The sequence below is a fragment of the Dendrobates tinctorius genome, unplaced genomic scaffold (genome assembly GCF_039654945.1).
Source record: "Dendrobates tinctorius isolate UK_male_01 unplaced genomic scaffold, ASM3965494v1 ptg000120l, whole genome shotgun sequence".
Taxonomy (NCBI): Eukaryota; Metazoa; Chordata; class Amphibia; order Anura; family Dendrobatidae; genus Dendrobates; species Dendrobates tinctorius.
This window is the reverse complement of record NW_027361788.1, coordinates 25,649,562-25,721,650: the sequence shown is the minus strand read 5'-3', so window position 1 is coordinate 25,721,650 and position 72,089 is coordinate 25,649,562. Positions and strand designations below refer to the sequence as shown.

Here is a 72,089-nt window from a genome sequence, read left to right as displayed (position 1 = left end):
CTACCCTGCCAAAACCAGGAAAACCCCCTATTTCACCAGGAAACTTCAGGCCAATATCCCTCCTAAACTGCGACTTAAAATTGTACGCCAAAATAATCTCAGCTAGAATACATAAAGTTCTTCCATCACTGATTTCCCCGGATCAAGTGGGGTTTGTGGCGGGGAGGCAGGCGAAGGATGGGACGAGACGTATGCTGGATCTGATTGCGGTGGCTGAGGGGAGGAAAATCCCCAGTGTATTCCTGTCCCTGGACGCAGAGAAGGCGTTCGACAGGGTGCACTGGGGATATCTGAAATCTGTTCTGGCCAAGTTTGGTTTCAAAGGCCCCATACTTAATGCCATAATGGCGCTGTACTCTAACCCTAACGCCAAAGTTCTGGCATCCGGATTTATATCTCGGAGTTTTGAATTAACCAATGGGACACGCCAGGGGTGTCCGCTCTCCCCTATCATCTATGCCCTTGCTATAGAGCCTCTGGCGCAGACTATCCGTGAATGCCCTCGGATCTCGGGGATTCGAGTGGGGAGTATAAATCATGTGGTCAGTCTATATGCAGATGACGTGATTTTATCTTGCACTAATGTAGAGGTGTCCCTACAACACGTAATGGAGATCCTGTCCTCCTTCGCTCAAGTCTCGTATTACAAGCTTAATATTACCAAGTCCTTAATTCTTCCGCTCTTCTTGCCAGCCTCTACCAGAGCCACTCTTTCTCATCTTTACCCTTTCAAATGGGAAGACGAGGGAATCCCCTACCTGGGTATTATACTGGCCCCGCTACACTCCGTGATCCGGAAAAATCTGCTGACCCTGCACACCTCATTGGATAAAGAACTTACTCGCCTTTCTCTTCTCCCGCTCTCTTGGGTGGCGAGAATGCAGACTTTTAAAATGATCTGTCTCCCAAAAATTATCTACTTACTTCGGTGCCTGCCCCTAACAATTCCGCAACGGTATCTCACCAAAATTCATTCGCTAATGAGTAAATTTATATGGGCTGGGAAAAAACCTAGAATAGCCCTGAGATGTATGCATGCCCCGTTCAGTGGTGGAGGAATGGGTATTCCTAATATTCTAACATATCACAGAGCTGCTATCCTGGAACCGGCTCGAGATTGGTGGAAGAATGATTCAGACTTGAGATGGTTACAGATTGAGTACACCTGGGCACAGGCCCACTCCCCTAAACAATTCATAGACTCCCTGCTCCTAACCCCTTCGCCCCCCGGCGATCTTCTACCCACCACAGCAGCTCTAAAGAAAGCTTGGTCCTTATGGAGCAAGCCAGTGTCACAGGCTCTAGGTCCCAGCCTTCCCCTTAGATCGCTGGAAGCCTTCATTCCGAATTTGAATCTTGCCGCCTGGACACGTGGAGGTCCAATTACCCTAGCAGATCTTTATAGAGAAGGCGTCCTACTACCGTACTCAGAAATGTGTGTTAAATTTAACCTCCCCCGACACAGTTTATTCCAGTTTTTTCAAATACGTCACTTCCTTCAGTCCGCTCCTCACCTACCGGTTCCCACAACAGCCGACCACGCCGCAATTAAAAAATTCTTTCAAAATAGCAAAATCAAAGGCCTTTCATACATCCATAACCTGCTAAACTCCCCGGAACCGGACAAACAATTGCCGTATATGCTCAAATGGGAAAAAGATCTAGCCTCTCAGCTTCCGTCGCAAGAATGGTTCGCGGCCTCAAAATGGATCCACAAATTCTCTTCATGTCTCAATCACATAGAGCAATTAAAAAAGGTTCATCTGCGGTGGTACAACTCCCCTACTAAACTGGCTTCTTTTTCCCCACATATGTCACCTTTGTGCTGGAGGGGATGCAACCACAGGGGCACCTTGTGTCATATGTGGTGGTTTTGCCCTAAGTTATCTAACTTCTGGCAGGAGGTGTTCAATCTAATCCATGAGGTTACTAGTCTCCGTCTTTCCCCAAACCCAACCTTAGCGGTGCTACACATTGGCCTAGATGGGATCCCGGATCTTTTAAAAAATATCATTTCTCACATTCTCATAGCCGGCAGGTACTGTGTGGCATACAAGTGGAGGTCGGTGAGCCCCCCTACAAAAACAGAACTAATTGAGAGGACCAACCTACACTGGCTATACGAAACCAACTTGACCCCCAATCTAGAGAAGAGAACGGTGAGACTTAAACAATGGCATCCGTGGGCCACTTCCCTTTATGCAACGGCCCTCCCCCAGATACAGACACCTACACCATAAATAAATTGATTGTGCCTAAGAATGCCATGCATGTAGAGCTGCTTCCCCTTCCCTCTCCCCCCCCCCCCGCTTCTATGTTCAAGTTGTTGTTGAAAGGGGTATTTAATGTCCCAGATTGATATTCTAATAATGGCTCGAGGTTATTCCACCTCTTGCTACTCATTGCTCCTGTTCTTGATGTTTTTGTATGAGAAGTTTGTATTTTTTCTGAAAACTCAATAAAAACCTTTATGATAAAAAACTATAACCAAGATCACGACACATCCAGTGAAAGGAGTGAGAACCATCATGAGGCTCAGCTCCAAGAAAAACATGAAGCAAAGCAACTCTCCTGTCTATCTTGCCCCTCACCAGGTAACCAACGTGAATCACTTTGCTGACACACCACACGTCAGACCGAAGCAATATGACACCGGCTGACGCCACCCTGAGGATACTAAAAGGTATGAACGCACCTCACATCACTATCAGGGTGACCCATCACAAGTATACTCTGCTGACAACCGGTTCCCATTAGAACTTGCTAGGATCTTCACACGATGTGATCTGGTTACTAAGGGACTCATGAAATTCACTGACCACGCTGAAGGTTACAGAGCTTGGAAAGCTTCCTTCCAAAATGTTACTAGAGACTTGGGGCTACAATACAGGGAAGAGATAGAACTCTTAGTCAAATACCTAGGAGAAGAGTCAGTCAAACACGCAGTAAGGATCAGAGACATTAACATAAATCACCCTCAGATTGGCCTTAAAGAGATCTGGAAGAGGGTAGATGAGTGTTACGGCTCTGCAGAGGTCATAGAGAGAGCCTTGTTCAAAAGAATTGATGACTTTCCTAAAATATTTAACAAAGGTCTCCCAAAACTAAGAGAGCTAGGTGACCTGCTACGAGAGGTCCTAGTTGCCAAATGTGAAGGTGACCTACCAGGACTTGCATACCTTGACACAGCCAAAGGTGTTATCCCTATAGTCCAAAAGTTGCCCTACAATCTTCAGGAGAAGTGGCTCACACATGGTTCCACGTACAAATACAAACACAGTGTTTCATTCCCTCCCTTCTCCGTTTTGTAGACTTTATACACGAACAAGCGACAATCAGAAATGATCCCAGCTTTGACTTTGCAATGTCATATGCCGCACCACCACCAGCTGCAAACCCACGCAGAACATCTGTGGCAGTGCACAATACTAATGTTTCTTCTCCAAGTTCCAAATACAGGTCTGCTGGCCGCTCTCAATCAGAGACAAAGGTTCAAGAACCTGACAAGCAGTGCCCGCTCCATCAGAAGCCTCATCCTCTCCTGAAATGCAGAGCCTTCAGAGGAAAATCTATGCCAGATCGCAGAAGCTTCCTGAAAGAGAACGGTATCTGCTACAAGTGCTGCTCATCCACCACTCATCTCGCCACGGATTGTAAGGTCAGAGTAAAATGCACAGAATGTGGTACCACAGCTCACAACACTGCCCTACACCCTGGCCCAGCAACATGGAGTGCACAAAACACGCCAGCTGACAGTGAGCATGGCAGGGAGGAAAAGAGCACTGATGCAGCTATGCCAGAGATCACTTCACAATGTACTGAAGTCTGTAAAGACACAATAGACAGTAGGTCTTGTTAAAAAATATGCCTTGTCAGAGTGTACCCAAAGGGCCATAGAGACAAAGCTGTGAGATTGTATGCTATCTTGGATGATCAAAGTAATTGATCCCTGGCTAGATCAACATTCTTTGACCTGTTCCACATTAAAGGACCAAGCACTCCTTACTCATTAAAGACATGTGCAGGTACTGTGACAAGAGAGGGCAGGAAAGCTACTGACTACCAAATTGAGTCCTTAGACGGAAAATTCTGCCTGCCACTACCTACAATCATCGAGTGTAATCAGATCCCAGACAACAGGTCTGAAATCCCTACACCAGATGTGGCAATCCATCATGCTCACTTGAAATGCATAGCACACCTCATACCGGAACTCGCCCCCCAGGCACAGATAATACTGCTGTTGGGAAGAGATATCCTGCAGGTTCATAAAGTGAGAAGTCATATCAATGGACTCCACAATGCCCCCTATGCGCAAAGGCTAGACCTAGGATGGGTCATAATAGGAAACATATGCTTGGGACACATGCACGCCCCATCTTCTGTGACAAGTATGCTATCAAATACATTGGAGAAAGGACGCCTATCTCTGTTTCATCCTTGCAACAACGAGTTCCATGTCAAGGAACTACCAAGCAGCATCCAACTACCCAATCATTTAATAGACTTTACTCATGACAGCAGTATGGTGTCAGGAAGCTATGAGGATCAGTTGGGGCGCACAGTCTTCCAGAAAACTAAGCAAAACAACAAAGTAGTAATGTCAGTAGAGGATAAGTTTTTCCTAGAGGTAATGGACAAGGGAATTGTAAAAGATGAGACCAACAGCTAGGTCGCACGTCTTCCCTTCAGAACCCACAGACCACGTCTACCAAACAACAGAGATCAGGCATTAAACCGTTTCTCCTCTCTCAAACATAATCTGCAAATGAAGCCAGAGATGAGAGATCATCATCTCCTTCATGTCAAAGATATTTGACAACTGCCATGCAGCACTAGCACCCACTCTCAAAGACTCTGAAGAATGCTGGTTCCTACCCATGTTTGGAGTATACCACCCTAAGAAACCTGGTCAGATTAGAGTGGTGTTCGACTCCAGCGCTAAGTTTGATGATGTCTCCCTGAATGATGTTCTACTGACAGGATCAGACCTCAATAACAAACTGCTGGGAGTACTTATGTGCTTCCGTAAGGATTCCATCGCCTTCATGCCTGACATCCAGCAAATGTTCCATTGTTTCCTTGTGAGAGAGAGAGAGACAGGAACTTCCTAAGATTCTTCTGGTACAGAGACAATGATGCTACCAAAGAGGTTGCAGAGTACCGCATGAGAGTGCACATCTTCGACAATAGCCCTTCTCCTGCAGTCGCAATCTATGGACTCAAAAGGTCAGCTCAAGAAGGAGAAACAGAATATGGATCAGATGTCAGACAATTCATAGAAAAAGACTTTTATGTTGTTGACTATCTGAAAGCCATGCCTTCAAATGAAACTGCTATCAGTCTTCTCAGGAGAGCCCAAGAGATGCTTGCTTGCTCCAACCTCAGGCTTCACAAAATAGCCTCAAACAGCCAAGAACTCATGAAAGCATTCCCTTCACAAGACTTGTGTAATGGTCTCAGAGACCTGGACCTGGGGTCAGACCCCACACCAATGCAATGCAGCCTCGGGCTTCTCTGGAATCTACAGTCAGACACTTTCACCTTTCAGGTCAGCCAGGAAGAAAAGCCTTTCACACGCAGAGGTGTCCTGTCTACCATCAACAGCCGGTACGATCCCTCAGGTTTTGCAGCTCCTGTTACTATACAAGGCAAAGCCATACTAAGAGACTTAGCCAAGGAGACTTCTGACTGGGATGCATCTCTGCCACCTGATAAGAGAACCTAGTGGGAAGTATGGAAGAACTCTGTGCCGTCTACAGAGATACAGAGCCAAAGACTGTATGTATTTGCAGATGCTTCTGTCAAAGCAATTGCTGCTGTTGCCTATCTCAAAACTATGGACTCCAAATGTCAGAGCCACATTGGATTCGTTATGGGGAAAGCCAAACTTGCTCCACAACCAGATCACACCATACCAAGGTTAGAACTTTGTGCTGTAGTCTTAGCCGTCGAGTTAGCAGAGTTCATCGCATCCGAGATGGATATCGACCAAACACAAGCCAAGTTCTACTCAAACAGCAAAGTAGTCCTGGGATATATCCACAATGAAGCCAGGCGATTCTACGTTTATGTCAACAACAAAGTGCTACGAATTAGATCAGTTCATCCAAAACAGTGGCATTACATCCCCACGGACCAAAACCATGCAGATCATGCAACTAGAGCAGTTGACGCAAGTCGACTAGAGAGCACAACATGGCTCTCAGGACCAAAACTATTGTACACTGAGGAACGTTGTCCAGACACCTTTGAACTTGTGAGAGGACACTTCATACAAAGACTCCAGCTACTCTCCTCACCCAGAAAACAGGACTATCCAGTGCCCCTCCGGGAGGATTCGATGCTAAGGACCTCTACAATCACCAATGGAGGCAGGTACAAAGTATCGCCAATACATTCTGGGACAGGTGGCGCAAACAGTATTTGTCTACCCTGCAGCCATGGACGAAGTGGCAATCTACCAGGCCTAATCTGAGGATTGGTGACCTCGTCCTTGTTAAAGACTGCCAGGCCCATCGGAACCAGTGGCCACTTGGACTAGTGACTACTACATTTCTGAGTAAAGATGGCAATGTCCGCAAAGTCGAACTCAGGATGGCCAAAGGAGATGGACCTAAGACATTCTCCAGACCAGTGACTGAGCTGGTCCTATTGTTGTCTTCAGAGGATAGGAATGGTGGCATCCGTTCAATGCCAGACGGGGAGTGTTCTGTCTCCGACATAACTAATGACTCTTGAACTGCCTATTTGATGACATACAATGATTGCTGTATGTACAGGATGTTCAGATTTCCATAGTTTAATGTTTAGTGTTTTGGGCTCCATCTAGTGGCCAAAAGTTATAACCGCATGATATTATGCATTGTGCTTCCTGTATTTTCTTTCCCTCCAATTCCCAATGTATCCTGGGTAAGTTTACAAGGCATCATGGTCTAATACAGCCCCCTTTTTCTGTCCAGTCTGCCATTTTCTGTCAAGCCTGCTTCATGTGGACATCTCATTTCTCTACCTCCCCTTGTGTCAGCATCGTCGGTACGTAATCACTCTTCCTTCATCTAATTCCTGTCCTAGATCACCCCGCTTAGTTCGCTCTCCCCTGGTTAGCTATTAGCACAGCTAATCTGTATAATGTATATATGTTTTTTTATGTACCCATACTGATTGATTGTATTGTGTGTCTTGCTTCTAGTTTCACCGCATCTATATACCATCACATTCAATAAAGCACAGATTCAACCTACAGTCTTCTTATTGGACCCCCGGTATAGCGGTTTAGCTACCCATATAAGCTATATGAATCCAGGTTCAATAGTAAGGACGGAATAATGGGGGTGCATTATACTGCAATGGGGGTGCATTATACCGCAATGGGGATGCATTATACTGCAATGGGGCTGCATTATACCACTATGGGTATATTATACTATTATGGATGACTAAGGGGGCAATATGGAGAGACATGGGGGAAGTATGGAGAGACATGAGGAAGAATGAGAGGACACGTTAGGTCCAAAATTGGAGGACACGTGGGGTCCAGAATGTGGGATATTATTACTGTAGGGGCTAATTAAAGGATATTATTTTTTGAAGATATTGTTTTCAGTGTGGGGGAGAAGAGGTCCTGTTACTGTGCAGAGCAACACGGTCGCTTTTTTCTTCATCTTGCACAGTATAGAGGTTGAGGAAAAATTGCGGAATGTGCTCTGTGTGTTATTTTCTTCAGAAACGAGCCCTGGCTGGAAGAAATGATGGTGTGCGCTGGGTGAAGATGAAAAGCAAAGATGAGAGAATTCAACTAGAGACTAGAGTTGAGCAATTTTGTTCAGGTTCTCTCTTATTTGGCAAGCTATAGCGCTTACCGAATAAGCAGCAGAGGGAACCCGGCTTCCTGAATCGCGCCGGCTGATCAGCTGATCTGCACCGCAGATGCATGTGTCGTGGCTGTGTTACAGTCACAGCACATGTATGGAGAGCCTGACTCATGACACTGGTGAGTCAGTGTGTTACCTGACACTATACTATATACAGAGCTCCTGTGTATAATGTCACTGGTGATCACTGTATATTGCCTGTACACTGACACTGTATACTAAATACAGATCTCCTGTGTATGATGGCACTTATGGTGATATTAGTAGTGTTTTTTACTAATGATCAGTATTATAGTATTCATCACTAAGTTGTGGTAATAACTGATCTGGTCATGGTGCGGTATTTGTTCCTTGTCTGTGATATTATTTGTCATTTTAAAAATTGAAAAATAGATCAAAATAAACCGAAATTGTATTGGATATTTTAACAAATGTTTAGTAGGTTACAGTAAGGTAGGGCCTGGCCAGAAGAGTCTACTTTGTCATGATGATGGATTAAAATATCTTTTGGCCAAAACAAAAGCTGCTGGCTACGTATGTGGTGATGTAAATGTGTGATTGGTGAGGACATGGTGAAGAAGTTTTTGCAAGAGAGGGCGAAGGTACTGTGGACGCTTCAAAGGATGGAGGCCGGCCTGGGGTGTAGCCTTGGCGGACTCTCAAGGAGGCCCCAAAAATTTTGCCAGTATGGGGCCCTGAAATTCCTAGTGATAGCCCTGATTGTATCTCTATGAAGTGCCTAATGCACGTTTTTTTGTTGTTTTAACCCCTTCCCGACCCATGACGCCTACGTAGGCGTCATGAAAAGTCGTGCCCAAACGACCCATGACGCCCCCGTAGGCATCATGCTATAAATAGCGCTCCTGCAGTAGCATCGGACACGGCTGGAGACACTAATTTAACCCCCCCACACCGGCTGGTGGGGGCGATCGGCCCCCGCCACGGACTGACAGCAGCGATGGGCCGCTGCTGTCACGATCTGCCCCCCCTCCCCTTCCCTCCGATCCCCCCCACAGTCCGATCCCCCCCGCATCCTCCCCGATACCTGTCACATCCCACTCCGGCTCCCGGTGCCCCGCCGTCCCTCCTGCATTGGCGCCGCCATCTTTGAAAATGGCGGGCACATGCGCAGTACGATTGTAATATTTCACCAATTAAATTTGGTGAAATATTACAATCGGTCCATGGCCGATGCTGCAATAGCATCGGCCATGGCTGGAGACAGCAATCAGACCCCTCACCCACCGACTGATGGCGCCGATCGGCTGCCGCCACCGACTGACGGCAGCGTTCAGACGCCGCAGTCATCATCAGGTCCCCTCCCCCTTCCCTCCGCTCACCCCAGCCTTCTGATTACCCCCCCCCCCACGGCCCCGGTACCTCCTGTCCCTCTGGCCGTCCTGGTGTCCTGCGTCATGGGCGCCGCCATCTTGGAAAATGGCGGGCGCATGCGCAGTGCGCCGGCTGCAGGTTCATTCATTTATTTTGATCACTGTGATAAACTCTCACAGTGATCAAAATAAAAAGAAGTAAATAACCCCCCCCCCTTTATCACCCCCATAGGTAGGGACATATAATAAAATAAAGAAAATATTTTTATTTTTCCATTAGGGTTAGGGTTGGAATGAGGGTTAGGGCTGGAATCAGGGTTAGGGCTGGAATCAGGGTTAGGGCTGGAATCAGGGTTAGGGCTGGAATTAGGGTTGTGATTAGGTGTCATGATCACGTGTGTCAGGTCGCAGATGGTGCCGCAAGGCGAACCCATAACACACGTGACCCTGGATACACCGCCTCCAGTGGGGCGAATTTAAATAATAGAACGTGCAGGTGGATACGCCGCCTCCACCTGGCGAATTTAAATAATAAGGGGGGAACCTGGGTAACTTTAACAATGGTGGGCCCTGCGATAGGGAATGGGGACATGGAGACCTCCTAAGCTCCCCTGAGCCAGTGTCCCTGCACTCCTAACATTCCCTATACAGGCTCCGCACCTGTCGCCGCACGCGAACCTTAACCCCTTGCTCGCCCTGACCCTAAACCCTCACTAGGGAATGGGTCTGTGCGGAGACTAATCCCACCACTGCACTAATAACACACATGAGGAAAGAGACAATACAGGGGGAACACCACTTAGCTTTTCTCTGTTGCGTGCGCTCCTAGCAACAGAGCCCACCACCTGGGTGCATCTTCTCCTCCACCCTGATCCATCACCATAACTGGATCCATCACCATCGTGCAGCCTGGGAGCAGAGTCCATCACCACTTGCAGCAGTCCAGTACACAGAGTCCCAAGATGAGTCCAGCCTCTGCCAAGAATCCAAGCATGCTCGAGTCCAGTTCTCAGCAACCAAGTCGAGCATGCTGAGTGCAACCCTCTTCCTAGTCGCCACTCCTCTAAGCCATGCCCGCACTTCCCGCCGACACCATAAACTGCGACTCCACCAAGCCATGCCAGTCCTTCCTGCAGACACCATTAGCTGCCACTCGTTCTCTCTGGCTGACTGCGCAGGACTCCTCTCCAGCTCCATCCTTCCACCAGGCTCTCCAACAACTCAGCAAGAAATAAATGAATGAATATCACCAGCAGTGAGTGAACACCCTGAGACCCATTTATAGAGTGTCACACCTGAACCATAATTAAGTGCAACCTAACCTAAGGTGCAATACCACTAACCACCACCGGGGACAGTCAAAACACCTTTGAACTTAACCAAAGTAAAAAAAGTTCACTTTGTGCTTTTAATACCGCCAGATCCAACACTGGATCATGACAGTACCCCCTCCTTAATGAGGGGCTTCTGGACCCTCAAGACCACCCCTCATTAGGAAAACACCTACAGCGGGGACGCCCAGACCCCGAGTTCACCCCACATTTACCTGACACTTCAGGTTTATGACAAACACCGCTGATATTGGCAATATGTGTTCCTTTTGGAGGCACCAATCATCTCCACAGCGCCGACCTGGGGAACGAGTTTATGTATGTATATGTTTGCTCAGAGCTGATCAGACTCCACAATACATTTTCACAAGATGTTTTTTAGTGGGCACCCATACATGCTCGTTCACACACAGGTCAGGACCTGAACGTTTATTGCACACATACATTTGTCATAACTTAGTGAACTCACTCTGGACTTGACAGAGGCGTCCCCCTGAGTCACCACACTCACACCCCCACTATTCACCAAGGGACACCACCCTCCAACCCTTTCCCCATGAGGACTGCGCCTCCAGGGTTGGTTAATGGCGAGGGTAGAGATTTGTCCCTACTCCCCCCGCAGCACACCTGCTGCACACACCAGGAGGAGAAGGGGACCGGGAAATGGAGGAAATATACTCTCGCTGGTCGCCTCCACAAGACCAGGAGGGCGGATTCTTTGATGGTATGAAGATTTGGCGTAAAACCCCGCAGACTTTCACACCAGTCAGCTCACCACAGAGGCGTACCCCTTCACCTCGGGGAATACCAGGCAGCTCCGTGGGGCACCATTCCTCCCACCTGCCTGGGTGCGCCCGCCTGCATGAACCAGTCCTGCTCCCCAGCAGCGAATCTAGGGGGTTTTAGTACCATAGCCGCAGGAATATGGAGGAAAATATATACACTCACTGGTCGCCTCCACACGACCAGGAGGGGCGGCATCGAAGATTTGGCATGAGCCCCGCGGACTATACACCAATCTGCTCCCTACAGGGACGTACCCCTTCACCTCGGAGAATACCAGGCAGCTCCGTGGGGCACCATTCCTCCCACCTGCCTGGGTGCGTCCCCTATAAGAGCAAGTCCCGCTCCCCAGCAGCGACTATACACCTAGTCTGCTCACCACAGGGATGTACCCCTTCACCTCGGGGAATACCAGGCAGCTCCGTGGGGCACCATTCCTCCCACCTGCCTGGGTACCTCCCCGTGCATGAGCAAGTCCCGCTCCCCAGCAGCGACTCTAGGGGCTTTTGCCAGACCGCCGCCGCCATTTTTTTTTTTTTTTTGGTTATCTGAGCAGAGGCCCCAGACCCTGAAAACTGCTGCTGCAGCGGCTCTAACACACCATGCCGCTCCCCACTGCACCTCAGTGAGGCCCGGCAGCAATTACAAATAGGTCTCCACATGGCCAAAGCTCACCAGAAAGAAAAAAAACTGTATGGCTGGTGATAATGTCATGATCACGTGTGTCAGGTCGCAGATGATGCCGCAAGGCGAACCCATAACACACGTGACCCTGGATACACCGCCTCCAGTGGGGCGAATTTAAATAATAGAACGTGCAGGTGGATACGCCGCCTCCACCTGGCGAATTTAAATAATAAGGGGGGAACCTGGGTAACTTTAACAATGGTGGGCCCTGCGATAGGGAATGGGGACATGGAGACCTCCTAAGCTCCCCTGAGCCAGTGTCCCTGCACTCCTAACATTCCCTATACAGGCTCCGTACGCGAACCTTAACCCCTTGCTCGCCCTGACCCTAAACCCTCACTAGGGAATGGGTCGGTGCGGAGACTAATCCCACCACTGCACTAATAACACACATGAGGAAAGAGACAATACAGGGGGAACACCACTTAGCTTTTCTCTGTTGCGTGCGCTCCTAGCAACAGAGCCCACCACCTGGGTGCATCTTCTTCTCCACCCTGATCCATCACCATAACTGGATCCATCACCATCGTGCAGCCTGGGAGCAGAGTCCATCACCACTTGCAGCAGTCCAGTACACAGAGTCCCAAGATGAGTCCAGCCTCTGCCAAGAATCCAAGCATGCTCGAGTCCAGTTCTCAGCAACCAAGTCGAGCATGCTGAATGCAACCCTCTTCCTAGTCGCCACTCCTCTAAGCCATGCCCGCACTTCCCGCCGACACCATAAACTGCGACTCCACCAAGCCATGCCAGTCCTTCCTGCAGACACCATTAGCTGCCACTCGTTCTCTCTGGCTGACTGCGCAGGACTCCTCTCCAGCTCCATCCTTCCACCAGGCTCTCCAACAACTCAGCAAGAAATAAATGAATGAATATCACCAGCAGTGAGTGAACACCCTGAGACCCATTTATAGAGTGTCACACCTGAACCATAATTAAGTGCAACCTAACCTAAGGTGCAATACCACTAACCACCACCGGGGACAGTCAAAACACCTTTGAACTTAACCAAAGTAAAAAAAGTTCACTTTGTGCTTTTAATACCGCCAGATCCAACACTGGATCATGACATTAGGGTTAGGGTTGGAATTAGGGTTAAGATTAGGGTTAGAGGTGGGTTGGGGTTGGGATTAGGGTTAGGCTTGTAGTTAGGGTTAGAGTTGGGATTAGGGTTAGGGGTGTGTTGAGGTTAGGGTTGGAGTTAGAATTGAGGGGTTTCCACTGTTTAGGCACATCAGGGGGTCTCCAAACGCGACATGGCGCCACCATTTATTCCAGCCAATTTTGCATTTAAAAAGTCTAACAGTGCTCCCTCCATTCCGAGCCCCGACGTGTGCCCAAACAGTGGTTTACCCCCACATATGGGGTATCAGCCTACTCAGGAAAAATTGCACAACAACTTTAGGGGTCTAATTTCTCCTGTTACCCTTGGGAAAATAAAAAATTGGGGACTAAAATATTTATTTTTGTGGAAAAAAAAAGATTTTTTATTTTCATGGCTCTGCGTTATAAACTTCTGTGAAGCACTTGGGGGTTTGAAGTGCTCACCAGACATCTAGATAAGTTCCTTGGGGGGGTCTAGTTTCCAAAATGGGGTCACTTGTGGGGGGTTTCTACTGTTTAGGCACATCAGAGGCTCTGCAAACGTAACATGACGCCTGCAGACCATTCCATGAAGTCGGCATTTTAAAACGTTACTACTTCACTTCCGAGCCCCGACGTGTGCTCAAACAGTGGTTCCCCCCACATATGAGGTACCAGCGTACTCAGGACAAACTGGACAACAACTTTTGGGGTCCAATCTCTACTGTTACCCTTATGAAAATAAAAAATTGTGGGCTAAAAAATCATTTTTTGAGGAAAAAAAAATATTTTTTATTTTCATGCCATTGCTTTATAAACTTCTGTGAAGAACGTGGGGGTTCAAATTGCTCACCACACATCTAGATTAGTTCCTTGGGTGGTCTAGTTTCCAAAATAGGGTCACTTGTGGGGGGTTTCCACTGTTTAGGCGCATCAGGGGCTCTGCAAACGTAACATGACGCCTGCAGACCATTCCATGAAGTCGGCATTTTAAAACGTCACTACTTCCCTTCCGAGCCCCGACGTGTGCCCAAACAGTGGTTCCCCCCCACATATGGGGTACCAGCGTACTCAGGACAAACTGGACAACAACTTTTGGGGTCCAATATCTCCTGTTACCCTTGTGAAAGTAAAAATTGTGGGCTAAAAAATCATTTTTTGAGGAAAAAAATATTTTAGATTTTCATGCCTTTGCGTTATAAACTTCTGTGAAGTACTTGGGGGTTCAAATTGCTCACCACACATCTAGATTAGTTCCTTGGCGGGTCTAGTTTCCAAAATGGGGTCACTTGAGGGGGGTTTCCACTGTTTAGGCGCATCAGGGGCTCTGCAAACGTAACATGACGCCCGCAGACCATTCCATCAAGTCGACATTTCAAAACGTCACTACTTCCCTTCCGAGCCCCGACGTGTGCCCAAACAGTGGTCCCCCCCACATATGGGGTACCAGCATACTCAGGAGAAACTGGACAACAACTGTAGGAGTCCAATTTCTCCTGTTACCATTGTGAAAATAAAAATTAGCGGGCTAAAAAATCATTTTTTGAGGAAAAAAAATATTTTTATTATCACGGCTCTGCGTTATAAACTTCTGTGAAGCACCTGAGGGTTCAAAGTGCTCACTATGCATCTAGATAAGTTCCATGGGGGGTCTAGTTTCCAAAATGGGGGCATTTGTGGGGGAGCTCCAAAGTTTAGGCACACAGGGGCTCTCCAAACGCGACATGGTGTCCGCTAACGATTGGAGCTAATTTTTCATTCAAAAAGTCAAATGGAGCTCCTTCCCTTCTGAGCCCTGCCGTACGCCCAAACAGTGGTTTACCCCCACATATGGGGTACCAGCATACTCAGGACAAACTGGACAACAACTTTAGGAGTCCAATTTCTCCTGTTACCATTGTGAAAATAAAAAATAGTGGGCTAAAAAATCATTTTTGAGGAAAAAAAATATTTTTTTATTTTCTCTGCTCTGCATTATAATCTTCTGTGAAGCACTTCGGGGTTCAAAGTGCTCACCACACATCTAGATAAGTTCCTTCAGGGGTCTAGTTTCCAAAATGGGGTCACTTGTGGGGGAGCTCCAATGTTTAGGCACACAGGGGCTCTCCAAACGCGACATGGTGTCCGCTAACGATAGGAGCTAATTTTCCATTCAAAAAGTCAAATGGCGCTCCTTCCCTTCCGGCCCCTGCCGTGCGTCCAAACAGTGGTTTATGACCACATATGAGGTATCGGTGTACTCAGGAGAAATTGCCCAACAAATTTTATGATCCATTTTACCCTGTTGCCCATGTGAAAATGAAAAAACTGAGTCTAAAAGAAAATTTTTGTGAAACAAAAGTACTTTTTTTTGTTAAGGATAAATTTGTGAAGCACCTGGGGGTTCAAAGTACTCACTATGCATCTAGATAAGTTCCCTGGAGGGTCTAGTTTCCAAAATGGGGTCACTTGTGGGGGAGCTCCAATGTTTAGGAACACAGGGACTCTCCAAACGCGCATGGCAACGCTAAATATTCCAGCATATTTTCCATTCACAAAGTCAAATGGCGCTCCTTCCCTTCTGAGCCTTGCTGTGTGCCCAAACAGTGGTTTATGACCACATATGAGGTATCGGTGTACTCAGAAGAAATTGCACAACAAATGTTAGGATCCATTTTATCCTATTACCCATGTGAAAATGAAAAAAATTATGCTAAAAGAAAATTTTTGTTGGAAAAATTAAAATGTCCATTTTTTCCTACCATGTTGCTTTAGTCCCTGTGAAGTACCTGAAGGGTTAATAATCTTCTTGAATGTAGTTTTGAGTAGCTTGAGGGTTGCAGTTTTTAGAATGGTGTCACTTTTGGATATTTTCTGCTATATAGACACCTCAAAGTGACTTCAAATGTGAGGTGGTCCCTAAAAAAAATGGTATTGTAAATTTTGTTGTAAAAATGAGAAATCGCTGGTCAACTTTTAACCCTTATAACTTCCTAACAAAAAAAAATTTTGTTTCCGAAATTGTGCTGTTATAAAGTAGACATGTGGGAAATGTTATTTATTAACTATTTTGTGTCACATAACTCTCTGGTTTAACAGAATAAAAATTCAAAATTTGAAAATTGTGAAATTTTCAAAATTTTCGCCAAATTTCCATTCTTTTCACAAATAAACGCAAAAATTATCGACCTCAATTTACCACTAACATGAAACCCAATATGTCACGAAAAAACAATCTCAGAATCGCTAGGATGCGTTGAAGCGTTCCTGAGTTATTACCTCATAAAGGGACACTGGTCAGAAATGCAAAAAATGGCCTGGTCATTAAGGTCAAAATAGGCTGGGTCATGAAGGGGTTAAGGTGTCCTTTGGAGCAGGGTCACTTTGAGGAACAGCTGTAAAAAATGCTTGAAAGATTTTTCTTATTCATTATATATTGTAAATGACATTTACAGGTCTTATGTTAAGGTTTTTGATTGTTTTTAACCTTTTAATGACCAGATTTTTTTTTTTTTCAACATAGCAGTACAAGGGCTCATTTTTTGTAATGCAGACAAGTTGTAATTTCATTTTAACATATACCGTAAAGTACTGAAAAAAATTAAAATGTGATGAAATAATAATAAAAAAGCAATTACACCATTTTTTTTTGGGGGGGGGCGCAGTTTGGCATATTTATTTTATTTTTATTTAAGGATTTATTTGTGCAGTAAAAATGAGTTGAAGACCTAATCCTCTGGGTCTGTACGATTACCGTGATAACAACTTAGCACTGATTTTTTTTTTCTATTTAAATGAGTAAAAAATAGCAATTTTTCTTATTTTTTTTTGTTCTCATCGCCATTTTGTCCCGTAATCTATGACATTGTAATTTTTCAATTGATGGGGCTGAGGGAGAGCTTGTTTTTTGCATGGTGAGCCAATGTTTTTATTTGGGGTACATACACTTTTTATTGCATTTTTTACTGAGATTAAGTGATAATTAAAAATGCAATTTTGATTTTTTTTTTTACGACGTTTACTGATCGGGTTCATTATCTTCATATTTTGATAGATTGGACTTTTACGGACACGGTGATACCAAATATGTTTTGAGTTTTTTCTTTTTAATGGGGGATAAAAAGGGGGTGAGTTGAATTTTTATACTTTTTTTATTTTACAGTTTAAAACATTTTTTTCTTTGATTTTTTTTCAGCCCTTTAGGAAACCTGAAACTGCAATTATTCAATCAGTTAACCCTTTCCTCACACAATTTTGGTGCTTGAATTTTTTTCCCCTACCCTTTATTTAAGAGCCACATCTTTTATTTCTCTATCCCCATAGCCTTATAATATCTTTTTTCTTTATTTTTTTTTTATGCGGAATGAGTTGTAGTTTTGAATGACACCATTCACTTTAACATGGAAGTGAAAAAAAAAAAAAGAATAAAAGCAGTTTCGCCATTTTTTTTTTTTTTTGGGGGGGGGGGGGGTTGTAAGCATTTTCGCCTCATAAAACAATAGCAATTTATTCATTTATGGGAAAAAAATGCTAACGAAACACTTCAGGACACTAATAGGAAAAAAAAAAGAAATAATGCCTCATAGAAGTCACATTTCCTGAGGTGATTTTTGCGTGAATTTTTGTATTTTTGACGGCCACAAAAAACCCTCAGTGTGTGAACATTAACTTAAAAGTCTCCAATAAAGAATTTTGGGGAGTTGTGTAAATTATGAGCAGGGGGTCTGCATTCCAATTCATCTATAATGAATCTATAACAACCAATTTTAAAATGTCAGAAATTATTGTTAATATAAGATACAAAATAAAATTAATTAAAAACTAACTGTGGTACATCCCGGTGTTTACAATTGAATGAGCCCGGACTAGAGTTGAGCGAAACGGGTCGAAAAAATTCAAAAGTCGCCGACTTTTGGCAAAGTCAGGTTTCATGAAACGAAACCCGACCCTAGGATGAGGTCGGCCACGAGGTCGGCGAGTTACGCGCCAAAGTCGCGTTTCAAAAGTTTGTTTTGCGCTCTTTTTCAGCCAATCAGGATCCACGGACACTGTGGGCAACGTGATGACATAGGCACGGGTCACCACCATCTTTCAGAAGGGCATGCAAGTGATTGGCTTGCTTTGGTGGGCGTCACAGGGGGTATAAAAGGGCGTGCACGCCGACCGCCATCTTACTTCTGCCGATCTTAGTATAGGGAGAGGTTGCTGCTGATTCTGTAGGGAGAGCGTTAGGCAGGGAAGAAGACAAAAAAACTGCTTCTGCTGCTAGCGATTTGGCCTGCACAACACACAAGTCACTGTGTGTGCAGTGCAAGGGGAGGCTATATTGTGGTGTATCAGTGGTGTTGGTTGTTGGGCTGCCTTCTAAGGCTTCCTGACACGCTGGCATTGCTGTTTACCCACTGCTCCGCAAACTGCTTTTTTAAAAGCAATCCAATCTCCCTTATCCTCTCGTCACTTTGGTCACAGGCAGCTGTGCCATCGAGCGTGTCACATAGCGCTCAGATATCAGTGGGCCGCACACAATCCACAAGTGTCCACTGTCCAAAAGTGTACGCAGAGATTCAAAATCTCCATTATCCTCTCGTCACTTTGGTCACAGGCAGCTGTGCCATCGAGCGTGTCACATAGCGCTCAGATATCAGTGGGCCGCACACAATCCACAAGTGTCCAGTGTCCAAAAGTGTACGCAGAGATTCAAAATCTCCATTATCCTCTCGTCACTTTGGTCACAGGCAGCTGTGCCATCGAGCGTGTCACATAGCGCTCAGATATCAGTGGGCCGCACACAATCCACAAGTGTCCAGTGTCCAAAAGTGTACGCAGAGATTCAAAATCTCCATTATCCTCTCGTCACTTTGGTCACAGGCAGCTGTGCCATCGAGCGTGTCACATAGCGCTCAGATATCAGTGGGCCGCACACAATCCACAAGTGTCCAGTGTCCAAAAGTGTACGCAGAGATTCAAAATCTCCATTATCCTCTCGTCACTTTGGTCACAGGCAGCTGTGCCATCGAGCGTGTCACATAGCGCTCAGATATCAGTGGGCCGCACACAATCCACAAGTGTCCACTGTCCACAAGTGTACGCAGAGATTCAAAATCTCCATTATCCTCTCGTCACTTTGGTCACAGGCAGTTGTGCCATCGAGCGTGTCACATAGCGCTCAGATATCAGTGGGCCGCACACAATCCACAAGTGTCCACTGTCCACAAGTGTCCGCAGAGATTCAAAATCTCCATTATCCTCTCGTCACTTTGGTCACAGGCAGCTGTGCCATCGAGCGTGTCACATAGCGCTCAGATATCAGTGGGCCGCACACAATCCACAAGCGTCCAGTGTCCAAAAGTGTACGCAGAGATTCAAAATCTCCATTATCCTCTCGTCACTTTGGTCACAGGCAGCTGTGCCATCGAGCGTATCACATAGCGCTCAGATATCAGTGGGCCGCACACAATCCACAAGTGTCCACTGTCCACAAGTGTACGCAGAGATTCAAAATCTCCATTATCCTCTCGTCACTTTGGTCACAGGCAGCTGTGCCATCGAGCGTGTCACATAGCGCTCAGATATCAGTGGGCCGCACACAATCCACAAGTGTCCACTGTCCACAAGTGTACGCAGAGATTTAAAATCTCCATTATCCTCTCGTCACTTTGGTCACAGGCAGCTGTGCCATCGAGCGTGTCACATAGCGCTCAGATATCAGTGGGCCGCACACAATCCACAAGTGTCCAGTGTCCAAAAGTGTACGCAGAGATTCAAAATCTCCATTATCCTCTCGTCACTTTGGTCACAGGCAGCTGTGCCATTGAGCGTGTCACATAGCGCTCAGATATCAGTGGGCCGCACACAATCCACAAGTGTCCAGTGTCCAAAAGTGTACGCAGAGATTCAAAATCTCCATTATCCTCTCGTCACTTTGGTCACAGGCAGCTGTGCCATCGAGCGTGTCACATAGCGCTCAGATATCAGTGGGCCGCACACAATCCACAAGTGTCCACTGTCCACAAGTGTACGCAGAGATTCAAAATCTCCATTATCCTCTCGTCACTTTGGTCACAGGCAGCTGTGCCATCGAGCGTGTCACATAGCGCTCAGATATCAGTGGGCCGCACACAATCCACAAGTGTCCACTGTCCACAAGTGTACGCAGAGATTCAAAATCTCCATTATCCTCTCGTCACTTTGGTCACAGGCAGCTGTGCCATCGAGCGTGTCACATAGCGCTCAGATATCAGTGGGCCGCACACAATCCACAAGTGTCCAGTGTCCAAAAGTGTACGCAGAGATTCAAAATCTCCATTATCCTCTCGTCACTTTGGTCACAGGCAGCTGTGCCATTGAGCGTGTCACATAGTGCTCAGATATCAGTGGGCCGCACACAATCCACAAGTGTCCAGTGTCCAAAAGTGTACGCAGAGATTCAAAATCTCCATTATCCTCTCGTCACTTTGGTCACAGGCAGCTGTGCCATCGAGCGTGTCACATAGCGCTCAGATATCAGTGGGCCGCACACAATCCACAAGTGTCCACAAGTGTACGCAGAGATTCAAAATCTCCATTATCCTCTCGTCACTTTGGTCACAGGCAGCTGTGCCATCGAGCGTGTCACATAGCGCTCAGATATCAGTGGGCCGCACACAATCCACAAGTGTCCACTGTCCACAAGTGTGTGCAGAAATTCTAAAACTCCCCTGTCCTATAGACACCTTGTACCTTGTTTTACATTACTATATAGTTTGTTGGATTTTGTCTACATTTCTACCAAAAATGAGGAAGGCTGGTGGAAGAGGCCGTGGAATTGGGCGGGGGTTGGCAGCTGGTAATGATGGTGTTGGTGGTTGATCTGATGGTAGTGGCAAGAGCAAAATAGGACCAAATGCAGGAGGTGCTGACCCTGCGTCATCGTCTGTCTACATAAGGCCTCGAACGCTTAGTTTTCTAGGAGTTGGCAAACCGCTTTTAAAGGCAGAGCATCAGGAAAAAGTTTTGTCTTACATTGCTGACTCAGCCTCCAGCTCTATCGCCTCCTCTTCTTCAGTTGTAAAAAGTAAAAGCACTGAGTCGTCATTGGAGGCTCATGTTCATGAACCACACCTTTCCTTGTGTCCTTCACCCCAACCAAGATTGAAGGATGACGCAGGCCATACTACTGATTACTCCATGGAGCTGTTTTCACATACCATGCCTGGATTATCAAGTCAAATGGTGAATTACCCAGGCCAAGATGAATCTGACATGGAGTGCACTGATGCACAGCCGCTGATGGATGATTCTGCTGGTACATTCACTCAGAGCACTACATTGTCCTCGCAGTGTACAGAGCCAGATTTTGACCCTGATGAGACTCAGGTGCCCCTTCCCGCACACTATACCACCATACACGGTGACACAGAGAAAGGTGCACATGACATAGAAGAGGAGGTGATGGATGACCCAGTTGTTGACCCAGATTGGCATCCATTGGGGGAAGAGGGTGCTGCTTCCAATAGCTCAGATGAGGAGCATCCACAGCAGACATCGACATCGCAACAGCTGTTATCTGGCAGGCCCGGAGCACTCCAAAGACAGGTTCCAAACATCAAAAGAGTTGCTGGACAGCTTGTCCAGAGGGTCAAAAGATCACAGCGTGCTAGGCCGCAAAATGTCTGCCAAAGTAGGAAGAGTGCAGTGTGGCACTTTTTTGAACAAAATCCTCATGATCAGGCCAAGGTTATCTGTAAGAAGTGCGCAAAGACCTTTAGCCGAGGGAAAAATCTGAAAAATTTGAATACCAGTTGCATGCTTAGACATTTAACCAGCATGCACTTGCAAGCGTGGACACAACACCAAACCTCAAGTGCCACATGTGCAACTGATCACAACGAAGGTAGTCAGCAACGCTACATTGTTTCCCCCACTGTAAGCACACCGGTTAGCACAGCAGCAAATGTTGAGGTGTCGTTGCAAGGCCACAGCAGTCAGGGAATCCCACTGTTATATCAACGAAAGACTGATTCTAGGCCATCAGAAAGAACACCAACTCCATCACCATCATCAACCCTCTCTCAGTCCGCCCTGTCCACCGCTACTTCCACCATATGCAGCTCTCAAGTCCAGCTCACCCTCCCAGACACTATGAGTAGGTCAAGAAAGTACTCAGTCTCTCATCCGCGTACACTGGGTTTGAACGCCCACATTGCCAAACTAATCTCGTTTGAGATGATGCCCTTTCGGTTGGTGGAAAGCACAGCTTTCCGCGAACTCATGGCCTATGCAGTACCACGCTATGACCTACCCAGTCGCCACTTCTTCTCTCGCAAAGCCATCCCAGCCCTCCACCATCATGTGAAAGACCGCATTGTCCATGCACTCAAGCATTCAGTGAGCGGAAAGGTGCACCTCACAACTGATGCATGGTCCAGTCGGCATGGTCAGGGCCGTTACGTGTCCATCACTGCGCACTGGGTTAATGTGGTGGATGCAGGGTCCACAGGGGACAGCGGTGGTGGGACAGTGCTGCCTAGCCCACGGTCTAGGAAACAGTTGGCTGTAGGCGTTCGACCCTCCTCCTCCTCCTCCAGAAGCAACAGCTCGTCCACAGAGCGCAGTCGTACGAGCACTCCATCTGCAGCTGCCACTGTTGCACACGATGTGTCCCCCTATCGAGCAGCTAGTGGAAAGCGTCAGCAGGCTGTGTTGCAGATGATGTGTTTGGGCGACAGACACACCGCCGAGGTGCTGGCCGAGTACTTGAAGCGACAAACTGAGTCATGGCTGGGCAGTGTACATCTTGAGGCAGGCAAGGTAGTTAGTGATAACGGCCGTAATTTTGTGGCAGCCATAGCCCTTTCAAAACTCAGCCACATACCTTGCTTGGCTCACACCTTGAACCTGGTGGTGCAGTGCTTCCTCAAAAATTATCCGGAGTTAACAGCCCTGCTCCAGAAGGTGCGAAGACTGTGCGCGCACATCCGCCGGTCGCCTGTACACTCCGTTCGTATGCAGAAGCTGCAGCGATTGCTCCACCTTCCCAACCACCGCCTCATTATCGACATTGCAACAAGGTGGAACTCCACCCTGCACATGGTGGAGCGGCTGTGCGAGCAGAGGCAGGCCATAATGCATTTGTGGGAGGATACACGGCCAGGCACTTTGAGAGCAGACATGGAGTTGACAGGCGTGCAGTGGTCGAAGCTGAAAGACCTTTGTAAAGTCCTTCAGTGTTTTGAGGAATGCACACGGCTGGTAAGCGCAGACGACGCCATCCTAAGCATGAGCATCCCACTTATGCGTCTGCTCATGCAAACTTTGACGCACCTTAAGGAGCAGGCGTCTGCAGCCAATGTTGATGAGGAGGAAGAGGAGGAGGGAATCCTTGATGACATTCAGCCATTGTCTGCTCAGGGACCTCTCCTGGACGAGGTGGAGGAAGAAGAGGAGGAGGAGGAGGATGATGGGGATGATTACTTAGGGGAGGAGGATGCATCTCGTGGGGCAAGTGAAAATGTTGGCGTGGCAAGGTCTGGTACAGGGTTTGTGCGTGACTGGAGGGATGTGGATTTGCCAGAAAGTGCTCCTCCACCCAGCACTCGCAGTGCATCATTGACACCGGGAACATTGGCCCACGTCAGATTATGCCTTGCGGATCCTAAAAAGCGACCCCCTCATTGCCAAAATGATGAACGATGACGACTACTGGTTGGCCAGCATCCTGGATCCACGCTATAAAGGCAAATTACAAAACATCATGCCACAGGAGAACCTTGACCTAATATTGGCTAATAAACAAGCAACTCTGGTAAATCGGTTGCTTGAGGCATTCCCAGCACACAGCAGCGGTGATGGTTCTCACACGAGCCGTACGGGCCGGGGGCAGCTTGGCAGAGGTGTTCGTGGTGCACACAGCAGAAGTGGCGTTGGAGACAGGGGTTTCATGACAATGTTGTGGACTGATTTTTCAAATACCTCTCACACAACTGGTAATACTGCATCGATGGAAAGTGACAGGAGACAGCAGTTGTCAACTATGGTTACAAACTACTTTTCCTCCCATATCGATGTTCTCCCACACAGGTCATTCCCCTTTGACTATTGGGCCGCTAAACTGGACACCTGGCCTGAATTGGCCCAATATGCCTTACAGGAGCTCGCTTGCCCAGCTGCAAGTGTGCTATCGGAAAGAGTCTTCAGTGCAGCTGGATCAATCCTGACAGAAAAAAGGACCCGTCTGTCAACCCAAAATGTGGATGATCTAACCTTCATTAAAATGAACCACGCATGGGTTTCCAAGGATTTTGTCCCACCTTCCCCTGATGACACATAGGGTGACAGAAAAATGGCTTGCTTTGGTCCACCTCTTCCTGGTACTTCACCTATTTCGCCTTTTGCATCAGTTGAATGTCCAACATCAACATATGCCACTTTCTAAAACTCCGTAACTGTGCTGCCTCCCCCCCCATGGCCGGGGTCACCACCTAGCGCACGACACAGTGCGAGTGCCGTTGCCCTGGACAGGTGGGTAGGCCGACTCTTGGGCGCGGGCACTGGCACAGGGTCCCTCATAGTGCAATCAAGTGTCTCTGACGGTGGTGGTGCACACCCGCCGTCAGACACACCGCTGTACTATGAGGGGCCCAGTGCCAGTACCGACGCCCACGAGTGGGCCCCCCTTGCTTGGCCAGGGCCCCAGCATTTGCAATCTTTACCTCTCCCTGCTCCTCCGCTGTGTAATCTGGGCCGTCAAATCCATACTGTGCCTGACACCGTCTGAGCCTGCCTCCTGATGTATAGACATATATTTTGAATGTGTACGCTATCCATACATGTTATCCGGGGATACGTTACCCCTTCTAAACTTTGTGCAATGACGTGCAATCCATACTGGGCCTAACACCGTCTGAGCCTGCCTCATGCTGTATAGACATATATTTTGAATGTGTACGCTATCCATACATGTTATCCGGGGATACGGTACCCCTTCTAACCTTTGTGCAATGACGTGCAATCCATACTGGGCCTAACACCGTCTGAGCCTGCCTCATGCTATATAGACATATATTTTGAATGTGTACGCTATCCATACATGTTATCCGGGGATACGGTACCCTTTCTAACCTTTGTGCAATGACGTGCAATCCATACTGGGCCTAACACCGTCTGAGCCTGCCTCATGCTGTATAGACATATATTTTGAATGTGTACGCTATCCATACATGTTATCCAGGGATACGGTACCCTTTCTAACCTTTGTGCAATCACGTGCAATCCATACTGGGCGTGAGAACGGCTGGCGAGCTGTTAAGCAAGCTACAGCACCTGTCCAGACAAGTACAGGGATTCCCTAGCGAGGAGACTTATTTGATTGTTTTCTATGTTGGGACAGCAATTTTTGGGGAGCACTATACTCTGGAGAATGATAGATGGGGCCCACCATACACTGGAATATTCCAAAGGTGGACATCAGACACTGGAGCAGCATTTACAGGGCCCATTATACACTAGAGCATTAGAAATGGGGCCCATTATGTTTGGAGCATTATTTGGGCCCATAAGACAGTGGAGCTTCATCCATGGGGACCAACATATACTGTAGCATTATGTGGAGCTCATCATATACTGTTTCAAACATTATATGGGACCAATGATTCTGTATGGAGAAATAGATGGGCCTCGTCATGAGATGTAAAAAGTGAGGTATTTTTCATTGTACTATACCGCTATTTATCTGCCGTATCGGAGCATGATGAGTTGTGGTATGTGTTAAAGGGGCGCTCTTTCGCCCAGGGCACATGAAAACCTGCAGCCAGCCCTCCCCCCCACAAATTTAGCCAAATAACCCCCATTTTTCAGTGCGTAACTTGTATTATGAAGTTAATTAAGGTTGACAAGCTTAAGAAAGTAGAATTGATGCTTTTGGCATTCAAATGGGCACTGTTGGTGTGTTTCCTGTCCTCCTCTCACTGCCGACTTTTATTCCCCATTGACTTACATTGGGTTTCGTGTTTCGGGACGACCCCGACTTTTCCCTATAATCGGACGATCTTGCTCGACCCGACTTTTGGAAAAGTCGGGTTTCACGAAACGAAACGCGACCCTAAAAAATCAAAAGTCGCTCAACTCTAGCCCGGACCATTCTCTCCCCACCCCCCGTCTCTTTATATTTTGGTTCGCTCCAAACCTTGGCGCCAGAGAAGAGCGGATGACAAGACTACGATTCCCGAGATGCTTTGCGCCCAACGCTTCTTTTTTTGATTGGCTGCTTGCGGCAGTAATCCGGAAGTGTGGGGATTGAGTGACGTCGCAGCATGGTGAGTTGGAGATCATAGATCGGTGTGATGGAATACAGTACGTGCCTTATTCTCCGGTGCTCGGTCATTGTGTGTGTTTTGTTGCAGGCGACAGGCATTGACCGGTTGGCCGGGGCTGGGCTGGTGGCGTTTAGCTCTCTGCTGTTCCTGTATTACACAGTGTGGGTCATCTGCTTGGTAGGTAATGGCTTAGGAGCTAAGTGCAAAACAGAAGAAGCCCTGGAGGCTGTGGGCCGTGTAGTACTACTAGTCCCAGCATACCTTAGTGAGCGTGCTCAGGCAGTGCAAACTACAACTCCCAGCTTGCTTTGGTATAAGCACCAGTGACTACCTGCAATGACACATACTACAAGTCTCAGCAAGCCCTGATGGGTTGAGGTTGAATACTCAAGTTCAGGCAGCCATTGGATACCTAGATGCTTGTGCATTACAAGTCCCAGCACACAGAACTCTGCATCAGCCCCAGAAAGGCTTCATTGTGACGTCTGCGTCATCTTATAAACTTCCTGTAAATATTCATCCCCCTTACCGGCCTCCAGTATTCGGCTCAGAGTTAATTGCGTCATGATGACGGCCTCACGGTGAGCTTCATAGGAGATCGGTGATGTTCCTCTAAACCCTGGTATTGTGGCTCAAAGGGGCAACTAATATTTTTTTTCACCATTTTACACGCCTTGTAATTTTTGCCTGTTTTTCAGTTCATTATATGGTAAAATGAATGGGGGCCTATGGCTATGTCCCTGGAAAACTAATAAAGGTTTTTGGATGAATGGGAATAAAAACTCAAAAACATAAAATATTAAGTGGAAGGGGTTAAGCAGCATGGGGTTTTTACAGGCTTTTATCTTTGGAAATCATGTGGAAGATGCGATTTATATTCATTCACAGCCAGAAAGCAGAGTTCTTCATTTCCTCCATTTACAGGCTGTGCCATCATTCTCACATCCTTCCTGCACTTTGCTGGCAGACTAAGGTGCCCATTGATGATGAATGGGCATTGTGTTGTTTCTTTCTGCCAACCTACAAAACTACATGTCTGTTCAACATGTTTCCCTGGTGCATTTTTATCCTCCATTGAGAAATGCCTCTGAGGACGGGCTGTGCCGTGTGTCCCAGAATATGTGCTGCTCCGGGTATGGACGAGTGGGCAAAGTATTAAAACTCTGCTCTTCTTTATACATCTGTGTTTTGAGCGGGTAGAGGGGAATAAGCTGATCAAGTGATCGGGCATGTCGAAATCCAACATGCCCAATCCTCTGTCTGCTATCTGGACACCCAATATGCGTTGGATGATGATTGTTGTGTTCCACAACTCTCAGCATGTCCTGTGTAGAGCACGTTCGGTGGGATGTCTGCCATCAGGATAATGTTGGTATTAATGCCGCCTCCCGTTTTCCTTTGTTTGCAGCCATTTATTGACAGCGATCATGTGATCCATTCCTTCTTCCTCCCACGTGAATATGCAGTGCTGCTGCCGCTGTTGGCTGGGCTCATCCTGCTCCTCCTCATGGGTAAGTCATGTACAGCAGCCGGGGCTGCCCTGACCCCAGGAGCCAGACAGACACAAGCTGCTGGTGCCAGACTCGTTGTGTAGATGTGGTGCACCTTTTAGGCCTCTGCAGCCCCACGACAAAGACCGAGCCGAGGACTGGTGCACTAGCTCGTGTGTTAAATCATTTCTTACAACTCCTATTTAGCCCCTTTAGAGGGGTCCTCCTCTGCTCACGTCCACATCAGAGGACATCGGGGCCAGTGACGTCATGTCTGCGGATATGTCCCAGCCTGCCTGCACTGGCGGGTCAGGTGCACTCTTGCACGCGTGAGTCGTGAGAGCACCGGCCTTGCTCACCTCTGATGCAAAAGTGATCGGACCTGGGTCACCATGCGTACGTGGTCAAATAGCAGCTGTAAGACACGATGTAACAGAGATGAGCTAGTGGCTGCTTCCAGAGCAGAAGTCAGCAGCCTGTGCTCTAGAGCTGTTGTGAAACTACAACTCCCAGCATGGCCTGACAACTACTGGGGTAAAAGGGGTATTCCCATCCCATACTTTTTTTGGTATAGCCACAGGATATTCCATAAGTGTATGGTAAAAGGGCTTCCATCACTGGAGGTCTTGCCGATCTTCAGAATTGGGGCCCCTTCATTCACAGCTGCGAGCAGAGAGGTGGTTGGAATTCACAAACCTATGGATGGAGAGAGCTGCCATCTGCACGGGAACTTCCACCACTTTCTCATTGGCTGTGGTGCTGTCAGGGCCCTTTCTTCAAGCTAGATGTGAGTCCTATTAGTGGCAGCTGTATCCCACATTCATAGAGCCCCGGATGGAGCAAAGCTGCACATGCTCCACCTTCACCTTATTTATTGTCTATGGGACTGCCGGAAATAGCAGGGCGCTGTATTCGCCTTTCTCCAGCGGTCCCGTTCTTGGATAAATGGTGGAGAGGGAGGGTTAAGTGCGATTTTTGGATTAACCCTTTAAATTCTGAACATGCCTGTTAACTCAGTTGTAGCAAATAGAATTGCTGCTCTAATATCACCAATAATTCTGTTCATCTATTCCCCACCCATTCTATCAGGTGTCTTTGTGACGTATGTGATGTGGAAAAGTCGGAGTCCTAAAAAGAAGTCACAGTGAAGACCCTTCAAAGATACTGGACCCTCTCTTTTATGTGACTGATTGAAACTCCCACCAACCTTTCTCGAGACCAATGGATGTCATCCATCATAAGGGACCATATCTCCCAGCACTGACCTGCCTGTGCAACCAGGGATTCTAGAGTTCTACCCCTGACCCGCAGCCCCCCACTGGCACATTGCAATATCCCGCCTGCATACAGTACAGTGGTCAAACACTGTCACCTGGTGGCTGCACTGAGTGATGACAGGCTTACATTTATTGGCTTGCTCTGTCTAAAGACTGTGCAGCAAGTCTCATCTGTATCCCCAGACCATGAATTTGTATGATGGTTGTGGCTCCCTGTATAAGACTGTATACAGTTACTGGATATAAATTTATAGACTTTTGCTTTATTTTAGGAATATTGGTTTTAAGTGCATTTAAAAATCTACTTGACGGAGGACTCTTCCTGCGATGCTGGGCCAGAATGTATTACTGATGTCCCTAATTATTTACATCATTAAAAATAATTATGCACCACTGATAATACCTATAACCAATGCATTAAAGGGGTATTTTGGGTATATTAAGGTATTGCCTCCCCACAAGATAGGTGATGACTGTAGATCAGTAGGACTGACGTAGCTGAATTCAACGCCTGGCTTTCTTTATTTTTCTTGTAGACCTTGATGGACAACTGCTGCTCCATTGAAATAGGGTACACTGGACCCCTACTACATTGATTGGCAGTAGCCATGCCGATTAAATAGTTATCCTGTAGCTAGGCGATAACTTGTAATTACAGGAATACCTCTGTAGAACAAATATCAGCTCTACCTATAGCATACGTTATCGTCTCCCCATGTACAGACCCCCAGAATACCTAGAAGGGAAAGTAACTAAATCCATTTGTTAATGAAAGTTTTTTTTATTCCATGTTCAGGCTCCTTTATTTATTTATTTATTTTCCTCTTGGCACTCTGTGATATAACCAGCTCCATAAACAAGCTATTCCTAAAAATGTGATAACCAGCAGATCTGTAGGGGCCCAACCCTCCTAAGAATGCCAGAATGAAGCTTTGGCCACACATACACAGCGCTGCTTCATTCCCTTTGGGACTGCTAAGACTAAGCCAAGCGCCGTACTTGGATTGTGGCCTCTCCACTCTTTCTCCAGACTCTGAGACTTTGATTTCCAAACAACACCTTGGACCACAGAGCAATATTATTCTAATTTACTGAGATAATGACTTTTGGGTTTTCATTGGCTGTAAGCCATAATCATTAACAGAAGTAAACACTTGAAACAGATCACTCTGTTTGTAACTGTAGTGCAGCAGGGTTGGTTCAGTGTGACAGCCAGTGACCACAGGAAAAGTTCACAGCAAACATGTTTAATGTTCACACGGTGTACAGCATATGGTATCTAGTTTAATGTTCACACTCACACAGTGCACAGCATACGGTATCCCCCGGATCGCAGTCGGGAAACAAAACAGTTCGTGAGAGTCAGGTTGCCGAGGGAGACTGCACCACCACATAACGCTGCATGGTGCCAGGAGTTCACTCTGCTGGCTCTGTGTTAACTCACACAGGATGAGCTTCTGCAGAGTCAACTGTGCCGCAAGTTGCAAACTCCAAACTGACACCCCCACCCCTTTGCTGCAGGGGTTTTTACAAATCCTTTGGCCGTAGGCTAAATGGAAAACCGGGGGACGAAATGGACCTCCTGGCTACCTTCCTGTAGTCCATTTAAAAAATAAAAGCTCATGGCAGGTTTTCCTAAATCTTTCCTGGACAAATAGCTTGTCCAAGACTACACTTACTTTTATTCTGCAGTGTAATCACAGCTACGCCTGTGACTGCAGTGCACTCCCACGGCCTCCATTTGCTTCTGAGCGCATCCTGGGGGACACACAACGACTAGTGATGAGCGAGTATACTCGTTGCTTGGGTGATCGAGTATTTTGCCGTGCTCGGAGATTGAGTTTTCGTCGCCACAGCTGCATGATTTGCGGCTGCTTGACAGGCTGAATACATGAGGGGGATTGCCTAACAAACAGGCATTCCTCCCATGGGTTCAGGCTGTCCAGCAGCCGCAAAACATGCAGCTGAGGTGACAAAAACTAAATCGAGCACTACAAAATACTCGGAGATCACCCGAGCATGCTCGGGGAAACCAGAGCAACGAGTATACTCATTCATGACTAATAGCGACCCTCGCAAATAACACCGGTCCCCAGTTGATATGTCGGGGAGTCACCACCGTAAGCATACACTCTCGGTCCTTCCACAATTTCAACAGATTAACGTGATACAGTTGTTCGGGTTTTCTTTTTCCGGGCTGGTAAACTCGGTAGTTTATTTCGCCCACTTTTTCCCGAACTTCATACGTCCCTTGCCGCTTGGCCATAAGCTTGCTTTCGGTGGTGAGCACCAAAACCAACACCCAATCTCCAACGTTAAAAGGAGCGGACCGTGACCTTTTTATTATATACACGGCTCTGCGCTGCCTGATGACTGCTGCAATTCGGTCCTGCATGTTGGCCATGTGCTCAATGTCACTCTTATGGAATTCATGCTTCCACGTCTCTTTGGCTACGTCCAGCAGACCCCTAGGATGCCGGCCATACAGTAGCTCAAAGGGTGAAAATCCTGTGGAAGCCTGCGGTACCTCCCGTGTGGCGAATATTAAGTAGGGCAACAACATGTCCCAATCCCTTCCATCCTTGGTGACTACTTTCTTCAACGTGGATTTGAGGGTTTTGTTGAAGCGCTCGGCTAACCCGTCGATCTGGGGTGATACACCGACGTGTGCAACTGTTTCATTTTTAGAAGCGTGCACAGTTCCTTTGTCACCTTGGACATAAAAGGAGTCCTCCTGATCAGTGAGGATCTCCTTTGGTAGCCCAAGTTGACAGAACATGGCAAACAACTCCAGGGCGATAAGTTTGGCTGAGGTGTGCTGAAGCGGCATGGCCTCTGGGAACCGGGTCGCGTAATCCTCGACCACAAAATATGTGTGGGTGTCCCTGGGCAGACTTTACTATCAGCTCCACTAGATCCATCGCAATCAGCTCAAAAGGTACCTCTGATGGGCAGAGGTACCAATGGACTCCGGTAGTTTGCGGTGGGTGAGGTCAGTTGGCTCTCCGGACACGTGTCACAGTACCTCTGGACCTCCGCGTAGACCCCAGGCCAAAAGAAGTTGCAGTATGCGTTCCTGTGTCTTTATGGCAACCACCACAACAACCCCTTTGTATACCAGACCAATGCCCAAATCCCATAACCTCACTCTCCAACATCACTGAAGGGAAGCTTAATTGTCTCCCCTCCAATTTGCACCTCACCACCTGTGCACTCGACCCATCCCACCTCCTCCCCAACCTCACCACCACTCTTATCCCATCCCAGCTTTCAAACATGCCACAATCACAACTATCCTTAAAGTCAACCCTCGACCCAGACGCTATGTCCAGCTATCGCCCAATATCGCTGCTCTCATTCGCTTCCAAACTCCTGGAGCAACACGTCCATGCTGAACTTTCCTCCCACCTATCATCTAACTTGCTCTTTGACAATCTACAATCTGGTTTCCGCCCACATCACTCCACTGAGACAGCCCAGACCAGGTACGGACTGGCATTTGAAATCACACAAGCCCATGCTGTCCCCGTCCCCAAGAACCAGATGGATATATTACCCTGGATGGAAGAAAACAAGATTTACTACAAGACTAATGTTTCTAATGATACCTGTGGCCTGCTGGGGTAAGTGATGGAGTCAGCGACTTTGTGCTCCATTACAACTCTTAACAGTATGGATGTATTGAGAACACCGATTCCGTTAACAGCGTAGCAGCAAGGCAGCCCACGGCCAGACAGTCTCTTCTGGCATTTTCCAGATGGCCAGTCCGGCCCTGGCCCAGACCAAAATTAATAACGACCTACTCGCAGCCAAAGCTAACGGACAATAGTCTATACTAGAGTTGAGCGACTTTATTCGGATCGGAATTTCAGATGAAACTGGTCCGACTAGGGCAAAAAAAGTCAGAGTTTCTTCTGAAACCCGACCCCAATTCAGGTCAATGGGGAATAAAAGTCGGCATTGAGCGGATGACATTCATCCACTCAATGCCGACTTTTATTCACCATTGCCTTGCAATGGGGTCAGGTTTCGGACGAAACTCTGACTTTTTTTTGCCCTAGTCGGACCAGTTTAATCTGAAATAAATTTTGTTTCATGAAATCCGATCCGACTAAAGTCTCTCAACTCTATACTCCTCCTCCTAGACCTGTTCTCTGCTTTCGACACAGTTGCCTGTTACTGCCTCATATTACCGATCCTCTCCTCCTTTAGCATCAAAGACCTCACCTTTTCCTGGATCTCCCCATACCTTTCCAACTGCACATTCAGCGTCTCCCACTCCCACACTACCTCCTCATCCCACCCTCTCTCTGTTGGAGTCCCCAAGGCTCGCTTCTAGGACCCCTTGTCTTCTCAATCTATATACTTGGCCTGGGACAACTCAAAGTCCCAAGGATTCCAGTACCAACTGTATGCTGACGACACTCAGATCTACCTCTCTGCTGTCCAGAATCCCGGAGTGTCTATCAGCCATATCCTCCTCCTTCTCTCGCTTCCTCAAACTCAATGTGGACAAATCTGAACTCATCATCTTTCCTCCAGCTCTCAGATCTTCCTTACCTGACCTATCACAATTAACAACATCACGCTTCCCCCCCCGTACCGGAAGTCTGCTGCCTCGGAGTAACCCTTGCCCTGTCCTTCACACCGCACATCTGAGCTCTTTGCACCTCCTGCTCAAAAATATTTCCAGAATCCGTCCTTTCCTCAACCCTCAATCTACTAAAATGCTTGTGCATGCCATCATCATCTCCTGCCTTGACTACTGCAACATCCTTTTCTGTGGCCTCCCTGCTAACACCCTCACACCTCCAGTCCATCCTTAACTCTGCTGCCCAACTAATCTCTCTCCTCGCTACTCCTCCACTTCGCCCCTCTGCAAATCTTTTCACTAGCTTCCATTCCCTCAGCGTATCCAGTTCAAATTACTAATACTGACCTACAAAGCCATCCATAACCTGTTCTTCCATATATCTCTGAACTAGTCTCCCGATATCTTCCCTCAAGTAATCTCCGGTCCTCCCAAGACCTCTCCACACTTATTCCCTCCTCACCCAACCGCCTCCAAGACTTCTCCCGATTATCCCCATCCTCTGGAATTCTTTGCCCCAACACATCCGCCTATCAACCACATTTGGATCCTTCAGACGGAACCTGAAACCCACTTCATCAGGAAAGCTTACAGCCTGCAATGACCCCGCTGCCTCCTCACCACTGTCAGAGCTACCGCCTCACCATCACCAGAGCTGCTGCAACCCCCCAACCTACTGTCTCCTTCCCCACCATCATGTTAAATGTCATCCCCCCTCCCATCAGTCTGTGATTGTTAGTTTGTTTACTGTAAGTGATATCTGTAATTTATATAACTCATGTACAGCACCATGGAATCAATGGTGCTATATAAAGAAAAAAATAATAATAATTGCCCTCCCAGCTTGTGGGTGTGAGCCGTTTCCAGCACCACGCGACAATAGGATTGAGGCACTATCAGTTGTCTACCACTTCATCCCGTATTTTGTCAACCCTATACAATAGGTCTTGGTTGACAGCCATGCGGGGAGAAACAGATTCTGCACCTGGTTGCTGAGCCATTCCATTAACCTATATCACCCTTTTTCGTGCCCGAGGAAGGGTGGGATCCAGGAGCTGAGCTGTCCCGAACTTACCAGGGGACACATCCAGCTCTGGGATCGGTGGGGTCGCCTCGACCTCTCCTGCCAATACCTCTAGGGGAAGCCTATCGGGGTTACACTCTATCCATATGTTGGCGAATCCCACGTCAGGTATCCCTGATTCAGGATCTGTGGGTTCCGCACCCAGAAAATCATTTACCTTGGGAGTGTTAACCCTGGTCTCCCAAAGGAACCAGAACGGGTAAGTCTCTTCCTAATACACTCACATATGGAAGAGTCTTTACCACTCCCACCACATGTCTTATCTCTCCACACGGGGTGGAAAACGTAACCTCTGCGGTCGGGTACTCTTGGAGTTCCCCATATATGCATACCACCCCCACCTTCCGTCCATTGGGGTTGTCACCAGCAACAAGGGACCCATGTACCAGAGTCATTAAGCTCCCCTAGTCCAAGAGAGCATCCATCTGGTATCTTGCACAGTTGGGGTTCAGTACCAGCAGTGCCTCTACTGGCGGTGCAGACTGGCTGGGAATACATATACACACGGCGAGTATATCCGCAGTCCATGGGTTCAGCGGTCAGGGGGCAGTTGGCGACCACATGTCCAGGGCCCTGGCACCGCCAACACTTGATAGCTGCGGTGCGACTGGACCTTGGGGCCGACTTGGTGGACACGGGTCTGCTGTCATTCTCCCTTCAGGATACCTCCTCGGTAGGGACTCGGTCCTGATTGGCCCTAGTAGAGGAACATGGATTTTTCCCAGGCTCCTGGGTTGGTGGGGCCCAACGTGACTGCCGTAATGGAGCCGTGTTCCGCACAAAGCCCTTAATGGCCGTGTACCGCTCAATCAGTCCCACCACCTAGTCCAGAGTGCCTAGGTCCCCCTGCCCCACCCAACGCTGTATGGCTGATGGTAAAACTCTCACCAGCCAGCTGACCACCACCCTCTTCCACCTTCTGGGCCAGAGTCAAAGTCTCAGGTTGGAGCCACTTTTTCACAAGCTGCAGCAAGTCATAAACCTGAGACCGGGCAGGCTGGGCTTCCACAAAAGACCATGAAAACACCCGTTGGGCTCTCATGTAGGTATTAACCCCCAGTCGGGCAAGGATCTCACCTTTTAGCTTGGCGTAGTCCTGGGCGTCCTCCCGACTGAGTTCAAAGTAGGCCTTTAGTGCATCACCCATCAGGAACGGAGCCACCACTTTGGCCCACTGGGAAGTTGGCAGGATCTCCCGATCTGCCGTGCACTCATAGATGGCGAGGAAAGCTTCCATGTCGTCTCCTGGACTCAGTTTCCTCAAAGCCAGCGGACCTTGTCTCGGGCCTCGCGATGTTTTGGGGTCGGTGCTGGAGGTGCCTCACGCAGGGCTGCAATTTGCTGTGACAACAGGTTATTGGTCTGTTGCTGCGTCAGGACCAGCTGCCTCAGGATTTCCTCCATTTTGTCCGCAGGCCTGGGTTGCAGTGTGGCAGGTATAATGACAGACCTGCAGCTGTTGTTGGGGTATGCCTCAATTCACACTCCCCGCATTCTCCAACCACCTGTAGTGCAGCAGAGTTGGTTCAGTGTGACAGACAGTGAACAGCATACAGTATCCTCTGGATCACAGATGGGAAAAAGGAAAAAAAAAAAACAGTCCGTGGGAGTCCGGTTGCCAAGGGCGACGGCACCACCGTATAACGCTGCAGGGTGCCAGGAGTTCACTCTGTTGGCTCTGTGTTAACTCATACAGGATGAGCTTCCGCAGAGCTGACTGCTCCGCAAGTTGCAAACTCCAAACTGACACCCCCACCCCTTGGCTGCAGGGGTTTTTACAAAAGAACCTGGGGCCAGGGGAGGAAATGGACTGCTCCACTACCATCATGTAGTCCATTTGAAAAATAAAAGCCCATGGCAGGTTTTCCTAAATCTGCACTGGACAAATAGCTTGTCCAAGACTACACTTACTTCTAGGCTATGTGCCACGTTGCGGATTTAAATACAGATCCGCAGCGGTTTTGGCCACACGGATTCGCATCAAAGCCGCAGTGTAATGCACAGTCAATGTTAGTGAATGGGAAATTCGGGTTTGTTGTGCACATGCTGCGGAAAAATCAGCGCAGATTTGCAGCGTTTTATTTTCCGCAGCATGTCAATTCTTTTTGAATTGCGTTTCTGCACCCATTGACTTCCATTGAGTCAGGCACATCCGCAGCAAAACCGCAGATGTAAAAAGATCTGTGGATTTGCTGCAAATGTGGGTGCGAGAAACGCTGCAGATCGGGAGGAGGAAGAGAGTGTGGGCGGAGCTATGTGCGTGTCTGTGTGTGGGGGATCTGTGTGCGTACGTGTGTCCCTGTGTGTGTGTGCGGGTCTGTATGGCCAGGCATCGTGTGATGGGACAACTGCTCCCATCCGGCTAAAAGGCATGAAAATCTGCATCAAAAAAAGCATCAAATCAGCGTGGATTTTTACCTGCGTTTTCTGTCAAGAGATGTAGATTCTGTGCAGAAAATTCTACAGGCAAAACTGCAACGTGTGCACATACCCTTACTCTGCATTGCAATTACAGCTACACCTGTGACTGCAGTGCACTCACACGGCCTCAATACGCTTCTGAGCGCATCCTGGGGGATTATCCTGGGGCATCCTGAGGGACACATAGCGACCCTTGCAAATAACACCGGTCGCTGCCTCACATGACCGTATATAATATGAGTTTCACTATTTGTTTTGAAGAACTGAAATTAACTTCTTGACTGTAGATCGTTTGTGCTGAAATTCGACAGAGAAATATAGAAAGGTTGAGATCTTTTGCCTGCCAAGATTAATTTCTTGATTCCCCGTGCCTTCCTTAGTATAATATTCTAATCTTTATAGTGGAGGATTTTAATCAGAATGGGTAAAGGGGGCCTACCCACCGGCCCGGGCCATGTAGGGGCCCTTTGCACCCACTCCACTGTGAATGAGGGAGTGAAGACCTCTGTGCCAAAAGTATCCAGTAGCGATTTAAAAAAAAAAAAAAAAAAATCTGTTGGGGTTCCCCCCTTCCACCTTTTCCTGCACTCCAACTAGCCTGATATTATTATGGCTCTGGCGATTCTCCAAATCGTCAGCCTTAGCAAGCAGTGCCACCACAGCTTGAGTATTGTTTTGAATGTCTGCGGATAGGAGGGAGAGCATCCTCCAGCTTGCTGACTCTTCCGTCAACTGCCGTGATACGCTCTGTCCGTTTCTGGATATCATGGCGGATTATGGAGATAGATTCCTGGATGTAGCCCACCTGGCTTGACAGTGTAGTAAGTGTGGCGTTACATACTGTATATTGACCGCAGTAAGGACATCCATCAATGAAATGGAATCCTGAGGGGGACATTTAATTTCCAGAAGGGATCCCGATTATCCTCAAGAAGTCCACATGTAGACATCCATTTCAGAAGATCCATCCTCTTCCTCCAGTGCCAAGACAGAGTATCTGGATCCTGTTGAGGACACACTTTGGGTCCCCTGCAGCTTGGCTCCCAGTTTCTGACCAATGGGGGTTGCAGTACTCGCTATATGAGCATATTGCTGTAGCATGGCTGCTGTATCCCCACTGACATCTCTCTGTCTCTCCCCATAGGACACACAGGCACCATCTTGAGAGCTCACCTGCTGATCTCCGTCTTTCTTCCCCAGCTCCTTACTGTGGGTTATGGGCCCTTCTCCTTTTAATGGTGATAACTTTTAGGCCACGTTCACACGCTCAGTATTTTACATCAGTATTTGTAAGCACTCCTGTTCCCAAGGTTTGAGAGTTCCGTTGACGTGCTGGATCGGTGTTGTCTACAGTGATACGCAGTGATGCTCAGTCTGACATCAATTGCATCATACTGCACGGAGCAATGGGTTAACTGCACGGCCACATACCCGTCATTATCCGAGCGCCTGCTCCCCGAGGGTCTCCTTGTCACAGGGCACAATCACTGCACCTATTTGTGCGCTGATTGCTGTAAATAGAGACAGGATTATGGGGTCCCGGGGGAAGGGGCTGTGACTTATGAACAATTATAGGACCTGCCTGTGCCTTGCTGTGAGCAGGTAGGAGCCGTGACTTAGGGTACCGTTACACTTAGCGATGCACTAGCGATCCCGACAACGATCACTTACACTGCAGCGGGCACACTACCCTCATTATGTATTTATTTATATAGTGTCAATGTATCCTGCTTCTCCCGGGGGTCTCCAGTGTCAATGAGCCGTCCCCAGGGGGAGCATAAAATGTTGCAAATTACATAATAGCTATTACAGAGCTGCCACATATTAACACCTTTATTTTTATTTTTGGAAGAATTAAGGGCAAGGCCCATGAAACAAGCTACAAGAATATGCTGATAATGGAAAAATAATAAACTTAAAGGGGTTGTCCCCTTTCAGAATACTTTATCCTATTAGCACTGTTGGTAGGGAAAAAAAAAGTAAACCCTACCTAACTCACCCTCCCCAGGTCCATTGTTAATCACCGCCACTGTTCCCTGTCTGACATTGCATCGATTGGTTACAGCACAAGCGATGAGCTCAGTCGCTCTCCCCAAGTAATTGGCTGTAATACTTTGAACGTGCAGTGGCCTAGACCCACCAAAGGACCAGGGGAAGGCGAGTAAATCAAAGATTGTTTTTTTGTTTTTTTTCACTACTTATAAGGCCTCTTTCACACTTCCGTTTTTTACAATCAGTCAAAATCCCCAGGTTTTGAAAAAAACGGATCCGCAATTTTTGTTTTTCCCCATTGACTTTCATTATTGGCGGATCGCCGTCCGTTGCATCCGTTTTTGTGCGGATCCGCCATAATATTGCTGTCCGTCAACATCCTCAAAGATTTCCAAACGGAGCTTGCAAGGTTTTTTTGGCTGGCGGATCCTCCAGACACTGATTTAACCCGAAATTCTGTCTGGGTGCCGGACAAAAAAAAATTCTCTCCCCCCCCCCCTCATGTTGCCACAGCTTGGCAAAGCAACACCTAAAGAGTTGAACATGTATGTAAATTAAGTCACAAACTCTTGAAATCGGCAAGAAACTTTACACATCATGCAGCCCTATGCAAGTATTACATTGGATTGAACACAATGTGTGGTAGCGCTCTTAACCACTGAGCCACACTGCGGCTCCTGATTGAAAATAATGAGAGTAATGTATGCTGTTGATAATGAGTGCACGATGCACCTTTCTGTATGAGATGCTACCGACGACTTGTATGCAGAGGAGCCGTCACAGCTTGTCAGACACATGGGAACCACAACAAAGCGAAACCGTCACTTGGCAACTGGGAAGGAAACTCCATGCCGATTTCACCTGGGTCTCCCTGTACCTGCAGCCCCACCCTCACCTCCTCAGACCGGCTTCATGTGGATCTTCTACAAGGTGCTTATTACTTGTACTCCAGATTTTGACATTTGACCTTCTGTCACCTCTACAAGCTTATCACCGTATCAGCCAAATTCTGATGACATAATATTTTGAGATTTTTAATCCATTTTTATTATTTTCCTACCTTCTTTTTTTTTCCATTTTGGATCTTTAACCACTGATGAATATCTGTTTCTTCCACACGCAGAGACCTTGAGCTTCCAGAATGTTCACAGTCGCCCCCTGCATTACCAATGGAGAGGATTAACAAGACCAGATCCCAGACTGGAAGCCGAGTGTCCGTAAGTATAGATCCAATGGTCACTTTGCTCGGTTCTGTATCAGGCGGCTAACCAAGGAATTGCAAATCCCATCTTTCTTTCTGTATTATATCTGCATTAGGCTATGTGCACACGTAGTTTTAGGTCCTGCGGATTTATCCTCAGGGATTTGGAAAAATCCACAGGTAAATTCTCAGGTCAAAAGACCTGCAGTTTCACACCTCTACAATGGAGAAGATGTGAAACCGCTGCGGATTCCACACAAAGAATTGACATGCTGCGGATTCCACACAAAGAATTGACATGCTGCGGATTCCACACAAAGAATTGACATGCTGCGGATTCCACACAAAGAATTGACCTGCTGCGGATTTGAACCCGCAGCAAAACCGTGCGGTAAACTCCGCAGCATTTGCACAGCGTTTTTCAGTTTACCATTGAAAATAATGGTACTGTACAACGCACCTAAATCTGCTGCGGACCCGCAGAGCCTGAAACGCTGCGGATCCACAGCAGAATCCGCAACGTGTGCACATAGCCTTAGAGCCGCGGCTCAGCCTCTCGGGGGCCATGGGGCGGATTTTAATTCGGCCGTCGGTCACTTTAGTCTGCAAATGTCCCTACCTATTTCACTTTTTGCGAAGTGATGTCAATTTTTACATCCTTGAGAAGTGACCGTGTTTTGTTTTATTTTCCTCGTCATCCATTTGCCTCCATTTCTTTCTTTCCATCTTTTTCTTTTCTCACTTTTGATTGACTATTAGTTGATCAGTGAAATAAGGATTAAACTTGGATGGAAAAGTGATGTATAAAGCCTGTCTTCCATATTTCATGCTTTTACCCATAGGTTTTAATGGCCGAGTCCGCAAAACAGATGTGAATAGGTTACACTCTGAGTCTCGCGGATCGTCCGTTTTTTAAACGTATGGATCATTGAAACTTTATGGGTCCCTGAGCTGCCTGAAAAAAAAAAAAAAAAAAAAAGGATAGCGCATGGATGTGCCTTACCGTGCAATCCGACAGACTGTATACTCTGCAGATTTTTGGGCACAAAATGGTCCGTGGAAAATCCCCTGCCTATTGCAGGATCAGCATTGTGGATAAGATTTCCCAAATTCTCAAGCAGAGAAAATCTTTTCCGTAAATTATTTACAGACTTGAAATCTTCCGCCTATATTATCACAGATCTAAAATGTACAGAAAAAAAGCCTCTGCACCTCTGCCATATCTACATCAAATCCGTCCGGGTTTTCTCAGCAAAATCAGCACAAATTCACATGGAGGTTGAGCCACAGTTTTTGTTGCAGTATGGGTGTAGAATTCACCCTTAGGGTGTGTGCACACGTTGCGGATCCGCAGCGTTTTTGGCCCTGTGGATCCGCAGCAGTTTCTGCTGTGTTGTACAGTACCTTTTATTTTCTATGGAAAATGAAAACCGCAGTGCACATGCTGTGGATTTTTCCGTGCGGATTTGCTGCGGGTCTTCAATCCGCAGCATGTCATTTCTTTGTGTGGAATCCTCAGCGGTTTCACATCTGCTCCAATATCCAGGTGTCAAACTGCAGGCTAATCTGCAGATAAAACGCAGGTCTTTTGACCTGGGGATTTATCTGCAGGTTTAGCCGAATCCGCAACGTGTGCACACACCCTTATGCATTGCAGAGGTAAAATCCGTGTGCAAAATCCACATATTGAGACAACATGTACATTTACTATAAGCCCTTATTCAGACGTCTGTTTTCGTATTTTGCGCGCCATTAAAATTTACACCATTTTTCATCAGTATGACGGATGCAATTTTCATCCATGTGTTATTTTTACCATCAGGGTTGCATCTGTTTTGTTTTTTTTTTTTAATTTCTCCTATGCAAAAACTAAAATCTAACTAAGCTGTTGCTAGGTTTCCTTTGTTAATTCTGTGTATTAGTAATTAGTGACTAGAGCAGCAGAACTGACCCCACCTCTCACATATAGTACTGAGTGCTCCGGGAAGAGTCATGTATCCAGACCCCAAACATTTTCCCCCTCCAGAGGAAGAAGCTAAGGTAAGCCTGATACAGAGCGACGCTCCAGTCATCCAGCATCTTATATTCTGCTGATATCAGGAATTCCAAAATTTATTACAAGCTTTGCAAATTCTTAGATTTTTTTTTTTTTCCCTCAAAACCCAGTCTGTTTTTCAGCGATATTATCATAGACTGCACAAAAGAAAAAAGCGCCTGGAAAAAAAAGTATGTAAATAATGTGTGAACTTAAACAACGCCATAGAAATCTCATGTTAAAAAAAGCATAAAAAGGACTTTTTTTTTTTTTTAAGCACTACCGCTCACCAAAAAACATATATATAAACGCCTTAACTATTCCTAATCACATGGAGTTTTTTAAACGTAGATCTGCTGCAAGATCTTCATCCAAAACCAATTGGAAAACTTTTCCTATTCATTTTCTATAGGAAAAATCCACTTTGCTGCTCATATGAAGAGTTTTATATAACGGGTATTTTTTTTCATGTACAGATTTTGACAAACTCCTGGTGGGGAAAAAAAAATGAAAAAGTACATGCCATCTACAAATTAGGCAATGTCCAATCATAAGGCTATTTAAAAAAAAAAACCAAAACCAAAAAAAAAACCAAAAGCCTCTTCAGAAAACAAAAAAACTCATCCAAAAGCTTCTAAAAAAAAAACAACATTTCCTTAATGCTGCAAAAGTCTCCATGTGAACGCCACCTCAGACGTCCTTATTACAGATTTTTTTTTTTTTATTATTATTTTTGACTTGTCGGCACCTTGATTTTCACTTTTTTGCAAGCATTCTATTAATGTTTGTTTTTGTTTTTTTACTATAAAGAAAGCTATAAGAAAAATCATGAAAAATAAAGTCATGCCTAGAGCATCGGCTTCCTAGATGCTGACACAGTTGAAAACGATGGGAGAGGGAGCCTGGGCGTACCGAAGATCAAAACTAGGGGGGACAAGCCATGGTCCTTCAGATTGTATAATACTCCACACAGTATAATGAGCCCCATACCTGTGTATACATCAGCCACAGCCAGCCCCTGTAGTATATACACATCAGCCTCAGCCAGCCCCTGTAGTATATACACATCAGCCTCAGCCAGCCCCTGTAGTATATACACATCAGCCTCAGCCAGCCCCTGTAGTATATACACACCAGCCACGGCCAGCCCCTGTAGTATATACACATCAGCCACGGCCAGCCCCTGTAGTATATACACATCAGCCACGGCCAGCCCCTGTAGTATATACACATCAGCCACGGCCAGCCCCTGTAGTATATACACATCAGCCACGGCCAGCCCCTGTAGTATATACACATCAGCCTCAGCCACAGCCAGCCCCTGTAGTATATACACATCAGCCACAGCCAGCCCCTGTAGTATATACACATCAGCCACGGCCAGCCCCTGTAGTATATACACATCAGCCCCCCAGCCCCTGTATACATCAGCCCAGCCACAGCCAGCCCCTGTATACATCAGCCCAGGCCTCAGCTCAGCACCTGTCCTGACACTGTAGTGATTGCCTCAGGAGTGCGCCGGTACGCTCCTCCGGATGCCTGAGGTGAGACCGTCACTGACCTGATAGTTCAGGTTCAGGGGCGGGAGCTGGGGAGAGCAGAGCGCTTTCCACCCACAAAGAATGTCCTGACGTTCAAAGTCAGGCGTTCTTATTAACCCCCTATGTACAGGGCACCCGGGCCACTGCGCGCACCTGTAAAGCCGCCGTGCCCGAAGATTTAAAGGGCCAGCGGCAGGAAAAACAGGTGGCCAGGCCTCATGATAGGTGCGCGGTACGCCACTGCTTCTAGGGGGGGCAGTTGCCCCCCCAACCCCTCGGTGGGTGCGACCATGAGAGGGAGCGTCCGATGATGCACTCTCCTGTCATTCCCCTTCTGCATCTGAGCTCTATGACGTCTCAGCACATAGGGTGCGATTATGTTACTACAGCGCGCCCTCTGTGCTGAAGCAGTGCCGAGGGTCAGAAGATGCTGAGGAGACTGGAATAGTGGGGTAACGGGGAGAGGTGTGTATTTGATTTTTTTTTTTTTTGTATGTATGGAGCATTTTATGGGGCTCATAATACTGTGTGCAGGACCATGTGGCGCCCATAATACTGTGTGCAGGACCATGTGGCGCCCATAATACTGTGTGCAGGACCATGTGGCGCCCATAATACTGTGTGGAGGACCATGTGGCGCCCATAATACTGTGTGGAGGACCATGTGGCGCCCATAATACTGTGTGGAGGACCATGTGGCGCCCATAATACTGTGTGGAGGACCATGTGGCGCCCATAATACTGTGTGGAGGACCATGTGGCGCCCATAATACTATAAGATTTCTATGTATGCCATTCGTCATAGGTTATTTAATGTCTCTTCTAACCAGTTCACACCCTATGACTTAAAAGTATGTCATAGCTCGTCTCTCCCCATTTGATGTAAGCTTGGCTCTGCGCCCGCATCTTTTGAGGCAGATGACAGCTGATTTGATCAGCTGTTATGTCCCTTTAACAGCAGCAGGTGGAATTGTGATCCACCCACAGCTGTTAACATGTTAAATGCCACTGTCAATCTCTGAAAGCATTTAACACGAGTGTGCCGGAAGTGCATCACAAACCACATTGATCGCCGCCCCTGTCACATGATCGCGGGGAGCCGATGAGTTGGCATGACAACCGGGGGTCTGCAGGATATCGCCGTGCTTGTCATTGAAGATCTGCTATGAGCGCCGACCTGTGGCTGGTGTTCATAGCAGATGATGATTCTTGCTGCACATGGCAGGGCTGAAGCCCTGCTATGTACAGTATAGCACAAGCGATCAGACAATCACAGGTTCAAGTCTTCTAACCAGACTATTACAGCAAGTAAAAAGTAAGAAAAAATGTTTTAAAAAATATTTTAAATGTAAGTTTAAATCAACCCCTTTTTGCCCCATTCAAAATAAAATATAAAAAATACACATATTTGGTATTGCTACGTTCAGAAACATCCAATCAAAATATAAAAATAATAATCAGATTGGTAAACAGTGTAACGAGAAAAAAAAATCAAAACCCCAGAATTATGTTTTTGTTTGTTATCCGCAACATTGCAATAAGAGGCGATCAAAACATTGTATCTACCCCAAGATGGTATCAATAAAAATGTAAGCTCGCCGCGCAAAAAATACGCTCTCACCCAGTCAAGGATACCGAGTAATTAAGACGCTAGGTGTCTGGGAAAATGGCACCGGTTTTTATTTTATTTATTAATTTATGTTTTTACAAACTGGATTTAATTCACCTCAAAAAAAAAAAAATCTATACGTTTGGTGTCTATGAACTCATAATAACCTGGAGACTCGTAACGGCAGGTCAGTTAGAGTATTCATTGAACATGGTAAAAACAAAAAAAGAAAAAATGCAGAATTGCACTTTTTTTTTGCAATTTCATCACACTTGAAACTTTTTCCCGATTTTCCAGTACATTATATGGTAAAACCAATGGATTCGTTCAAATGTATAACTTGTTCCGCAAATACATGGCCATATTGACAGAAAAATAAAAAAGTTATGGCTTTGGGAAGAAGGTGAGCAAAAAACGAAAATGCAAAAAATGAAAATCCCAAGGTCGTGAAGGGGTTAAGAAAGGGTGGGGGAAAAGCAAAATATTAAAACAACCTTTAAGGCTTTAAAGGAATCATTTTGTACTTTATACTCAGTAAGGTCTCCCATATTTAGACCTGGATCAGACAGGCGGTCTAGCATTATGGAGGTATTGGGACCGGCTCAGACAGCTGCATTTTATGGTCCATACGTGGACCATAATGCCCGGGCTGACCACGAGTCTCCTGATCCAAACTTGTCTCTATATGCCCATGAGGCTGTAAGGTTGAGTCCGGCACCATTGCAATCGGTATATGGGCCATGACATAAGAGCCTGTCCCAATACCTCCTTGCTGCAGGTAGAATTTAATGACCACCCGAATATTTTTTCGCCCCTTCTCTAGTCCATATTTTGCAGCACTTTTTCCGCCTAGGACAGGCTTGCCTTTTTCTCCTCCGTCAGCTGATGCCGTATAATCGATGTGTGCTGACTTTTCCAGCGAGCTATTTGCAGTCTACAAATTGTCCATGGGATTGCTTGTGTGCCGTCCTCCCTGTACTGCAGTGATTTTAATGGATCAGGCTATTATATGGGGTATGGGGAGGAGGCGTCCGCGCTTCAGGAGCAGGTGATCCTATATGCACCCTGCCATCCGAGCAGCCTGTGTAGGGGAGGATTTTCCATACCGGGTGGGTGCAGATCTACAGTACCAGGCATTCTCATCCGTTCTGTCCAGGGAGGGTCATTGAGGGTGAGCAGGGGGTGCGTAATAGGACAGGGGAGAAGATATGTAGAAGGAAATATTATACAGCAATCATCAGGAAGAAGGAGCGGAGACGGAGACTCACTGTGACTTATTATGACACGTGGGGGCTGACAACTGTGACACATGGAAGAATGGAGGGGGAAGGAAGACGTGACTCAGTCCACAGTGCCATGATTAAGGTGAGCAGCAAATATCTGTGCCCGGCCCATCATGTGCCCGTTCTGCATCAGGGACCCTGGCCAGTCATAGACTAACAGAACTTGGATCAGTTTCTAACTTGCCTAAAATCAATGTTGTAAAGTAATTCTTCACTTTTTATCATGTTTTCTGGTCATAATTCACTGCAGACTAATATCTGCAAATCCTCTGCATTATCCTGCAGCAGCCACTAGAGGGAGCCAGACTAAAATTCTGTAAGCTCCTCAGCTCCCCCTGGTGGCGCCTGTAGGCAGACAGAATGTCACGGTTTTAGATTTTAAATCTAAGTCTGTGCAGGGGATTTGGAGCTCTGTGTTAGGAACACTGCTTTAAAGATATTTGAAGACAGAACCCAGAATGTTATGTAAAAAAAAAAAAAAAAATGCTTGTCCATTTGCAATATTTTTCATGTAATTCTTTTCTGAAGTGGTGGCATAAACTTGTATCATCTGTCTCAAATTCCATAGATATTTGTTTTAACCACTTGTTGCATCACTGGGCATGCATTGTATTTGCGTACTGTTTTTTTTTTTTTTAGTTTTTTTTTTAATCTTTAGGAAATCTTCAGCAATCTAATATATAAAGCTCAATGTGTGTGTGTGTATGTTTGTGTGTGTGTGTGTATATGTCCGGGATTGGCATCTGCACCGTCGCAGCTACAGCCACAAAATTTTGCACAGTCACACGTCTGGACCCCGAGAGTGTCATAGGCTATGTTGTGAGGTGAAATTTTAACCCCGTGCATTCCAATTCACTAAACAATTTTGCCTATTATTCTTATTTCTATGGTGTTATCGTCCTTCTGTAAAGCTGGAAATAACACAATTTATTACCGTGCCAACACAGACTGCAGAGGGAGCCCAGTATCACACAGGATAGGATTAGATACACAGCTCAGCAGTCAGTATCACAGGATAGGATTAGATACATGGCTCAGCAGTCAGTATCACACAGGATAGGATTAGATACACAGCTGAGCAGTCAGTATCACACAGGATAGGGTTAGATACACGGCTCAGCAGACGGTATCACACAGGATAGGATTATATACACTGCTCAGCAGTCAGTATCACACAGAATAGTATTAGATACACGGCTCAGCAGTCAGTATCACACAGGATAGGATTAGATACAAGGCTCAGCAGTTAGTATCACACAGGATAAGATTAGATACACAGCTCAGCAGTCAGTATCATACAGGAGAGGATTAGACACGTGACTCAGCAGTCAGTATCACACAGGATAGGAATAGATACACGGCTCAGCAGACAGTATCACACAGGATAGGATTAGATACACAGCTCAACACACAGTATCACACATGATAGGATTAGCTACACAGCTCAGCAGACATTATCACACAGGATAGGGTTAGATACACAGCTCAGAAACAGGATGTGCCAAAGGAGAGGACATTTTCATTCCAAGAATTCCACTCATTCCATCTGATTTGTTTTTTGATTTTAAACGCCTCCAGTTTCCAGTTCAACTGCTATTTGCAATGTCCATTAACAATGCTCAGGGACAGTCCTTGAAAGTAGTAGGGATCGATTTGCAATCTCCATGCTTTTCTCATGGTCAACTTTACATGGTCTGGTCAAGAGTTGGAACTGCCAAAAATCTGTTCATCTTTGCACCGAAAGGAAAAACCAAAAATCTTGAATAAGTTGAAAATAAAATACTATCAATACTTGGGTTATCGTTTAGTTAATTTGTGTTGCAAATCTGTAGTGTTGAATATATGATGTGAAATGTATTTATGTGCAATATAATCATTATAATTTGTTATAACTAACCACAGTTGGTTACTATGCCCAGGCAACGCCGGGCTCTTCAGCTAGTCTTACACTAAATGTCACCAGTTCAGTTTGTTTCAGGGCCTGTTTTATTTACGGTATCTTTTTTCCAGAAATGGCAGCACTGTCCATAGAAAATACATATTTGTTTTCTATTATTTAAAGGGAACCTGTCAGCAGTTTTGTCCGATATAAGACACGGCCATCACCTTTCAGGGCTTATCTACAGCATTCTATAATGCAGCATATCTTCTCCCAACCCGACCTGGAAGAAGTGAAAAAATAACTTATTATACTCGCCTGCGGAGTGGTCTGGTTCGAGAGGTGTCACTCTAATTTGTCCGGCGCCTCCCATCTTCTTGCGATGTCGCCCTCCTGCTTGCTTCATGTGGATGACGCGACCCTGCATCATCCACACAGGCTCCCCGGTGTTGCGCTCCTCCGCAGACGTACTTCTCTGCTCTGTTGAGGGCTGAGGAAAGTACTGCAGTGCGCAAGCGCTGGGAAAGGTCAAAGAGGCTTAGCACCTGCACCCTGCAGGACTTTACTCTGCCCTCAACAGGGAAGATACGTATGCCTGCACAGGAGCTCAATGCTGGGGAGCCTGTGTGGATGACGAAGGAAGGCGTCATCGACAAAAAGCAAGCAGAAGGGCGGCGATCATAAGAAGATGGGAGATGCCGGACCAAGACCGGACCGCCCCGCAGGTGAATATAATAAAAGTTATTTTTCAGTTCCCCCAGATCGGGTTGGGGGCTTATAGACAGCATTGTAGAATGCTGTCTATAAACCCTGAAAGGTGATGAGCATGTCTTATATTGGCCAAAACTGCTGACAAGTTCACTTTAAGTGACTATGTCTAAGCTGCAATACCAGCTATGACCTGTGATCAACAGTGGCACTTTCTGCCATTGGAACCCCGTTCTTCACTTTATTCACATGTCAGACCTGAAAGAGTCTGGAGATGCCAACGTGAATGTTATCCTGATGCAACGTCGCCCATCATGACCAGTTTGGTGGTGGGTTAGTGATGTTCTTTGTTAGGTTGTGTAATCCACCAAATGATGGCCAATGGCTCCATGACTGCTGCTGTTTGGTACAGAGATTAAATCCATTGTCAGACCTTACCCTGGTGCAGTTGGTCCTAGGTTTCTCCTGGTGCAGGACAATGCCCGACCTCATATCCAGGACCTGGACGACGAAGACATTGATGCCAATGACTAATCTGCACCTTCTCTAGACCTATCCAACTGAGACCCTTTGAAACATTTTATATCAGAACATACAATGCCGACACACAGTGCCCAGACTGTCCACTGATCCAGGTCTGGGGGATGAGAGCCTCTAGGACGCTTTCCACCATCCAATCAGGATCATATCCAGGAATGCACACAGGCACGTCGGGGCCTTTCACATTACTGGGTCACATAAGCTGCCATCATGGTTTTGATTGCAATTTTTTTTGCATTGATTTTCGAGGTGATTTGGAATCCAAACCGTCTATTTACTTGATGATTTTGGCTTCCATTGATCGTTGATAAACAAATTACACAATTTATATCCGTAAAGATTAGCAATTTAAATCTTTCGTTGTGCTATTTAAGGGACTTGTGAATTATTGGGGGACAGTATATATACACTGCACAAAAAAAAGGGTAAAAGTTAAACAGCACAATGTAACTCAAAGTCAATCACACTTCTGTGAAATAATCTTTATTTTTTTTATATAGCGCTAACAAATTCTGCAGCGCTTTACAGTTTGCACACATTAGCATCACTGTCCCCGAAGGGCTCACAATCTCTATTCCCTATCAGTATGTCTTTGGAACGTGAGAGGAAACCGCAGTACCCGGAGGAAACCCATGCAAACACGGGGTGAACATACAAACTCCTTGCAGATGTTGTCCTTGGTGGGATTTGAACCCAGGACCCCAGCGCTGCAAGGCTGCAGCGCTAACCACTGAGACACCATGCCGCCCTGTGAAATCAACTTGTCCAGTGATGAAGCATAACCGACAGACAACAGGTAGAAATGACAGCAATTAGCAAGACAACCCCTATAAGGAATGGTTCTGCAGGGGGTGACCACATACCATTTCTCTGTTCTCATCCTTTTTGGCTGTGGTTTTGGTCACTTGCATTTTTGTCCTTGCTCTCCTAGTGGTACTGTACATTAGCATGAGGCGGTGTCTACAACTCACAGAAGTTGGTCAGGTAGTGCAGCTCATCCAGGATGGCACATCAATGCGAGCTGTGGCAAGAAGAATAGCTGTGTCTGTCAGCACAGTGTCCAGAGCATGGAGCAGATACCAGGACCAAGGGACAGGCCAGTACACCAGGAGACATGGAGGGGGCAGTAGGAGGGCAACAAACCAGCAGCAGGACCGCTAACTCCTACTTTGTGCAAGGAGGAGCAGTGCCAGAACCCTGCAAAATGACCTCCAGCAGGCCACTAACATCCATGTGTATGCTCAAACTGTCAGAAACTGACTCCATGAGAGTGGCATGAGGGCCTGACATCCACTGCAGGGCGACTAGCATTTGCCAGAAAACACTCAAGATTGGCAGATTCGACTTTGGCGCCCTGTGCTCTTCACAGATGAGAGCAGGTTCTCACTGAGCAAATTTGATAGATGTGACAGAGTCTGGAGACGAAGTCGAGAACATTCTGCTGCCTGCAACATTCTCCAGCATGACTGGTATGGCAGTGGGTCAGTAATGGTGTCGGGAAGCATTTCTTTGGAGGGTCGCACAGACCGCCATGTACTAGCCAGACGTACCCTGGCTGCCATTAGGTACCGGGATGAGATCCTCAGACCCATCCTGAGACCATATGCAGGTGTACGGAGATCCTTCTGATGCATAACAAGGCTAGGGCTCATGTGGCTGAAGTGTGTCAGCAGTTCCTGCATGATGAGGGCATTGATGCTGTGAATTGGCTGCCCGTTCCCCCTGAATCCAATCAAGCGCACCTGGGACATCATGTCTCGTTACATCCACCAACGCCACGTTGTACCACAGACTGTCCAGGAGTTGACATCCACCACCTCATCAGGAGCATGTCCAGGTGTTGTAAACACACTCACTACTGAGCATCATTTCCTTGTCTTGAGGCATTTCTGCTGAAGTTGGATCAGCCTGTAACTTGATTTTCCACTTTGATTTTGAGTATCATTCCAAATCCAGCCCTCCATGGGATATTCACTTTGATTTACATTGATCATTTTTATGTTTTGTTGTTCTCGATGCATTCCACTATCTAATGAATACAGATTTGTAACTGGAATATTTCATATAGTGATATCTAAGATGTGCTATTTAGTGTTCCCTTTATTTTTTTGGGCAGTGTATAATAAATATATATATATATATATATATATATATATATATTCTGTATAGCTGTAACATCAGATGAGTATCTGTGAAGGCTGATGACACACGGCTCACATGGTCGGATCACACCCTCTTGCAAATGCTCTGACAGTGCAGGACTGAGCCTGGAACCATTGTGTCATCCTCATTCTCTGCTGCCCGTCTATGGAGCGCTCAGTGGTACTGTGCCAGTGCTGTCATTTTCTGCCTCAATAATCGCCCCTCTACCTCTGTCCAGTCTATCACCGCTCACATCTCGCCGTCGTCATCATTCCCTTATCCATTCATGGTGCTGTAATGATTTATATGTTTGTTCCACTTCGTACAGTTAATCTAAAAAAAGTTCCCCCTTATTTTTCTTGCCTTCGTTATTAGGGGGAGTCGCGGGGAAGTTCGAGGAGACGCGGACTCTTCTGGAAACTCCGACAAAGATGGAAACTACTTGGTCTTTTTGAAATCGATAAGGATCACGAGTTTTACCCACTGACCTGCGATCTGAAAGAAGGACTGAAAGATGCTGTACACGACGCCATCCAGAGTGAGGCCGCGGTGAGACGAGTGGAACACCACTGTGAAATGTGGGCATCTGTCTGGCCCTTTAAGGGTAATTTCCAACTGGGCACGTTATTACCCGACCATAGTATAGGTGAACAGTTACCGATCACTGGGGCTTCATCCGGTCCTAAGAATTGGGTTCCTACACAACTTTTTGGAATGAAGCAGTGGGCGCCCATTCATATATTGCCTCTGTGATTGCCGGAAAAGGCAGAGCAGCACTGTGCAATAAACACAGCGCAACCTGTCTGGCATTTTAGAGCCCCCTTCATGGATTGCTGAAGGAAAGGTGACAACATGCCAAGTTGGAAATACCCCTTTAACTTAATAATAATACAGCTGTGTATATGTATATATATATCTATTTGTGCTTTCATTTTTTTCCCTTTTCTTTAATATTTTTGTTTTTTTAATTACTATTCTCCTGCCAACATTTTACTATATAATGTACTGAAAAATGGGGAAAAAAATACAAGTTTGGTGAAATGGCAAAAAAGAGGTTATTTTGCGGCATGCATGTCTGGGGGCCGCTCGGGGTGAGCAAAAAAATGACTTTTTCTCAACAGTGTTTATCTAATGGGTTGTTGTAACCTTATATTTTGCTAAATCGACTCGCTAATACTAAATATGCTTTTTTTATTTATTTTTTTTTAGGAAGGAAAGGGGATGGTTCACACTTTTTTTTTTTTTTTTTTTTTTTTTTTTTATATTACAATTTTTTTTTTCTTTAGCACATTTCACTTCATTTTTTTTTTTAACCCAATAAGGGACTAAATATAATATTGTTTATCACTGGTATTATATAATAATTCTTCAGTATTATTATTTACTTATACAGTAAAAAAAAAAATTATGGTCCCCTATAAAATCCGGTATGTCGCAGAGTTTGATGGCAGCATTTTTTGGGGTGCGGAGAGGCGTCAACTGTCTCGCCCTCCCCATGACATACTAGAACGTCCTAGGAAGGAAAGGCGTTCAAGGGATCGTCTTCTTTTCAAAATGTGGCCCCTGGGAAGATCCTGGTAGCGCAGGAATTGTCCTGATGTAACAGATTGATTTGATGTGATTCCTGTTTGGTGGGGGGCATCCAACCATTTAATAGAACATGAGTTCCCGGTAGTGTCATTCGCATGTCCAATCGCTTTCCTTTGACACTAAATGTCTATTATATAGTAACATTCCCCTAATCTGTCATCTGTTAATCCAGAAAGTCCTAATCCAGCCCTTGTTTCTATCACGGAACGACATTATAATGATTTTGTCTTCGCTTTTTGGCTTCTATGTGACTGGAGGTGACTTGTGGTTTGCACAGTGCTGTGCAAATTAATTGGGACAAAGCATTTTTTTTAAGTAAAATCGTAAGTTGGTTACCAGTCAGTGATTCAAACCAGTTTTAACTTCTTCGAACAGGCACTCACACCTGTTCAAAGCAGATAAAACTGGTTTGAATCACTGACTGGTAACCAACTTACCATTTTACTTAAAAAAATGCTTTGTCCCAATTAATTTGCACAGCACTGTACATGTTAACTTAAAAATTTTCTTTTTCAGCATCTGATTCTTACAGATGAGGATTTCAGAGCTAAACTCACGCAGGGTCATGAGGTAGGTGTAATTTTTATCCTTTACTCCATCCTTCTTTATAGGGGTTCTTATTCTTAAAACCCATTTTCAAATACCAATGGGTAAGAGTGTTATGCTTCATTTGCCCTGCGGAGGCACTGCAGCGAAATTGAACACTTCTGGTCAAGTTCTTACATTGATTGCTGGTGAATGCAGCAGTAAGACACCCTGTGATCAGATTCAAAGATGGGGACCTTCCTAAGAAATACATTTCCTAAAAGATGAATAATATAAGCTGACGGTTATTTTCATGTGTTCTTTCTCCTACAGGGATATGACATGAGGACGTACGCGGGGCCGGTGTTCAAGCATTTTCGCCAGTCTCTGGGTATATCAGAGGAAAGTTACCAGAGATCTCTGTCTTCCTGTGGATTGTACCTTCAATTCATTAGCAACTCAAAGAGCAAAGCGGACTTCTTCCTGACGTGAGTATAAAGGGTTAAGTGCAGAAAAGTCACCAACGCTCTGCTGACTACATAATTGCAAAATCCAGACCTTCTCTGGTATAAACATCAGGACAAACACAGCGCCTCCGCCTTTAGCTTCATGGCCGAGCAGCTGGATGCTGCCTTACATCACCAAGCACAATGCAGAGCGTCAGATGGAGTGGTGTAAAGTTGCCACCACTTGTCTCCTCATTTAATGTACCAAGGTCGACTTTCCTCCCTCGAACATGACCCAATTCATAGATGACTTCTGCTAATTGTGCGTTGGGTCAGACATCAATGGCTTTTAACACAAGTCTCTCAAGCTGTAGCATAATTACAACTTCCAGAATACTGTGAAAATCAAATGCTGTCAGGGGCATGCAACAGCTGGAGAGATGCATGGTTAGATGTGATTTCAGAATTTCGAGCTATGCAGAATAGCTGGAAAATCTCACAATTGTCTGTGCCGACAATGAATCTCACATTTGGGATTAAAAGGGTCTCTCTTTGCAGAAATGACAAGCGGCTTTTTCTGAAGACACAGAGTAAGAGAGAAGTTCACTTCCTCCTGCAGATTCTACCCAAGTACATCCAGCACTTCCAATCCTATCCGCACTCCCTGCTGGTGAAGATACTTGGTGGGTAGTCCTTGATAGGATCATATACTCTTAACGTTGAAATTATAGCACTAAGAAGGAAAAGTGGTGGAATTCTGGAAATCACAAAATGTATAGGCAGGTTGCTGATCTGCAAATGATGGAAACATGGAGATAAAATTATCAAAACATCTCGATTTTTTTTTTTTTTTTTTTTTTTCCAGCCTGGAGTATGAGTGCTATGTGTAAAATCCCGGCACTTCCAGCCTTGGTCACTATCACTGAGGATATTAATGATCGTCTGAGGAAGGTTCTGCTGCGCTGAATGCACTTGAGCAAATCATCAAGATCCCCTGCTGGCAGCTTCTGTGTAATCACTGACCAATGATGTCCCCGATGTGCTCAGTTTGGAGACAAATGCAGAGACTCTGTTGGTCATGGTAGCACATTTAGGCCACACAGGCTGCTCACAGTAGCACAAGCACCATGCTGCCAGGCAGATCTGTGATGTCATTGCACAAGATGCTGCCTGCAGCGGATCTTGATGATTTGCCCAAGTGCGTTCAGTGCAGCAGAACCTTCCCCAGACGACCATTAATATTGTCTCTGACACAGCAGCCGATGCTGTAAGTGCCGGGATTTCTGCAAGTGGCCCATACTCCAGACTGAATAAATCAATATGGTTTGGAAATTTTATTTCTATTTTGTCATCATTTGCAGATCAGTAACCTGTCTATTCGTCCTGTAATTTCCATCAATAAACTACTTTTAGTTCTTGGTGTTGTAATTTCAGTATTGAAGAGTCTATATAGATTATACATAGCTGTAACGTGTGTGTGTTAAACAGGGAGATTTATTGAAGTTCTTATACATTCAACAGAACAGAAAATAAATAGCCTATCTCTGGCATAAGGGAACAAAATAAACAGTCCATATACAGGCTCACCCGTTCAGATAAATGTCCACCCGTCTTTCTAGTTTTGTCACCAGCATCAAGAGGTCTTTTCACTTCTCCCAGATACAGACCACAGTCTCTCACCCATGCTGCAATCCTGTCACTTCACCTGGCTCAGTTTAGTCTGCCACAAACTGTACTCTGCTGCTCACATCAGAAGAATAAACACCCTGCTCAGTTCCCCAGTACACTGCACACCAAGTGAGCCTAATTCCTGCTTCTAGTAAAAAGCTATGCAGGTGCCTCTAATCAAACCCTGCAGAGTTTGGATTTAACCCTGTTCTACCCAGCTTTGCTACATAACCTCCCCCTCTGCCCAAAGACGAGGGCAGGGCACCATCTGCCAACCCACAATGAACCCCGTCCCGTCAAGGCTTGACCAAGCTGGAATGACAAACCTGCCTGGGCTTCCTTTCCACTAGTTGGTAAACTTTATAGTGGCACTCACAAAATCTTTCCATCACTTCATAATACACTTGCCACTTGGCAAGCAATTTATTTTCTACAGTGGACACCAAGACCCGCACCCGAGTTTGATGGGAGTCACCGGACTATACTCCCTCGATCATGCCTTGAGGAGGTGCTCTTTTACCTGGCCCATCACTTTTGCCCCTTGCCTGGTCAAATGTGAAAACTGAACACTGGTTCTGGGATCCTGAAGAACAACATTTACCACTCTTACATTTTCCAGAGTACTTTTCAGAGTTAAGTTCCAGAGTTGAGCAGTTCCAAAAATTTTCCTGGACACCTCCAGCTCAGGGATATTTAAAGGGAATCTGTCACCCCTTTTATGAGATATCATATAATGATGATATTCAATTGTGTCACATAAGGATTCTCTTAGTACTTTTGCTTCCCCCTGACCCCGCACCTTTCATGCATAAATACCTTTTTTATATCGGTTCAGATGTATGTAAACTGCCACTGTCTGGTCCGCTGGGCGGGGCTTATTCACATGCCCCCCCCCTCCCTGTCTTGCTCTACGCATTTCTTCTTGTGTAGAACAAGACAGGGGGGGGGGAGCAGGTGAATAAGCCCCGCCCAGCGGACCAGACAGCGGCAGTTTACATACATCTGAACCGATATAAAAAAGGTATTTATGAATGAAAGGGGTCAGGGGGAAGCAAAAGTACTTAGAGAATCCTTATGTGACACACAATTGAATGATATCATTATAGGATAGCTCAAAAAGGGGTGACAGATTCCCTTTAATTGTGGGGATGCTTCCATATCCTTTTTGGCAATCCATACAACTTTCCAACCGTGGTGTGTGACAAGGTTTTTATCAAAGTAACCTGGTTGTCAGCCGAGCTACTAGTCGGTTTCGCTTACGCCCCCAAATCCCAAAACAGAGGAATATCACGACAAACAATTATAAGATCTGACAAGTTTTTGACCACTCCTACTGTGTGGGTCACGGAACCACAGTCTGTTCCAATGTCGACCCTGGTCATGAACATTTTTTGGCATGTCCATGAATATGTGGAAGCAAAGATCCAGGTCTGGTTAAAAAAAAAAAAAATCCAAAGGTTTTATTAGAATATTTAAAACAATGGCATTGTCGTGACACACCATATAGGCATAGTTGGAGGTTTGGAAAGTGCAAGAAATATGAAACACTGAATGCCTGTTGAACACTCTGTGTTTTCTTAGACTCGGTTTGATGAGAGAAGGAAAAGGAAAAGGTTTTTGAATTACCGCGATAATTAACATAATGATCAAATGAAATCATAGCTATGGTGTAATAGAGAGATTAAAAGCAACATGTTAATATACATGACAGTGAATGGAATTGAGATAATTTAGGACTGCACAGCAGTAAATGAAGAATAATAAATATAATGTGCCAGAAGTCAGTAATGCAGCATGATCTCCTGCTTCAAGATTAGTCCATATGGAACTCGTGTGTTGAGGAAGTATATCCAGAAAGCTTCACTGTTCTCTAATCCCCTCCACGTGTGTGTTTGGAGATATGTTCGATCGCATATGTTACACAATTTGTGGTGTCTCTGTTATGTGATTTTATGAAATGGTATGAGGCATTAGAAACATTTCAAGCGGTGGGATGAACTGTATCGTATAGGTGTTCCCTTATCTTATTTTTAAGTTTTCTAGTTGTGGAACCGACATACCGTATATACTCGAGTATAAGCTGACCTGAATATAAACCGAGGCACTTAATTTTACCACAAAAAAACTGGGAAAACTTATTGACTAGAGTATAAGCTAAGCTTGGTATGCATGGCCCCCTCATCCCCATCTTTGTATGCATGGTCTCCTCATCCCCATCCTTGTATACATGGTCTCCTCATCCTGGTATGCGAGGCCCCCTCATCCCCGTCTTTGAATACATGGTCTCCTCATCCCCATCATTGTATACATGTTCTCCTCATCCCCACCCTGGTATGCGAGGCCCCCTCATCCCCGTCTTTGTATACATGGTCGTCTCATCCCCATCATTGTATACATGGCCTCCTCATCCCCATCCTGGTATGTGTGGCCCCCTCATCCCCATCTTTGTATGCATGGTCTCCTCATCCCCATCCTTGTATACATGGTGTCCTCATCCTGGTATGCGAGGCCCCCTCATCCCCGTCTTTGTATACATGGTCTCCTCTTCCCCATCATTGTATACATGTTCTCCTCATCCCCACCCTGGTATGCGAGGCACCCTCATCCCCGTCTTTGTATACATGGTCTCCTCATCCCCATCATTGTATACATGGCCTCCTCATCCCCACCCTGGTATGCTAGGCCCCCTCATCCCCATCCTGGTATGCGAGGCCCCCTCATCCCCATCCTAGTATGCGAGGCCCCCTCATCCCCATCTTTGAATACATGGTCTCCTCATCCCCATCATTGTATACATGGCATCCTCATCCCTACCCTGGTATGCTAGGCCCCCTCATCCCCATCCTGGTATGCGAGGCTCCCTCATCCCCATCTTTGTATACATGGTCTCCTCATCCCCATCATTGTATACATGGCCTCCTCATACCCACCCTGGTATGCTAGGCCCCTTCATCCCCACCCTGGTATGCTAGGCCCCCTCATCCCCATCCTGGTATGCGAGGCTCCCTCATTCCCATCTTTGAATACATGATTTCCTCATCCCCATCCTGGTATGCATGGAGCCTGAACCCATCATGAAGAGCAGTGAATATTCATTTCTTTTTAGCAGCAGACACAGGTGTTAGCCACAGCAACCGGCTCCTGCCTCCTGTGACCCACTGCTCCGTAAGTGGTACCCTCATGTTGTGTTACTGTGCGATCGGCGGGCACATCAAAACACCGCATGCGGACACATCTACATACAGCGCATGTCCCTGCGTACCCAATGTTAAAGATATGTACACAGGACACATGCGGAACTAGGCAGAGCTTAAGGGAAGATGTGTGGAAGTAGGCAGGGCATAAGGGAGGAAGTACGCAGCCCTCCGCACTTTTGCCAAACGCAAGTGTGAACTTAGCCTAAGGCAACCATTTGCTGTTGATGCTGCTGCACCTGGACTAATTGCTTCACAAGCTCCTCCATACTATCTGACCGTGTTGTGCAATGCTGACGCTGCCATTACCCCGGACCTACAGACTTTATTTTACAATCATCTGTGCTTCCTGGGATTCAGTGCCCTCAGCCAAAACACCAACTGTAGGGATTTACTCGCTTTTAGGCTGCTGGCAGCATTCACACAGGCACATGGTTTCTGGGTCAAACAGGGAGGTTTATTGAAGTGCATAAACTTCCAGCAGAATGGAAAACAAACCGCCTTTCTCCGGCATAAAGGAACAGAATAAACAGTCCTTATACAGGCACATGTGAGTCACCTGTTCAGATAAATGTCCACCCAACTCTCAAGCATTGTCAGAGAGACCAGCACCTAGAGGTCTTCTCACTTCGCCTCCTAGACACAGACCACAGTCTCTCACCCGTGCAGCAATCCTGGCACTTCACCTGGCTCAGTTTAGTCTGCAGCTCCCAGCAGAATCTACACCTTGCTCAGTTCCCCAGCACACTGCACACAAAGTGAGCCTACTTCCTGCTTCTAGTAAATAGCTATGCAGGTGCCTCTAATCAAACCCTGCAGTGTTGGGGTTTATCCCTGTCCTACCTGGCTCTGCTACATTATATATGTCAGCAACCATTGACACCTGAATCATGTCACCTTTTCCTATCTTTTTTTCTAGGTGTACACAGTATCACCAGAATTCATGAGAAAAAGGTAAGAAGCCGCGTGTTCTGTCTTCCGTGTATGTCAAGTTTTAATTATCATTTTTAAAATCTCTGATTTTTGTCAGTGGAAAGGAACATTCTTGTTTAGATCTAGATGACACAATGTCTAGTTCTCAGAAGTGGATACAGTTGTATCCGGTATAATGTCTGTGCTGTTGAAGTCTAGATAGGCAGGATGACACCACTGACAGTATGCGCCTGTCCTGTGTTCACATCATGTTCGGGCGTCATGTACAGCATATGGCTTCTATAGACCTGATTGTATAATACAATGGCATAAGTCAAGGCTTCTCATTGGGCACATACGCCATGGGAAGTGGTATGTGTATGCAGCAATATGGCAGCACGTAGCTCATATGCCGCCAGCTTCTATGGCGTATTGTATCACTAATCCATGTTTATTATCATCTATTACAGAAATACTTCATCATTATGCAGAGCGTCTTTTTTCCAGATGAACGGATCACTGGCCGGTGAGAATGTGGGTCATAACTTCCCCTTTATCGACTTTCCGGTTTGTAGGTATAATAAGAATTTTTCTCTGGTTTCAGCTATGATATTAAAGGCTGTCATGTGAGCCGCTGGACTGAGCCAGAACCGGAGGGCAGTAGAGTCCTGCAGGTCTTCAAGGATCAAAACTTCGAAGGAAATGTTATCTGTTTGGGTATGTTGTCAAATCTAGTAATCAATTATTTTTAAAGGGGTTTTTCACTCTGGACAATCCTTTTATCTTAGAATTGACCCCTTCCCAATAATGACCTGATCAGTGTCTCTCACTCCCTAGTCCCCAATAACTAGTAAGAATCTGGAAGCAGGTGCATCACTTCACTGCTGCACCCCCGCAGGGAAAATTAAGCATTACACAGTCCCTATTAAAATTTATGGGCTGACATGTTGGGTCCTCCACAAACAGAGACACTCTATTGTCAATCTAATACGCAAAGGTCCTAAATTTTTTTAAAAAAAGAGAAACATCTATAAGTATTTCATAAACGTAACTTTTTTATAGACATTTGCTGAAAAATAATAAGAACCTGATACTGGCAGCCCATAGATTTCAATTGGAATGGTGTAATACTTCATTTTCGCTACGGGAGCACTGCAGGGAAATGAAACACTTGCTTCCAGGTTTTTTCCCAGGTACTGTCTGGGTGATCATTATTAAAGTGACCATGTACCTTTAATGCCTGTCGGTCTCTGGTAGAAATCAATATCCCCTATCTTTCATGTTGGGATGCCCGAATATAGATAAGATGGTTGACCTGTACTGCCAAAATCAGTGGATCCAACAATTCCATTAATGTGTATTGACACATTTAGAGGGCATATCCACAAGAAGTTGTGTATGATAAAAAAAATACATTGGAACTAAGCGAGGATCCTAGGGGTCTCCATCCGGGCAACAGGAAGTGTGAGGAAGAAGGCCATTGAGTCACAAGAGGGACATTTAGTAAGCACAAGTTCTGTGGGAGGATTTTATCAACACTAGTGTAAAGTGAGTGGGGGGGGAGGTGCATATAGCAACCAATGAGATTCCACCGCTCATGTTTCAAAGGCCCTTTGGAAATTAAAATCTGCTCTCTGATTGGTTGCCATCAGCAGCTCCTCTCCTCCTTTCCTTTTGAAAGAGTTTAACTTCCCGCTTCTCCTCCAGATCAACAACGTTCCTGGCTTCTTCGTCAGACAGAGTTGGACACGCTTTTCTTAAAGCAGCTCAATGTCCTTGATTACAGTCTTCTAGTTGGATTTCAGCCTTTACATCAAGATGAGAAAAACCAGAGCTGGTCTTTGGCCAACCTAATCGTCCGCACTAAAAGGTGAGGTGACTGTTGTTTTGAAGCATCACTGAACAAATACGTTAGAGGCATACATTAAATAGTTTCTTGAAACAGCGCCACTCTTTTCTATGGATTGAGTCCGGTATTGCAGCTCACAATCACACAATAAGATAGAATGGTGCTGCAATCCCAGACGTAGCCACATAGAGAAGAGTGTTGTTGTTTCGGGTGGGAAATAAGATCCTTTTCCGAAACCTTTTCTTATTCTGCTGTTCCCTCCAGGTCTGTAAATGGAACTGGTAGTCCCACTACATCTCAGTGTGCTTCTGTGCCCGGGACAGTGGAGGAAGAAAGTGAATCCACTGATAAAGAAGATGATGGGACCGAGTTTAGCGACACCCCAGATGTAACTTCTACTAGACGCACGCCCATGAAGAAAATTGGCCAGCAAGTCAGCACCGTGTCGGATATCTCCGAGGTTATGGCCCAAAATCGCCGCCTACTTCCCAATTACAAGAACCCGCTGCACGTGATGGATGGGCCGGAGCTGAGATACTTCATTGGAATCATTGACATATTCACCGTCTATGGCCTGAAGAAAAGACTGGAACATTTGTGGAAGAGCATGCGTTACCACGGGCAGGAGTTCTCCACCGTCAGCCCCTCTCGCTACTCACAGCGGCTGTGTCACTGGGTGCAGACGCATACCGTGTAGTCGGATGTCGGCGCCAAAGTCAATTACTGTGAAACTATTTATATATATATATATATATATATATATATATATATATATATATATCCTTGGAGATGATGCTTCAATTCATGTAAAACTTTTAGGTAAATCTCTCACGGATCTGATAATGGAAAATGCATGAGCTTATGCCAAAAACTACTTTAGGGTGTGGTTCTGAAAAGCTACCACTAGAGGGCGAGCTTCCAGTTGGATTACTTACTCTCTTATATGGGGGAGACCTCCCTTTCCTTAATAGAGGTTCAGATCTCTTAAAGGTGGATTTTTGGGACCAAGCATTGGCTTTATTTTCAGTAACATCGCCACTCTTGTCCACAGGCCAAGTTTGTTATTTCAGCTCAGCCTGATTTTCAGAGTATAACTGTACTTTCATAAAACTTTTGAAATCTTAAAAGTTTTGGTCAGTGTTTGGTTCAGGTGCTGAAACTGCCCTTACCCCCCAACACAGAATACACACTCAGTAGAAAGTCTATAAGTCTGTCTTCTGCCCCATGTCGCTATTATAGTGACTCAATCAACAAAGTCGCTGTTACCTGCGTTAGTCATCTACTCAATGGCCGCCTCTCCTTTGTGGGTACGCACACATCCAAGCTAACTTCATTGTGTTGTAAGAGCTTGATCCTTACAGTAATGGGCAGCAGCTCAGAAATATCTGTGCTACGGTTTAACACGACAATTGAAAAATTCCTTTAGTTCAGAAATTCCAGTAATCCGCTACTGGACTGCTAAAACCATCTCATAATCTACAGTTTCTCAAGGCAGGAAACAGAGTACTTAGCTGGGATAATCTGCTCTACCGGGGTTATGCGATAGCGGGAACAGAGGTAGCAGTGACGGCTAAGGGGGTCCAAAGACCCCTCTGCCACCGTACCAGGGTCGGTGGTGGGCAATATTAGCGATTTGCATTGTGGCCCAGGGGCTTAAAGTTGCACCTCTGCTGCTAGAAGTGATCATAAGGCCGGGATCACACATGCAAGAAATTCGGACGAGTTTCGCATCTTAATACCCGGCACTGCCGCCGGCACTCGGGAGCGGAGCGTTCAGCTGCATGTATTTCTATTTGGCCACACGCTCCGCTCCCGAGTGCCGGCGGCGAGTTTCTCGCATGTGTGATCCCGGCCTTACAATGGTTTACTAGGCTTAAGATATTGATGGCCTAGTCTGAGGATAATCAATCAATATCAGAGGGTGGGGGGCCGACACCACCACTGATCAACTGTTTTCAGCTCCAGCAAGATCCGAATGTAACAATGGACAGAACCGGATCAGCCCAGCTCCGTACAGTGTAGCAGCCACGTTCTAGTACTATTGAAGTGAATAGGAGCCGATCTACAGTACATTGTACAGAGATGGACTGTTCGGACTCCATTCAATGTTTACGTCCAAATCTTGGTGATCGATGGTGGTGCCGGGTGTCGGACTCCCACCCTCTGATATTTGATGAAATCTCCTAAGGATAGGACAATCCCCTTTAAGAATCTTTACTAATTATGAAATTGTAATTTACCTCTCACAATCCGGAATATTGGATATTACTGTGCCTTTTGATGATGATGGTGATGAATGAAAGGAACTTTTACTGTAATTCATATTTTCTCTTTTCTGCTTGAAAAAAAAAAATAGTAAGCAGACGTCACCGACTCTTGACCTGTCAATTAGAATTTATAATATTACAGGCCCTAAAGCTGTGATATGGGTGGTCACATTGCTTTCTCCGATTCAATTTTTTTTTTTTTTTTTTTTTTGCATGCATGCAATTGGGTCTAAATATAATTTGTCATTTGGTTTCATTAAAAATTTTGCCCCGTTTGCCTTCTATAACTTCTGTATTTTGCACTATTGCTGGCTGCAGAATGAGTTAACTGAGAATGTGTTAGTGAGCCCACTGTGATGATCTGACTGGGAGTTTTTTGTTTGTTTTTTTTACTCAAATCGTTCGTTTTTTTGTTTCTCCTCTCAATTGATTTGTGACCACGGACCACATCAAAGTTTAATGCGCAGGGAAATAGAGACTGTAAAAGAAAAAGTGTTAAAAAATTAATTTTTAGCCACCAATACATGTACAAAGGTGGACAACCCCTTTTAATGGTTTTTGTCCATCTGTGGTCATTTCCAAATTGAGAAGTGAGCGGGGCTGGTGATGTTCTGCACCTGTCCTAATTAATGGGAAAGGTGGGTGATATACATGACTTCACTGCTCGCTTCTCAAGGTGGAAGTGAATGAATTTGCTGACATATTCAGCTACACCTCCCCTCTACTCTGATATGACTGCATGTACCTTCAGTATGAGCGCTCACCAAACAGCTATTACTCCTCATCCTCCCCCCGACATCGCATATACATGAATGCGCCTCAATGGGAATGGGGGCTTAAAGGGGTTATCCATAATTATGACAAGAAAACGTAAAAATTGAGGAATCTTTACTGTAGCAGAGGGCGGGAGACGTGAGATATTAAGCAGAATTCTCCTAAGAAATATAAGTTGAGCTGTCCTTAGAGTACAGATATTGCAGAGTGTAAGGGTATGTGCACACGTTGCGGATTCCTGTGCGGATTTTTCCACGTAGAATCTGCAGGTAAAATGACCTGCGTTTTACTGCGAATTTAGCTAGCATTTTTACACCTGCAGATTCCTATAATGGAATGGGTGTTAAAACGCTGCAGAATCCACACAAAGAATTGACATGCTGCGGAAAATAAACCGCTGCGTATGCGTGCGGAATCTTACACAGCATGTGCACAGCGGTTTTTGTTTTCCATAGGATATTATGGTACTGTAGATCGCATGGAATACTCCTGCGAATCCGCAGGGCCAAATCCGCTGCGGATCCGCAGACGAATCCGCAACGTGTGCACATAGCCTAAGTGGATTTCACCATAGTAGGCAATTGTACGATGACACCTTCCCTTTCAGTTAAATTATAATCACATCCAAACATCGGCCCTACTGTGTATACCTGTAGTGTATATCTGCAGAATGTTGGTGGACATCACAAAAAAGCCATCGATATATATAAAGATCTTTTTGGTAACTATTTATTTTGAAAAATAAATATGTGCATACATCGTTAATCAAAAACGCTTTGTAATGTAATCAAGAGAATTTATCAATTTTATGCAGTTGTGGATTTTCAGGACATTAGTATACTGCTCATTTTACCATATTTTAAAGTTTATAGAAGATTTGATGGGGATTCAATAACCCCTTCAAAGAGTCATCCAACTTAAAAAAAAAAAATAAAATAAAGTTTCTGCCATTTGAAAAGTTTTTTGGAAAATCACCACATCCTTTAAATATGTACCGTATATCTTTTTTTTTTTTGGAACGGTCAAAAACCAAAAGATGGCCACCCAGCTTTTCCTGAATATTGTGTATATGTTCACACTTTTTTTTTGTTCAGGAGTTATTGCAGAAGAAACTGTCCAATACCTTCCTCAAAATCTTGTTTGTTTTGAGTTTTCGCTAAAAAAAAAATATAGCAAAAAGGCTGTGTGAACATACCTTAAGGCTCACTCTGGTTTTGTTTTTTTAAGGCCACATGCACACGTTCAGTATTTGGTGAGTTTTTACCTCAGTATTTGTAGCTAAAACCAGGAGTGGGTGATAATCCAGAAGTGGTGACGTGTTACTATTATACTTTTCCTCTGATTGTTCCTCTACTAATTTTGGCTTACAAATACTGAGGTAAAATACTGACCAAATACTATGTGAACATGGCCTTAGCGTAAACTTTTTTTTTTTTTTTTTTAAATAAAGTTATTTTCTTGGAAGCGTTTCTTGAAAGAGGTTTAAAGTTTTTTGGGTTTTTTTCCATAGAAGCTTTTTCTCTTGCAGCCTTTTAATTGGACAGTTCCTAGTTTGGAAAGGTTCTCACTAAAACGTAAAAAAAAAATAAAAAATCCTCACATGAACATAGAAATGAAACAGACGAGTTTTTTAAGCAGTTTTTCAGGACGATTTTAGAGATGATCCACTAGAAAAAAAAAAAAGGGGTGACCATAGCCTAAAGAAGACAAGGATTTCTGTCATCTGGGGTAAAAGTTCCATTTACCGCCCTAGCCTAGTATCTAAATATTGTGGCCAATGCAAGATATCTATTGATGAGCGAGTATACTCGTTGCTCGGGTGTCCTCCGAGGTTTTTGGCGTGCTCGGAGATTTCGTTTTCCTAGTCTTATCTGCATGATTTGCGACTTGTAGACAGGCTGAATACATGTGGAGATTCCCTAACAAACAGGCATTACACACATGTATTCATGTATACGCGCTCATCACTAAAGATGTCTGGTTTTGGTGACTGCTCCTGGAACCCAACGTCTAGAACAGGGTTCCCCAACTCCAGTCCTCAAGGCCCACCAACAGATGATGTTTTCAGGATTTCCTGAGTATTGCCCAGGTGATAATTCCATCCCCTGGGCAATACAAATGAAATCCTGAAAACATGACCTGTTGGGGAACCCTGGTCTAGATGGAATCTGTATAGGAATCTAGAAAAGAGGTTGCCCAGCTTTTCCAGAAAGTAATACAACTAAGAAACAGCCAGTGTCGCAGATGACTCGGGAGGAAGGGTCCAGATGGTTCTTCAGACAGGTCCGCATCAGTTTGCTGCTTTGCTCCTTTGAGATGACAAGATCTCCTGACAGCTCCGGTAGATCTCTCGCAGGCAGTCCAGACGGGGCTGAGAGCTCTGGAAGACAGGAACCACCTGGGACACCCCGGCCTGGGGGTCACTGGGATCTTTGAGGAGCAGGCACAGGTAGTAGTTCACCCGGTGCATGGAGATGCCCTCGTTGATGACGACGTCTTGAACCCTGCACATCTCCACGAAGACGGTATTTTCCCGGCCGGAGGCATACGTCGTCGTTCTCTGGATCCCCAGGGAGCCCAGGATTAGCAGGGACTCGTGATCGACCTTCACCAGGTGCAAGTAAAGCAGAAGTCCTACGATGGACACCATGATGGCCGCCGTCAGGACAGCGCTGTGCTGCGTGTAGAAGAATATGGCGTAAGCGACTATCCATACGATGCACGTCCAGGTGGTGAGGGAGCGGACGGAGAGCTTGGCGCTGGTGACCGTGAAGTCCTGGCAGGTGTCACCGTACGCCTGCCGCTGCAGAGTAATTGCATTCCCATAGATATCCATATACTCCTTACCCTCCATTGCGAAAAGGGCAAATGCTGCTGGATTCTAGAGCCAGTGCTGCAGGACCTGCGATGACGTCACAGTCACGTGATCAGCCTGGATGAGTCATCTCCGGCACAGTGAGCTGCCAGCCACACCACTGAACCCAAAGACTGCTCTCAGCCTTGTGCTCTGGAAAGGAGAGAGTTAATGCGACCGCTCTCAACTCCGCCCAATCTGCAAGGCTTCATATTTAACCCTGTGATGCTGAATCAATAACACAGCTTACAGCTCCCGCCTATCAGGAATGTTTAACTCTGTCCTCTCCAGAACACATAGCTTGGAGGGAATATTGCAAGGGCATGATGGGAGTTGTAGTTGGGGCACCATATCTCCAAACTTTGAAAGACAGGAAAAAGTGTCATTCTGCAGCATGCAAAAATTTCTATTTTTTTTTTTTTTTTTTAAACAATTTTTTTTTATTTGATGAGATAAAAAAAATCAAAACATACAATGATATTAGCAAATATAAGGAAAGTTTGCACTTGTCGATATTACAGGATTTTTCTCATCTGTTTTCTTTTTAACATATTAAATGTAACAACAATACTTCAACAGATCCGCCTGCACCAAGAGTGAAGATTCACTTGCCAGAATCCCCAGGGGTCCCTAGATCTTCGTGGTCCCACCATGATGTGTCTCCACAGACCGACATCAACTGAGCGATCGCTGCCGGTCTAGAACTACACTCATCATGTTCTCCATTGTCAAAGACGGTTCCTGTGTTTTGCTCCTTTTGTGTTTCCGTGTCTGTTTTTTCCAGTACTAATAATGATTTAGGTATCTATTATTTCCGGTATCTTAGGTGCTTGTTGTTCCAACCAATGTCTCAGGATACATTTTGTATCCACCAATAGAACTAGTGTACCAGTCGCAAATCATGCAGCTGAGGCAACGAAATCTAAGTCTCCGAGCATGCCAAAATACTCGGAGGACACCCGAGCAGCGAGTATACTCGCTCATCACTAAAACCTGGACATTCCTTTCTGGCTTATCATTCCTCCCAGATATACAAGCTGGCATTGATTGAAGTAAATTTTCTGCTCTGAGATTGATCCAGACTATGTTAGTTTATCTAATATTTGTTTCATATATTCGACTTGAAAAGCAACATATCATCTGCAAAACACATTCATTTGATCTCTTTGAGACCCAGTCTTGTGCCCTCGAAACGATCCAAATTGATCAGGAATTGAGCCAGCGGGGAAAGTGCACGTCCTGTGTGCTGCAGCCATGCGCAGTGCAGACTCCTCGTCCCATTCTCCTCCGCACCCTACAAAAAGCGGAGGACCGAGCGCCCCGAGTTTCCTCCGTAACTCTCAACACTTCCCTACTGCTGGATGCAGAAGCCTAGTTGGCCAAAGGACCTTTGATGATGTCAGAACTATGTGATTCTATGGAAGGAGAGTCAGGCAATGGGCTGTGCTAGGTGATGTGTACTGGCAGGGTTCAGCCTAGACTGTATGGGCTCCTTCCAGGTATATATTCTTGAAGGTAGCAGACATTATGGGCTGCTGCCTGACCCTAACTGCAGCCCATACATGATTGTATGTGCTCCTTCAAGGTATAAATTATTAAAGCCAACCGAATATACTGTATGGGCTCCTTCCAGGTCCTAACTGCAGCCCATACAGTCTAGCCGACTCACTACTGAAGATGCTAGACTGTATGGGCTCCTTCCAGGTATATATTATTGTAGATATAGACTGTATGGGCTCCTGTCAGGTATATATTATTGTAGATATAGACTGTATGGGCTCCTTCCAGGTATATATTACTGTAGATATAGACTGTATGGGCTCCTTCCAGGTATATATTATTGTAGATATAGACTGTATGGCTCCTGTCAGGTATATATTATTGTAGATATAGACTGTATGGGCTCCTTCCAGGTATATATTACTGTAGATATAGACTATGGGCTCCTTCCAGGTATATATTATTGTAGATATAGACTGTATGGCTCCTGTCAGGTATATATTATTGTAGATATAGACTGTATGGACTCCTGTCAGATATATATTATTGTAGATATAGACTGTATGGCTCCTGTCAGGTATATATTATTGTAGATACAGACAGTACGGGCTCCTGTCAGGTATATATTATTGTAGATATAGACTGTATGGCTCCTGTCAGGTATATATTATTGTAGATACATACAGTACGGGCTCCTGTCAGGTATACATTATTGTAGATATAGACTGTATGGGCTCCTTCCAGGTATATATTATTGTAGATATAGACTGTATGGACTCCTGTCAGGTATATATTATTGTAGATATAGACTGTATGGCTCCTGTCAGGTATATATTATTGTACATACAGACTGTACGGGCTCCTGTCAGGTATATATTATTGTAGATATAGACTGTATGGCTCCTGTCAGGTATATATTATTGTAGATATAGACTGTATGGGCTCCTGCAGGTATATATTATTGTAGATACAGACAGTACGGGCTCCTGTCAGGTATATATTATTGTAGATATAAACTGTACGGGCTCCTGTCAGGTAAATATTATTGTAGATATAGACTGTACGGGCTCCTGTCAGGTAAATATTATTGTAGATATAGACTGTACGGGCCCTGTCAGGTATATATTATTGTAGATACAGACTGTACGGGCTCCTGTCAGGTATATATTATTGTAGATATAGACTGTACGGGCTCCTGTCAGGTATATATTATTGTAGATATAGACTGTACGGGCTCCTGTCAGTTATATATTATTGTAGATATAGACTGTACGTGCTCCTGTCAGGTATATATTATTGTAGATAGACTGTACGGGCTCCTGTCAGGTATATATTATTGTAGATACAGACAGTACGTGCTCCTGTCAGGTATATATTATTGTAGATATAGACTGTACGTGCTCCTGTCAGGTATATATTATTGTAGATATAGACTGTATGGGCTCCTGTCAGGTATATATTACTGTAGATATAGACTGTACGGGCTCCTCTCAGGTCTATATTATTGTAGATACAGACTGTACGGGCTCCTGTCAGGTATATATAATTGTAGATATAGACTGTACGGGCTCCTGTCAGGTATATATTATTGTAGATACAGACAGTACGGGCTCCTGTCAGGTATATATTATTGTAGATATAGACTGTATGGGCTCCTGTCAGGTATATATTATTGTAGATACAGACTGTGGGCTCCTGTCAGGTATATATTATTGTAGATACAGACTGTACGGGCTCCTGTCAGGTATATATTATTGTCGATATAGACCGTACGGGCTCCTGTCAGGTAAATATTATTCTAGATATAGACTGTATGGCTCCTGTCAGGTATATATTATTGTAGATATAGACAGTACGGGCTCCTGTCAGGTAAATATTATTGTAGATACAGAGAGTACAGGCTCCTGTCAGGTATATATTATTGTAGATATAGACTGTACGGGCTCCTGTCAGGTATATATTATTGTAGATATAGACTGTATGGCTCCTGTCAGGTATATATTATTGTAGATATAGACTGTACGGGCTCCTGTCAGGTATATATTATTCTAGATATAGACTGTATGGCTCCTGTCAGGTATATATTATTGTAGATATAGACAGTACGGGCTCTTGTCAGGTATATATTATTGTAGATATAGACTGTAGGGGCTCCTGTCAGGTATATATTATTGTAGATATAGACTGTACGGGCTCCTGTCAGGTATATATTATTCTAGCTATAGACTGTATGGCTCCTGTCAGGTATATATTATTGTAGATATAGACAGTACGGGCTCTTGTCAGGTATATATTATTGTAGATATGGACTGTACGGGCTCCTGTCAGGTATATATTATTGTAGATATAGACTGTACGGG

General features: G+C 45.6%; 3 protein-coding genes across 8 annotated transcripts; 2 read left to right on the top strand and 1 right to left on the bottom strand.

The window, feature by feature from the left end:
• The first annotated feature begins 26,207 nt into the window (after positions 1–26,207).
• On the top strand, positions 26,208–29,913 carry DPM2 (dolichyl-phosphate mannosyltransferase subunit 2, regulatory). 2 transcript variants are annotated; one of them, XM_073590977.1, is made up of 4 exons: positions 26,208–26,357; positions 26,445–26,534; positions 27,766–27,868; positions 28,937–29,913. In XM_073590977.1, exons 1-4 carry the CDS (start codon positions 26,355–26,357, stop codon positions 28,993–28,995), a joined length of 255 nt encoding a protein of 84 aa, XP_073447078.1. In that variant the 5' UTR covers positions 26,208–26,354; the 3' UTR covers positions 28,996–29,913. The 2 variants fall into 2 exon arrangements, with proteins under 2 accessions (XP_073447078.1, XP_073447077.1); XM_073590976.1 differs by lacking the exon at positions 26,208–26,357 and having other exon boundaries at positions 26,385–26,534.
• Positions 29,914–35,610: 5,697 nt separating this feature from the next.
• On the top strand, positions 35,611–63,089 carry PIP5KL1 (phosphatidylinositol-4-phosphate 5-kinase like 1). 5 transcript variants are annotated; one of them, XM_073590971.1, is made up of 11 exons: positions 35,611–35,841; positions 40,336–40,429; positions 52,526–52,699; positions 54,257–54,310; positions 54,599–54,753; positions 55,270–55,394; positions 60,493–60,527; positions 60,956–61,011; positions 61,090–61,202; positions 62,193–62,355; positions 62,599–63,089. In XM_073590971.1, exons 2-11 carry the CDS (start codon positions 40,382–40,384, stop codon positions 63,029–63,031), a joined length of 1,356 nt encoding a protein of 451 aa, XP_073447072.1. In that variant the 5' UTR covers positions 35,611–35,841; positions 40,336–40,381; the 3' UTR covers positions 63,032–63,089. The 5 variants fall into 5 exon arrangements, with proteins under 5 accessions (XP_073447072.1, XP_073447075.1, XP_073447071.1 ...); XM_073590970.1 differs by lacking the exon at positions 35,611–35,841 and adding an exon at positions 39,720–40,142; XM_073590973.1 differs by lacking the exon at positions 35,611–35,841 and adding an exon at positions 42,383–42,453 and having other exon boundaries at positions 40,408–40,429.
• Positions 63,090–66,088: 2,999 nt separating this feature from the next.
• Positions 66,089–68,376, bottom strand: PIGH (phosphatidylinositol glycan anchor biosynthesis class H). The gene has a single exon (XM_073590975.1). The coding sequence runs from the start codon at positions 68,227–68,229 to the stop codon at positions 67,666–67,668; it is 564 nt and encodes a 187-aa protein (XP_073447076.1). The 5' UTR covers positions 68,230–68,376; the 3' UTR covers positions 66,089–67,665.
• Between the last annotated feature and the right edge of the window lie 3,713 nt (positions 68,377–72,089).

Excerpts from the sequence above, each read along its gene's own strand:
- DPM2 (XM_073590976.1), top strand. The coding sequence starts at position 26,385 with ATGGAATACAGTACGTGCCTTATTCTCCGGTGCTCGGTCATTGTGTGT. Across the intron at positions 26,535-27,765 it reads CAGTGTGGGTCATCTGCTTG|CCATTTATTGACAGCGATCA; the intron begins GTAGGTAATGGC and ends CTTTGTTTGCAG. Across the intron at positions 27,869-28,936 it reads CATCCTGCTCCTCCTCATGG|GTGTCTTTGTGACGTATGTG; the intron begins GTAAGTCATGTA and ends CCATTCTATCAG.
- PIP5KL1 (XM_073590970.1), top strand. The coding sequence starts at position 39,916 with ATGCTGTTGATAATGAGTGCACGATGCACCTTTCTGTATGAGATGCTA. Across the intron at positions 52,700-54,256 it reads CCATCCAGAGTGAGGCCGCG|CATCTGATTCTTACAGATGA; the intron begins GTGAGACGAGTG and ends TTTCTTTTTCAG. Across the intron at positions 60,528-60,955 it reads CCAGAATTCATGAGAAAAAG|AAATACTTCATCATTATGCA; the intron begins GTAAGAAGCCGC and ends CATCTATTACAG.
- PIGH (XM_073590975.1), bottom strand. The coding sequence starts at position 68,229 with ATGGAGGGTAAGGAGTATATGGATATCTATGGGAATGCAATTACTCTG.